A 71,555-nucleotide genomic window follows, 5' to 3' on the forward strand; every position below is an offset into this window, starting at 1 on the left:
TGTCCTTTGGGGAGTATAGCTTTCCCCTCAAGTGTGCCATTTTCCTTCCTCTTCTAAACAATTTGGGCCTTTTCTTCTGTTGTACATTCTAAGTGAGGCCATCCCTTAGTCGGATCCCAGTTCCCAGTGGCTGTCTCTCGCAGGCCTGCAACCCCTACACTCTAGGGACAGGCTTCTGCATAGCCATTTCTCGAGCCACTTTATCTGCTTTGTTATTGCCCCGTGCCACTGAATCTCTCTCCTCCTGATGTCCTGGGCAATGAACAATACTCACAGTTGCTGGCTTCATCAGGGAACCCAAGAAATGGCAAAGGCATCTGCGGCACTGATGTGCTGGGGGTAGAGGTTCAGCCATCCCAGATGACATTTGTGTCGTCCACCACGGCAGCACCCACTCATCTCTGACCTTCATGAAGAGAACTGTTCCCGTCTGTAGACAAGGTAGTCTCGGCAGGGGTCATTCAGTCAGTCGGAGAGGTCTTCCCTCCACCCATGGGCTTCTGCCAGTACCTGGTGGCTCCAGGTCAGGATTGGGCAGCAAGGTAACCAGATTGCCCCCAACTGGTGGAGAATCTAGTTCATGTCAGCTGACCAGTGGTCCCATCCTCTGGGTCTTTCCATTCAAAAACAAAGCATTTTTGACTTTGGGGTACCCAGCTCAGGCAGAAGAAAGCACCTTTCAAAACTAAAATGGTGTACCAAATTCTGGAAGGTGGTGAAGAACTCAGAGTGCGGGGGTTAGGCACAGTAGTACAGAAGTCAGCCACTCTACCACGGTTTATCTTTCCAAAGTCCTGGACTGGGTGATAATTGTTAGTGCCCAACTGGCAGGAGCGGTATGTTCCAGGCACAAAGGCAATAGGACCACCCCAAGCTGGAGGAGCTGGGAGATGTGTGACTCAATTCTTTCTCATGCCTCCCCCAACATCAGGTACTGGTGCACTGAGGCAGGGTCAGCCTGGGTCTTAAGCTCCACATACACAGCCTGCAGATATGCATACACATGGCCACACCCAGCCATTTCAACCCACACAAGCCATTTTGGAGAGCAAATCTCTCCTGAACAAGTAATAGGGGCAGTCAGGGATGACAATGAGCGAGTGGGATACCCAGCCCACACTCAGGTCTATAATTCTTAGGGTAGTTCATGAATTTTTTTTTCCTGGAGACTGGCCTATCAGCTTGGAGGACTGAGTGTTGGGCCCCAGTATTCACCAAGACTTTGGTGGGTTTCCCTTCTACTTTCAGAGTTGCTCTGGGTTTGGAGAGGGGGGTCAGAACCCCGTTCTGTCTTCCCCCAGGGCTAGCACCTTTGCGGTTTTTGGGAGCGCTTTTCCCAAGACCTGGGATTTCCTGCCCCCCCTTGCAATAGGCACAATGGTCCTTTTTGATGGGTTCTGACTCTCTTCTTTGTCTTCCCTAACTACTGTAGCAAATTCCTTTCCTGTCACCTTTCTTCTTGTATCCCCCTTTCATCTTCCTTTCTCTTTCTCTGTCCCTTCTCCTCCTCTGTCTCCCTGTTACGGTAGCCTTGCTCATCAGCTTGCACTAAATCCCTCAATGACTTATCCTGTAGTCCCTCTGGCCTCTGAAGCTTTTTCCTGCTATCTCCACTACCCTGGTCTATAAAAGCCATAGTCACAGTAGCTTTGTGCTTCTTGCTGCTGGGATCATAGTGTGTATATCGGCAGAATGCCTCCATGAGCCACTCTAGAAAGACTGAGGGTGACTCGTCTGGTCCCTGCTTAACCTCACATACCTTGGTCAAATTGGTGGGTCATCCTGCAACCCCCTTGAGACCTACCAAGGAGTCTGGTGCTAGACCGTCAGTGCTCCTTACCTCCTGCCGTATTAGTAGTCCCAGTCAGGTCTAATCAGGGAAAATCTGCTGTCGATGACAGTCTGGTCAATTGGTGGTGCCTCCAATGTCTGAGGGGACGTTCTTTCCTGATTGTCATCCTCATCTGGGTCCCCATGGCCTGTCCCAGCTCTGAGGGTTCCTCCCTACGCTTCCCCCTTGCTGGGGCCTGAGGAGGGGTCGTGGGAACTGGGGCCACGGTAGGGGGGTGGAAGATCCATCAGCAGTAGATCCACAGTGGAACACTCCTGAAGGATGTCCTGTTACATCGTTGGTCTCTATAGGGTTCTTCTTCATGGCCAGGACCTGCAAGAGTCTTGGAGACAAAAGACAAAAGCTTTTATACAAGAAGGGGGGGTGGAGTTCTCCACTTCGGCCTTCAAAGTTCTGGTTTGAATATTTGGTACTACCACCAAGATCTGCACCTGTGACAGCTCTCTGGGTCCAGGCCCTAGGCTTGAGGGTGGGGCCCGATGCCGCAAAGGGGGTGGGGAGCCCCGGGGGGAGGGGGTGGCCCGAAGCCACCGCACTGATCCCCGGGGGTTCCTGCACCCAAGGCCGCTCCCATCCCGTTCCGACTGCCAGCAACGGCCAGAAGCTCCAGGGCCATCCATTTTCAGGGCTAGTTGTTCTCCACTAGATCCTTTCTAGTGGTTAACTAAGGTGCTTAACAGGGTAGATTCAGTCTATCCCATGTCCAAAAACAGCGTCAGTCACAGTCCAAGTCCAAGAACACAGAGAAAGACAATCCACACACAGTTTCACCCCTGCCACAGGTGCAGAACAGGACTGAAGTCCAAAAACAAAGAGAAAGACAATCAACACACAAGAGAAGCTTGCTCTTCTCACAGGGCACAGAATCCAGGTTCAGGTGACCCCACCAGTTTACGCTGGAATCGAGTCCAACAGGCCAAACCAGACCAGAGGCTCTCTAAGCTTTACAGACACTTTCGAGCAAACCAAAAGCAAACCAGGCAGCACAGACATCTGTCCGAGTCCACATACACAAACAGCAAGACCAATGAGCCCCTCCTACGAGCGCTACAGAATTCAGGTTACCTGCCAACTTACGTTGGAATGGAGTCCACAGCCAACAAGTTCCAAAAACGAAACAGAAACCAAACACACACACACACACACACACACACACACACACACACACACACACGACGACAAGACGCACAAACCAACCACCCGAGATCTGCACAGAAGAAAAACAGATTCAGATGGCGGGGGTGGGGTGGGGTGGGGTGGGAGCCCCCTGTGCCCAGATGGAGACGAACCCTATCAGATTCCTTCTCCCAGCGGGAGACTAGGCGTCCTCTGAGTCCCCCATTGCTGTAGCATTCCGCACATCTGCTCGCTGCTTTGGCAACCTCAGATCAAACCGAAACTACAGATCATGGCGCTAGAACAAAAGAAAAACGCACACAAGACACACAGGCAGACAGAGATGACAGACGGATCCCACGTTACCTTGCTCGAGCAGTCCTCCAATCCACAGTGTCTGGGTCCTGAGGAGGGCTTCCAGGCCAACGCACCAGATGTAAGAGTCCGTCGGAAGACCCCCATTCAATAAGGCCACAGAGGCTGGGGATTTAGCTCAGCGGTAGAGCGCTTACCTAGGAAGCGCAAGGCCCTGGGTTCGGTCCCCAGCTCCGAAAAAAAAAAAAAAAAAAAAAAAAAAAAAAAAATAAAGGCCACAGAGACTGGAATCGCTGCAATCGGCAAGAGGTTTATTGTTCCAACATACGTTGGGGTTCCCCAGCATGCAGGCAAGAGGAGACCCTGAGGTCACAAAGCACACACTTTTTGTAAACATTTTGGCCGAGAATTCCGCTTTTGGCTATTATAAATAAGACTGCTATGAACACAGTGGAGCATGTGTCCTTGTTATATGTTGGAGCATCTTTTGGGTATATGCCCAGGAGTGGTATAGCTGGGTCCATAGGTAGTGCAATGTCCAATTTTCTGAGGAATCACCAGACTGATTTCCACAGTGGTTGTACCAGTTTTGCAATCCTACCAACAATGGAGGAGTGTTCAGAGGTGTACTTTTAAATGAAGATATTCATGTGCTAATTTTATGCTTAATACCCTCTGACGATGCAGGGAAAGGAGAGAAGCGGATCAAATGCTGTAAAACTTCAGGTAGAAGAGGCTATGGGTTTTGAGACCTATTAGCAGTGCGACCATGGTCAATAGCAATGTGGTATTGGGGTGTGCCTTGGTTGGCTAGCATGTGTGAGACCACATAGAAAATATATTTCAGAACAACAGAATAATCCACAGATGTCTGGCTATGAAAATTAAAGCAATCAGGTCAAGGGATGCATTAATTTGAATTAATCATGTACTACTGATTACACATGCATACTGAAGCACTACATTTTAACCCTTAAATGTATACAGTTATGTGTCAATCAAAATAAGGCTAAAAATAAAAGGAAGCAGAAAATAAAAGAAACTAAAAAATACGATCGAGGCTGGGATAACATTTACGCCAGCTAGCTCAGTGATAGACGGCCAGGTTGCCAAGGCGTGGAATTTCTTCACTGGAGATAAAATTTAAAAACTAGAAACCCCTTGTGGAATCTGTCTCACTACCTGCGGTGTAACTATTTTAGCATCTTTTGTCCATTTTAGCAAAAGGGCACACTAAGAATATCCTAGTCTTCTATATGTTTTAGTGCCGATACTGTGCAGAAGTGGTGTGGATGAGTTCCCGTGCCTCCAGGAACTCAGTTACAGGCATTACAACCCGCTCCTGACAAGCTTCTTGGTCATTTTGGCTTTCAGTGCGAGCCAGTGTTAGGGTTTTGAATCTCGGCCCATGCCCGGACAGAACACACCCAGACAACATGGTTCCACATGGAGAGGTTTAATGAGAGAAGAGTAGAAGAGCAAAAAGGCAGCCGGCCACGGGCACGTGGAGGGTGGAGGGTGGGGGGTGGGGGGAAGAACAGAGAAGAACAAAGAGTAAGAGGGGGTAAGAGGGGAGTAAGAGGAAGTAAGAGGAGGAGGAGGGGGCAAGCACCCCTTACATAGTCAGGCACAGCTGACTGTTGCTAGGCGACTGTGGGGCGGAGCATACCTGGCTGCTGCCAGGTAGCTGTGGGGGTGGAGCTTAGACAGAATACCAACATTCAGGAGGATGTTGTGTTGTTCCGGTTATGGCAGTGATTGTGCTGTGTTGCGGGCTCAAGTGTGTTGGGCTTTCTTGTGAACAAAGCCTGTCTCCCTTTCTCTGCAGCTCCAATACATAATATATGATACCTACGCTAACAAATGTTAGCCCGACAAGGGAGTGTTGATGGAATGCCTGTGCTGGGTATTATGGGATGTGAGGAGACATGGTAACTGACTTCAGGCATTCACATTCTTTTTTCCTCTCTGTGGAGCCTGCATATTCCCGTTCCTGTGTATCTACGGTTTCCAGATTTCTCTTTCTAAGAGGACCGGCCACTCACTCATACCTCTGGCTTTTCTGTCTTCAATATCTTTCCTTCTTTCTCCATCTTCTCATTTTTTCCCTATTCCTTTTAGCCTAATTCCCAATCTATGGCACTGTTCATCCAGCTTCCTTCCTACTCTGCACCGTGAGGGGGAAGGGATTCTTTTCCTTTTCATCCTGGGAATTTTGGAGATTGAATTGATCTGAGCGTATCTTTAGAGGACCAGAAGAATACAAACTGGCACCCTGGAGACTCAGAAGTGAAGGATTCTGCAAGAGGAACCCTGTGGCTGCCACCCTCTCCTGGCGTGAGTGACAGAGGGACATTAACTCTGATTGGGGCATAGAACCCATTTGCAAACTGAGCCCAAAATTCCCAAGAAATGTATACAGCACTTATGTTGAAAAATAATCTGCTTATTTTTTTTAAAGTGCTCAGAAGAGGAATCTTACTCATTTAAGGAAAATGAAATAGTTTGAAACATAAAAATTAATAAATCATTAAGTATAATACATCTACGTCATTAATTTGTGTTACTGCATAAATGATTGAATTCAAATGGCCCAGATTCACTTTAAATGCTACTTTTTGAGGGGCGGAGCTTTATTATTATTTTTTTTCTTTTCTTTTTATTTTTAGGAGCAGGGGACCGAACCCAGGGCCTTGCCCTTGCTAGGCAAGCGCTCTACCACTGAGCTAAATCCCCAACCCCGAGGGGCAGAGCTTTAATTATCACATTTAAATAGACATTTGCTTTTATTCACAATAATTGTACTTGTAGGTGGTTGTCTTTATGTAGGTGAGAGCTGGCACAGGATGGGCACAGGGCCTGTGATTGGACAGTGAGAAAATGGGGCAGGGACAAAGTTTGTGTAAGGTGAGAGAGAAGAAAAAAATAAAGAAGAACCAAGATGGAGGCAGAGAAGGACCACCAAGGTCCGCGCAGTCTTAAATGACCACAGGTAGCTATGAATATTTCTTAAGGGATGGATTTTTATAGGTTAATTTTTCTATCGTTCTCAATTGGTTGAGAGTTTATTGCGTGGACATTTTGTGGAATGTAGAACTACTGAGATAAATTATTGAGATAAATCTAATTGTTAAATTACAAGCATCTGGAGTTTTGATTTTAACGATTGCTGTGAGTTGATAGCTTAACCATTAGGGGGCGGATGTTGGGAATGTAACAGAGCAGGGACAGAGAGCTATGAGAGGGTAACCGCTGCTGGGACCTCTACAGTCCTGATTTTACCACGTTCCTGGGACCAGAGAATTCCCAGCTGGCAGAGAGACAGCCAGGAGAGGGTGGCTAGCAATGGGGGCGGAGAGACCCCCAGGGCCATAGAGTAGTTGGGGGTAGCACGGCGTGGTGCCACACCTGAACCGCTACCACTGAAATGGATATACTCCCCGCTAATGTCATATGGCTCGACGATGCTGGCTAGTGAGGATTTGTGTTTTTGTTTTTGTTTTGTTTTTAATAATTACTGCAACAGTACTTTTTAAAAATTAGTTAGGAGACCATTTAGATTGAAATGGCTAATGGGTTTTACCTAAGCAAACAAGAGTCTAACTCCTAAGATTTTAACTAATAAAAAAAAATCTCCTACTAATAAAAAAAGCTCTACCTAGGGACCTTCCGTTCGACCAATCAGCTGTTTTGTCTAGCTTCTATTGGCAGTATATAAATATTCCCCCCCCCCAATCTTCTGGGAAGCCTGTGATCACTGAGGACTGGCATTGCCCAACTCATAAATCACTATTGATTCAAATACATGCTTTAAGATGTCAACTGGTCAAGGTTTATCTTTTACAGTTGCCAGCTTATGTCTGTCTAAGCCCCAATTCACAATTGGACTAGACACTGGTTGTTATGACTACTGTCTGTCTCCTTTATTAGCTCCAAGAAGAAAGAACTGCTACTTTGTTGCTTTCTGTTGGTTTGTTTTATACAAATGTCAAACCTTCCGAGATGTCCCTGTCAATAGTGCAGACTGAGTGACTGGGTGCATCACAGTTGAGATCTGTGCTTCCTAAGGTTTGAAGACCTCTGGAGTTTTATGAAGATCTAAGACCTAACTATTGTATGTTTTCTCTGCTTTTGATAGGAAAGAATGGAACTGAACCTGTTTCCTAAAGTTTCCTTGAATACTTGAGTAACTGGCTACAATAGAAAGGCGGTCATTTGTGCTTTGTTCTCCCAGCCCACTGCTCAAGGGAAGGCGGTTCTAGGACTGGAGCCATGTGAGAACAATTGAACCCAAAGCAAATTCAGCCGCGGAGAAACTTCTCTCATTTCCTCTCTCTCGGCCCATTGCTTCTTTCCTCCTTCACTTGCAATAAAGACTAGCTCTACCACCGCACAGGAAACTTTCAATCAGCAGTCAGTGGTTTATTCTGAGATGTAAAAGGACAACCAAAGCAGTGGGTATTTGAGGACAGGCTCCAATGTGAATGAGAATCCCCAAACTAACTGAATCATGGCAGCAGGAAAGATCTAGGAAAACAAGAGAAGGAGTTATGGTTTCAATATGTAAACCTCCCTCATCCCACTGGCCCATGGTTTGAACTGTTTCCTTAGCTCAGAGGCTGTGGAACCTTTACGAGGTGGGCATAGCTGTTGAAAGCCAAACTCAATGGGCTGGCCTTACAGCTTATAGCTTGGCTCCTGGTTCTAACTCCATCCTCTCTGCTTCTCTGGTCAGTCATGCTATGAAAAGCTCTCCTCCATCACGTGATGTTATCATCAGAGCCCAAGCTCTCCTCTACTTCCCCTGTAGTAGACTGAAGTTTCTGAAATCATGGAGATCAGTAGAGCTTTCTCTCTAAGTTGTTTCTGTCAGTCATTTTGGTCACAGTGTAGCATTTCTCCGTTTAGTTTTCTCTGACACATTTATGTCAGATGATAGGCATCTCCTTCAGGTTAGAAAAAGTTTCTTCTGTGATTTTGTTGAAAACATTGGATTTTTAATTGATAGGTGATGATCATACACGTGGGATAATTGTGGAAGGAGCTTGAGTTAGATGTAAAGATACGGTTGCACCAACTGAGATCCTGCATTGAGCATCTCTGAGTTAAAACCAAAGGTCTCCGACAGTTTGATTTGTTGAGTGGAACATGAACTAAATGACATTTTCTGAGTTGACAAGCCAGCTCTGTGGTGGCAGTTGAAAGGGACAGCATTACGGTCTTGCTGGAAGATACAATTTAGATATGAATGTGCTTTTCCTAGACACAATAATCCCACACAAGCCTTTGGACCTACAGAATGCCTCTTTCACTGTTATGGCTGCCCACACAGTGCTACCAGTGAGTATTACTTTACTGCGCAATGGGACCAAGCCCTCTCACTTATGTCCCATGCCATCCTGAAGCAGGTGACTTGACTGAACAGTGGGATAGTTTTGAGGACTTGACCATACATAATCTATTTCTGCTAGTGCGGTGCTCTAAATATGCTTGGCTGAGGGAGTGGTAGTATTGGGAGGCCACTATTGGTGTGATCTTGTTGGAGGAAGTGTGTCACTGTGTAGGTGGGCTTTGGCTCAGCAAAGCCTAAATATTTTAGCTGGTATAGCAAGGCGTACCTGTAAACTCAGCTATCCAGCAAGAGGGCCACTGAGTCCAAGAGTTCAAGACCAGCCTGAGAAACACAAGACCCTACCTCATGAGAAGAGGAGGAGAATGAAGAGGAGGAAAGGATTGTTTTGACAGTGAGTTGAGAGCTGTTCCTAGTGCTTAAGCTCTGCCCAGTATGGAGAAGTACAGAGAAGCCAGTCTCCTTTTGACTGCTTCAGATCAAACAGTAGAACTCCTGGCTCCCCCAGCATCATGTACGCCTGCACCCTGCCATGCTTTCTCCCATGATGATAATGGACTGAACCTCTGAAACTGTAAGCTAAACCCAGTTAAATGATGTCTCTTATAAATGTTGCCTTGGTTGTGGTGTTTCTTCACAGCAATAAAACCCAAACTAAGACAGCTAGTATACCCAAAATAATTATTGCTTATAGCTTGGTAAGAGGACCTCTAAGAAAGATGTTGGAAAGTGCATATACTAGAGCGAGAGAGGCCCACATAGACACTCCCCTTCAAATAACATACAGAAGTAATGACGGCTAAGAATGAGAGACATACAATGCTGTAGTCACCGACAACAAGGTGCTCTCTCTTAGGGCAAGGGAGTAGTCAGAGGACTTCCCATCCAATAAAGATTGATCTGGCCCACCACAACATCTACCCCATCTGTGAACTGCTGGAGCAGGTGAAGGGGCCGGTCCTGCATCAGTCTGATGAGGGATCTGTCTTTTGTAGATGGAGCATGGCTGCTGTATTGTCACATGGTGAAAAGGGACAAACTGGCACCCTCAACCCCTTTGAGAAGAGCACACACTTCACTCATGAGAACACTTATGTCCTATTTACTTCTCAAAGACCTCCCCTAACACCATCATGTTGGAAGCCGGGATTTGAACACGTGAGTTTTAAGGGACACAGACTGTAGCAAATAACTTTCGAGGCTAAGGAGAGGCCCTCCAGAAGGTTGTTTATGATCTGAACCCATATGAAATGTAGATTACTGTTTCTCCATAGCTTAGATTCAGGGTGGAAATGGAGTGACTCGACTCATCCCTCAAATCACTGTCAAAACAATCCTTTCCTCCTCTTCATTCTCCTCCTCTTCTCATGATGTAGGGTCTTGTTGTGTTTCTCAGGCTGGTCTTGAACTCTTGGACTCAGTGGCCCTCTTGCTGGATAGCTGAGTTTACTGGTATGTCTTGCTATACCAGCTAAAATATTTAGGTTTTGCTGAGCCAAAGAACTTCTCTGTAGTTTTGATGTGGTTTGCTTTTCATAGACTCATGTTCTAGAGGCTTGTTTGATAGTGTAAGTGAATTACCAAGTGGTAGAGCCTGTAATGAGGGGGCCGTCGTGGAAAGTGAGTCAGCCATTGTGGGCACTACTCTTGGAAGACATTCATCTTTACCTTTGTGGATGAGACAGAGCTCCCAAGACTACACTGGTTACTTTCAGGGTGAGCCGTTAGAAAGCAAGGTTGGTTTTCTCATGTTACTCAAGTTTCCTCCCTAGCCCCGCCTCCTGCGTACATGCATGGGGTCCTTCTGCTCACAGATAAGCACTAGAGAAACCAGAACGTTGTACACACAGGCTTTTCTCTTCGACAGAAGGGATTCACGCCTGTGTCCCACACACAAGGCTTGAGTGGATATTGTTTATAGCCTGACATACTCTTTGCAATTTTGTAGGGCCAGGCTTCACCCAAATCCCTCAGTGTCCTCAACCTTGTTTCTCAGTCGATAGAACCTATTCTTGGGGAAGAAGTCATAGGTATTTAAAGGAGCGTCAGTGTAGTCGTGCCTTAAGCTTTATTGTGATAATTATCATGAGGAAACTTAAAAAACAAAACTTTTTATTGGTTCTTTGTGAATTTCACATCAGGCACCCCAATCTCACTCACCTCCCTGTTCTTCTGTATCTACTCTCTGCCCTTGCAGCCTTCCCACCAAATAAAACAATAAATAAATAAATAAATAAATAAATAAATAAATGTTAAAAACCACATTTCTCAGTGGAAGCTGTGGTGTGTCATGGTGTGTCACACAGTACACCCTTTTGTCCAAACAACTTTATTTGCTAATGTTCATTCCAAGAAGTCACCGGTCTGGTTCGGGGACTTTGGTTTCTGCTACGCTGTCAATACTGGATCCTCACTGGGACTCTTGGATATCCTGTTGTTGCCCTGTGTCTTGGAGATCCTGTAGCTTTGGTTTGCTGGCCCGACCCCTTCTGCTCCAGTTCACAGATGGGGTAGATGTTGTGGCAGGCCAGATTGATCTTTATTGAATAGGAGAACCTCTGACTACTCCCTTGCCCTGGGAGAGCTCCCTTTGTAGGTGACTACGGCACCGTATGTCTCTCATTCTTAGGCGTTATGACTGCTGCATGTCATTTGCAGGGTAGTGTCTACGTTGGCCTCTCTCACTCTAGGATAAGCTCCCTGAAGGCATGGACCTCTGTTCTGTGCTCTGTATTTTGAACAGTGCCTGACATTAGCTGTACTCAGTCGTCCTGTTGGACCAAGAAAAAGTACATGTGTGTGACTGCATGAGCAAGTGCCTTCCTGCAATGGTGCATACAATGTCGCTCCCCCTCCTTTCTCTTAGCTAGGCTTTTACCTTTGAGAATCCACTGCTCACATTTCACAAGTCCTACACCACATAGGCTGGAGGGCTGTATGTGGTGGGCCTGTGAGGTGATGTGACTTTTCGCACTGACAGGTTGGTGGTTTCCTTTGCCTACAGGTTGAGCTCAAGAGGAAGGGACCTCTTTTTTTTTGCAGTTAATATTGTGAAGTATTGAGTTCAGAGATTCCAGGTCCCGTTTAATTAAAGGGGGTGGTGGTGGTGGAGATGAGAGGGTGGATGATAATCCTAATTATTTGCCAGAGGAGTTAGTTCCCAGAAAAGAGGAGATGGGTAGTGTTGGAGGTGAAGCCCAGGCCCTCTGTGCCTGCCCATCAGCTACCACAGATTCAAGCCACAGGCTCTGACAGAAATTAATCTTTTCCTGTGATCACTGTGGGAGGGTCTTCCTCTGTTCTCCCATAGGGGGGCCACTTTCCATCTTCCGAAACCACACTTTTAGTAGGTGGGTTTCAGATTTCCCCTTCACTTCACACCAGCTCTTTTGTTCTCACCAAAAATCTATTTAAAACGTCTTCCATTCTGCTCTACCATGAGCAATTTCTTAAATTGAAAAGGTTTTGGAAAATGGACACACACAGGAAAAACTGGTAACAAGGCAAACTTCCACTCACCCCAGTCTTAATAGTTTTGATATATTTTCTTTCATTTTTTTATACACATAGATTTATTTTAAATATACTTCATATTAACCGAAGGACTGAGAGGAGAAGTGGCTTCTCTCCTTCCTCTCTCTTCCTCCTCCCTTCCTCTTCTCTTCCTCCTCTCCTTCCTCCTCTTCTTCCTCCTCTCTTCCTCCTCTCTTCCTCCTCTCCTTCCTCCTCTCCTTCCTCCTCTCTTCCTCCTCTTCTTCCTCCTCTCCTTCCTCCTCTCCTTCCTCTTCTCTTCCTCCTCTCCTTCCTCCTCTTCTTCCTCCTTTCCTTCCTCTCTCTTCCTCCTCTCCTTCCTCCTCTCCTTCCTCCTCTCTTCTTCCTCTCCTTCCTCCTCTCTTCCTCCTCTCCTTCCTCCTCTCCTTCTTCCTCTCTTCCTCCTCTCTTCCTCCTCTCTTCCTCCTCTCTTCCTCCTCTCCTTCCTCCTCTCCTTCTTCCTCTCTTCCTCCTCTCCCTCCTCTCTTCCTCCTCTCCTTCCTCCTCTCTTCCTCCTCTCTTCCTCCTCTCCTTCCTCCTCTCCTTCCTCCTCTCTTCCTCCTCTCCTTCCTCCCTCTTCCTCCTCTCCTTCCTCCTCTCCTTCCTCCTCTCCTTCCTCCTCCTTCCTCCTCTCTTCCTCCTCTCCCCCCTTCCTCCCTTCTTCCTCCTCTCCTTCCTCCTCTCTTCCTCCTCTCCTTCCTCCTCTCTTCCTCCTCTTCCTCCTCTCCTTCCTCCTCTCTTCCTCCTCTTCTTCCTCCGCTCTTCCGCCTTCTTTTTCTCCTCTCCTTTCTCCTCTCTTCCTCCTCTCTTCCTCCTCTCCTTCTTCCTCTCTTCCTCCTCTCTTCCTCCTCTCTTCCTCCTCTCCTTCCTCCTCTCTTTCCTCCCTTCTTCCTCCTCTCCTTCCTCCTCTCTTCCTCCTCTCCTTCCTCCTCTCCTTTCTCCTCTCTTCCTCCTCTCCTTCCTCCTCTCCTTTCTCCTCTCTTCCTCCTCTCTTCCTCCTCTCCTTTCTCCTCTCTTCCTCCTCTCCTTCCTCCTCTCCTTCCTCCTCTCTTCCTCCTCTCCTTCCTCCTCTCCTTCTCCTCTCTTCCTCCTCTCTTCCTCCTCTCCTTCCTTCCTATTTATTTATTTACTTACTTAGGAACAGCGCCTAATTTTTCTCAGGCTCCCCTTGAGCTTGTTAACGCAGTTTTCTGAGTTTCTGACCACCTTGCCAACGCCTCTGGAGTGCAGCCATTACAACCACACACCAAGACACTCAGTTCATACTGTGCTTGGACTGGAAGCCAGGGTTGCACGCGAGGCGTGTCTTTCAGTGACTCATAGAGCACACTCAGTTACCTTTCCCACTTGTGATGCCATAGCATTCCTAGCTTTATAAAAAAAATGCGTGACCTGTTTTTTTGTTTTTGAGATAAGGTCTCATATAGTCTAGATGGACCTCAAATGCATAGTCCTTCTGTTTCAGTCTCCTGAGTGCTAAGATTATAAGCAAGTTCCTCCACAAATTAAATATTTTAATTTTCACAAAAGTAAATGCATAATAACAATAAATGTTGATGATGGTGGTGGTGATGATGATGATGGTGGTGGTGGTAGTGGTGATACTGACAGGGTCTTCCTACATAGCCTATGCTGGCCTCAAATTTGTGGCTAGCCTTTCAAATGCTGGGATTATAGGCATAGATTCCCCCACACCTGACTATAGAACCTGCAGTTTTAAAAGCTAACTTGATTATATTATTTTATGTCTATAGATGTTCTATCGGCATATATATCTATGTGCCATGTACATGCCTGGTGCCCATGGAAACCAGAGGAAGTTACCAGATGCCCTGGGACTGGAGTTACAGATGGTTGGGAGCCACCTAAATCCTTTGGAAAAACTCATCAGTACTTTTAAGAGCTGAGCCGCCTCTCTGGCACTCTGCCTTGCGTTCTTAAAGCCTGTGCCCACGTAACCCTCATTTTTCACCTCACTTTAGGCAGTTTCCAGAATGTGTCTATTGAAAGTAGCAAAGTAATGCATATTTTCTATAGGCGAATTCTGCAATGCCTTTAAAATGATCAAAATAGGGGACACTGAAATAAAAATACAGAATTATTACCTGGATGAATTTGAAGCCTAGGCTTCTTCCGGCCACGTTGTAAATAGTTCTCTCCAGGTGCCTCCCTCTCACCTTTGAGAGACGTTTCAGGGAAGCCTCCCTTAATACGTACTGATTTTATTTAAATAATATTTTATTTCTTCATAAAATGAAAGTAATAAACACAGTACTTAATATACAGCATTTAGTAGCATTTTATCTGTGCCTTGGACAGGTGCCTATGCAGCTCTGGGCAGAGGCTAGCTCAGCCCTCTGTGGCTGTGACAGAGTTGCCACGTGTTGAGGGATACATCCTATTTTTACGTTTCATTTCTCCTCCCGTCAGCTCAAAACACCGTCTTGGTTTTTAACATGGATTTGTCTACTTGATTTCATATCCCTCAACCCTGGAACCGTAGTTCCCTTTCAGCGTTCTCATGAAGACATCTAAGTCCTTGCTCTGGGAGCACATTGTACTGGCTGGTTTCTGTGTGTCAACTTGACACAAGCTGGAGTCGTCACAGAGAAAGGAGCCTCCCTTGAGGAAATGCCTCCATGAGATCCAGCTGTAAGGCATTTTCTCACTAGTGGTCAAGGGGTGGGGGGAGGGCCCAGCCCATTGTGGGTGGTGCCATCCCTTAGCTGGTGACCCTGGGTTCTATAAGAGAGCAAGCTGAGCAAGCCATGGACAGCAAGCCAGGAAGTAACATCCCTCCATGGCCTCTGCATCAGCTCCTGCCTCCTGACCTGCTTGAGTTCCAGTCTTGACTTCCTGTGGTGATGAACAGCAGTGTTGAAATGTAAGCTGAATGAACCCTTTCCTCCCTAACCTGCTTCTTGGTCATGATGTTTAGTGCAGGAATAGAAAGCCTGACTAAGATACACATCGAATGCATACACACACACACACACACACACACACACACACACACACACACACACACACACCCCCTATTCAACATGCTCCCATGTCTCTTCCATGACACTAAAAGAAGAAAATAAGCTTTATGGGAGAGGGTATATGTCTGTTTTACCTAGAAGACTAACTTAGCAGAAGTTCTCAATAAAGACTCATTGGAAAAACAACAACAACAACAACAACAACAACAACAACAACAAAACCAACTGTAAAAGTCTTCAAGCCATTAAACCCCAGACTCTATCTCTGATGCTAGGTCTTAGACTAGATTCAAAGTTTGTATGCAGGCTATTTCTCTAGTGATAAAGGTGGACTCCTCTATAGGTCCAGGGCTTATACGCTTCCCTTGGAGCATGCAGGTATAAACGAAGTCGAGATGAGTGGTCCCTGTCTTTCATCATATGCTTGAAATGACCTCAGATTACCAGCCAAACATAGGTGTTTAATTGGATTTTCTGTCCTTGCCCATTTTGATCACTGGTACTTACATACCCTTCTGGGACTCCACAGTCAATATTTCTGTGGCACCCTATAAAGTGGCTTATGAGATATCAAGCAAGAGTGGAAGGTGTTGGAATAATTTGTGCAAATGCAACAGAGTACCCGGCTCATAGCTGGTGGTTCCATTAATAAATTAATACCTTTATTTTGGGGGGTCAAACCTGCTTGTGCTGGACCCATTTGTACACCCCAGCAAGCAGTCTCCCAGTAGTCCTGATCTCAAGATCTGCACTAGAATAGGACATAAGATTCTGTTCTGAGGCCTGGATTAATATATACTGATGTGTTGAGGCATCTCCCAGTCTTTTCCTCTGGGCTAACTGACAGAGTCAGTCACATTGGCAGAAAGAAACACAGATTCTGGGTTTGACGATGAACCTCAAAGTCCAAAGACCCTAAGAGTAGCTTATTCTGGAAGGAAATGGTATTTGTTACCGCTGTGCCAAAATCCTGGCAGAAGCAACTTACAGGGGAAGGGGCTGATTTTGATTTTGCGCTCTAGAGGTTATAACCCATTGCCACCAGAGGCGTGGCAGCTTCAGGGGCATGGTCTGTGTTGGAAGGAGTTTGCAATATCTGCTTCTTCACAGCATGGTGGACAGGACTCGGCATGAGCTGGAAGCAGAAGGTTTGCCCATCGTCTCCAGGCAGGCTCTATCTTCTCTAGGTTCTACAGCGCCCTTGAATAACACCAGCTGGTCAAACACAACAGCCTGTGCGTGGAGCGTCTTTTAAGACTCAACCCACAATGTTCACATCTTGGCGCAATAGATTTATAGCCATCACACAAAGCAAAATGCAGTCCATCCGACTTCAAGGGTCCCGAGCCATGACAGTTTGATGGCCAATGTCTTTTATTGAGACGAAAGGCAAAGTCTTAGCTGTGAGCTCCTACAAAATAGAAAACTCGCATACTTTCAATGTACAATGGCAGAGGAAACATTCACATTCCGAAAGGGAGGGAGGGGGCGTGGCAAAGAAAGAGCCAAAGACAGGTCAGAACCTGGCAGAGAGACGTAAGCCTTGAAGCTCCGTATCTGGCATCCTGCTACGTGGTATCACCATGTAAGCTCCGAAGGATTTGGACCCTGCATCTTAAACCACACACGGCCTCTTTCTTGGGTGTTTTCAGTGGCTGAAGTTTTTCTTAGTAGATGCTTCATGTTCCTGGCAGCTCCAGCACCCTGGAGTCTAAGCTGCAAGTTAGGCTTTGCCTTCATGGTTTCATGCACGCTCACAGGGTAAGTCCACTCAGAAAGCCCAACCTCGATACACATTGCCTGGTTTTCCTCTCCTGGAACCTCAGTGGCTCCCCACATGTTACATTCTGAACGTGTGGAAAGCCTGGACGTCGCTGAGTTCTGCTGCCACTCCAGGAGAGAGCCATACCGGCTTGAATCATTGGGTCAGGGCTCCAGAAACTTCTGAGAACTGTGAGAATCCAGAGAAACACTTCCCCAGTCTTATGTGACGATCCAGGATGCTCCTATGTTCAGGCGTTCTTCTGTTTAAATGGAAGCTTTTTGAATAGTTTTCAGTTTATACCTTGAAGTTTTTGATAGACAGGGTCTTGCTCTCCGTGCCCCCTTTCTATTGCCCTAGGGCACAGTCTGGGGTTACTTTTTTTTTTTTTTTTTTTTTTTTGTTTCAATGTTCAGTTTCCTTTAATGATCCCCATCTCCCTTGAAGGGTAGGTGCAGGCAGCTAGGCAACTGGCAAGACATGTTCACTTGAAGATCTTGCCTTGATTGACGGTTTTGCCCACGTGCTGGAAGGCCCGCTCCCAGGAAAAGTACTCTGGAACGAGGGTCTGGGTCTCCTCGCTACCAGGATCCAGTTTCCGCCGTGTATATGACTCGCAGTCCACCTGCCAATCTGGACTCAGCGGAAAGGCAAGATCTTGGCCTCGGAAGACCCAAACCCCAGAAATGGAGCTGCTGTTGTTGGTTCCAAACAGGATAACCTAGCAAAGGCATTCTTTCTCAGTTTGTCCAATCGCTGAAACATCCCAGTGATGAGGTGAGAACTCATGAAGGTCTGGGTGAGCTCTTCAGGGAAGCGGTACTCAGCATACCACAGGGACCAGCCATCCTTATCAAAGTGCTCCCAAAAATATGGCAGCGCCACAGAGAGGGTGTCCTCATTGGAGTACTTTCGCTTAAACTCATCCAACACAACGGTACTCTTGGGCAGGTGAGCGAAAGGGTCCTTGGCCTTCGGCTCAGCAGCCAATGCCTGCTCATACCCATCCATCTCTTCCTCAGGAGCTGGGACAGCTGCCTTTTTTTCCTCTTTCCGCTCAGTCTGGGGCTTCTGCTTCTCTTCTCGTGAGCCCTTTTCTTTCCTTGGGGTATCCTTTTCTGGCTGGCTCTCTGCGAACTTCTTAGCATCAAACTGCGCCATCTTCTAACGCAGCTTCGCCTCCCCCAAGATGGCTCTGAACTGGGGCTGGTTAATGCAGGTGAGGAACCATCCGTTGGTATTGGGGAAGGCCTGGCGAAAAGAAGGCTCTAAGACCTGTTTATAGAGCCACAATAGGGTACAGACAACCGTGACGTCAGCCAGTGTCACTCTCTCACCAACCAGAAAAGTCCGTGTCTTCAGATGAGTGTCCAGCAGCCCCACGATCCGCTTCACCTCCTCTTTGGCATTTTCAGTGGCCTGCTTGTTGTGGTGCATAATGCCTAAGGTGGGGGACACCCAGGTGCTGGCTGGAGGGACGATGTCACTGTCAGCAAAGTTCACCCACTGCACCACCTGCGCTGCTGCCTCTGGCTACTTCCCCGCAGCTCCTCATTGCTTACGTAATAGGCGATGGCATTGCTCTCAAAACGCAGAATCCGTCATCGCTCTCAAAGGCTGGAACCTTGCCCGCAGGAAATTTTCTGAGAAATTCGGGGGTGCGGTTGGTTTGGCCGAAGTGGAAGTGGGGTGGTGCGGAGAGCAAGCGTACCTGAGCCCCGCTGTACTGAGCAGCGATGAGGGCCTTGAAGGCCCTCCAGTTTTCAGGGTATGTGGACAGGGTCCCAGCCGCCATGGTGATTCCGCAGAGAAAGGGGGTGGGGCTGTCGGCGCTGCCGCAAAGTAAGCCGCAAGGGAGCTGGGGTTACTCTTTAAAGGAACTCATCTCTTTAACCGTTACAGTCTAAACTGAAAAACCCATTTGAAAGCCTTTCATGCTGCCTATCAAACTGCATGCTTTCCCCATCTTCCTGTTCCCTTTGTTTTGAGTTCTGTTGAGGTTTGGTCTGCTGCTATATATTGTAATACTTATTAATGGTCCCCAAGGTCTGGTTGCCCTCAGGGACTAGAGAATTCTCACCTATACAAAGCATGTATCCTTGCTCCTTAATTCAAAACTATTGTTTGAATAAAGATGCCGGCAGCCTATAGCTGGGCAGAAGAGAGGTAGGCGAGGTTTTTGTTCCCAGGCTTGGGATCTGAGGCGGAAGGATCATGAGGAGGGAAGAAAAAGAAGGTGGAGAGAGAAGATGCCATTGGGTAGGCTAATTATGAAAATGTGGCCATGAGGGCTGGCCAATTGGAGTAAGAGCTGCCCAGATGAAACATAGAAAATTATACCTCCGGGTTATTGATAGGGAAGTAGACATAATAACATAGAGGGTAGATATCTGCCCAGTCATGGTACTATAAAGGCTTATTATAAATATAAAAGGTTGTATGGGAACTGAATGATTGAGATTAAATATTTGCACACAACAGAGTTACTATAAATGTGAATAAAAACGGTGAGTATGACTGTGCCACAGCCTAGATGCTGTGCTGTCTTGAAATTTTCTTCATCAAACAAATTAATCCAATGCCTATGAATACAGCCTCATTCATAATTACTGGAGACAGGATGGGTATAGCCAGATTCTTTGTCAGAATATCTGAATGGGCTATATCCCAATCCCCAAGAGTCATTGTTCTCTGAAACCCCTTGGGCCTGCCTGACCTTCACCATCTGTATGCAAATACATGGGTCTGTTGGGGGAGACATTTACATCCAGTCTTTGGCGGGAGTTTCCCTTTCTGCTCAGAATGGTGAGATTTTTGTAGTTTCTTTCTTTCTTTCTTTCTTTCTTTCTTTCTTTCTTTCTTTCTTTCTTTCTTTCTTCCTTTCTTCCTTTCTTTTTTTCTTGAGTAAGAGGACGGAGTGTTGCCGTCTAGATAACATTTTCAAAGCTTAATGACCTTGGCGGGTGTGGCATTGCAGGCGGGGAGCTGGGACTCTTCACCTGTAGGCAGACATGAAGAAGAACACTGAACATGGGCAGAGTGCTGGATCTCTCACAGAGGACCCACCCCACACATATGGTATCAACTGGCTATGAAGATGTGCCCCTGTTTCCTCAACTGTTGATTGCTCTACACAATGGTACCAGGTTGGCAGGATGTGTGGGGAGGAGTCTCTCCCATTATGCTAATAGCTTTTTTGCATGAGATACACGCATTTCAGGAATAAAGAGCTGGAGGTTGGAACTGGGGCAGAAGGAGAGGTAGAGAGAGGCAGAGAGGGAAGGAAGATGGGAACAGGTCAGGGAGGTAGAGAAAAGCGAGAGCCACGTGGAGAGGCATGGTAGCAGGGAAGTTGGGTTGAGTCTGATGCCCCAGCAAACAGACTAACAGCCTTATACTATACAGGTGCATTTATTATTAAATCCCAAGTGGGAACCCAAAAGCCCACCCTGCCACCTGCAATAACTGTTCATCCCAGACACTCTTTCTAAAGGTACCCAAGCCATAGCCCATCCATGCAAGGTCCTACTGTTTACTTTTAGCTTAGAGAGATTACTCTCTAAGTGAAGTATAGTTATCTTTCTCCACCCTTAACAAGCCATGCGGTCTTGGGGTTGATTCACAAGGGCTTCCACCACTAAGGAAATCGTCTCCAGCTTCGTTATCTTATTGATCGTTTTGGAGAGGAAAGGAAAACAGAGGAGAAGGCACCATTGTTTCTGCAAAGCACAAGCCTCGGAGGGATAAGCCATGCATCTTACCACATCTGGTAAGAAGGAGGCTGCAAAGCAGGTGTTGTACAGCCAGAGCAAGCAGATCTCCCTCCTCAGGTTACCATCTGCTCAGGAGCAACAGGAGTCGCCATAACGGTCACCGCGCATGACCCCTTTCCTCCCGGGCACAGCACAAACCACAGCTCTTCTCCTCATCCAATTGCTTTAGACAGAACCCTTCCAATTTTCTTTATTCTTCTTACTCTGTTTTCATCTATTTCCTATATTTTTGGGTTGCCTCAAACAAAGCCATGAAAAACTATCCAGAAGACACGCTCAAAGCTAAATGGCCTCCACATGTCTGGCATCACAGGCAGGGAGGGAGGGAGAGCTCTCCAGGTGAAGGCAGACACGAGGAACCAGCCGGGGATCTGTTTTAGTCCCCTGAGAATCCCTTAGTCTAAGAAATACGGGTCTGAGCACGAGACAGGGAAAGGGGTTGGCAAGTCAGACGAGGCTCAGCCGTAGAGCTTCTTACCACTTTGGGGATCTGCACAGTGGAATAAAGTGTGTTTGGTGCATCTTCTTCTGGTCTCTTTTTCTGTTAATAAACACAGAACAACAAACAAACACAATCATCACCTAACTCCTGAGTCATGTAGACAAGACCAGGGAGACAGCCAAGAGAAAGCAAAATATAGGAAAGAGAGGGTGGAGGGAAGAAAAGGAAGGTTCTAGAATGGGTGTGGGCAGTAGTAGTTCTCTTGTTTAACTCCTGCTATAACGATGTAGATTAATCACGTTGGAAGAGAGTCATTGCTGTTTATTCATATTGTTGTTCAGTCTTCTTTACTGTACTATTTTCTGTATCATGTTTCAGTGAATTTCAAAATATGTTGTGCTATGTCTCATGAACTGTGAGTGTCCTAAGGTGGCTGAAGCCTGCTATGAAATTATAGTGGTGCAAACTGACTATTCTATAGCTAAAGGGCTCCTGGAGAAACAGTAAGGCTACCCAATGAGTTGAACAGGAAGGACAAAAACTTATGATCAGAGATAAACACCTTAAGTTAGTTTAAGTCTGTTCCTGACTGTGCACCTCCCACCTCCTATGAGGAATTGAAGACCGACATCATAAACCGAGAAAAGGAAAAGATGACTCATGAGTGTTACATGAGTGTTACAGGCTTGGGTCAGAGACAGGTGTTCTAAAGGTCACCAACTTCTGCACAGACAAGAATGAAGGTGTGTTTGGGGAGGCAGGTTGACTGAAGGTTTGGGACTATACATCCTAATCCTCTTCCTCTTTCCATGTTATCCAAGGGAGAAGCCTCAAGTGGAACAGGGAAAGACTTAGAGAGGTGGAACTGGTCACAGAAAAAATAAATGGAAAAGGACTCACTTCTGTGTAAGGGATTGTGTCATAGTCTGTGTTCTCCAAGTGAGGGCAAGAGTTGGGCATTTCCTGGTGGCCGTCCACTCTCTTCTTGTCTTCCTCAAAGCCTGAAACCGGGTTGAGAGAATCAAAGCCCATCTCTCATATCACTCACCATCTCCCCCGGCCCTGGATGGTCCCTCTCAGGGTGCCCAGCCACCCCACTCTGAACTGGCAATGCTTTTGAGGACAGAGAGCTTTCAGTGGTAAAATGGAGAAAACTCTCAACAAATGAGGATGAGTTAGTCATTGTGTCATGTCATTTCCCATTTCCCGATCTCCAAATCTAGGTAGCCAAAGTGGGAAGCAGAAGAGGTCAGGAATGTCCCCAGAATGTCTCTGACAGAGAAAGACAATCTATCTCAAAGTCTGCATTCATAACTTGATTGGTGCCACAACTTTCCTCTATAGTCCACGCTTGACTTCACCAGGGATAGTACCAGTGGGAAGAGAAGAAACAAATGAGGAATTTGGAACACAGTGTGACACACATTGCAGAGAGTCAGAAAAAGGTATATCCAAGAGGAAAATGTCTAAGCAATATGTGAAAAGAAAGAGGAGTCTTGATGCTGATTGAGTAGAGAAGACAGGCTGGTTGGGGCACTGACAGGGATGAGGATAGGAAGGGTTGGGAGACCATTGTCTGCCAGGCAAGAGCAGAATGAGAGTCAGCAATGAGGGTAGGATCTGTGTCATCAGAAAGGCCACCTCTATATGTCCTTCTGAGGAAAGGACAGAAGTGGGCACTAGGGTAGGACCCTGTCCTCAGGAGAGAAGGCAAGGAGTGCTCTCTCTAGGTCGGAGCTAAGGCATAGAGCTGACTGCTTTCTTCTCTTTGTGTATGTGTGGGTTCACACTCATGTGTGAATAAGTGCAGGTATGTGTGTGCACACATGACTGCATGTGCATTGTGGGAAGGCCAGAGGTCAACCTTGGGTATTGTTCCTCAGGCATGGTCTGCCTTGTTTCATAAGACAAGGTCTCTTACTAGCTTGAACTAACGAGTTAGGTGAGGAGAGCTGGCCAGTAAGCGCCAGGGATGCACCTGTCTCCACCTCCCCAGTGCTGGGGTGACAAGTGCATGCTGCCACATATGGATTCTTTTTTTAAAAACGTCAGTTCTGGGGTTCGAACTCAGGTCTTTCCACTTGTATGGCAAGCACTTTACTGAATGAGTCATCTCTCCAGCCATTAACTCTACTTCTTAAGAGAAGAGACCATGCCCTCTTATGCCTGTATCTTTAACACTAAATTGGCACTAAATCTTGTACACAATATATTGCTTGAAGGATAAAAGGGAGAAGATATAAGAAAAACAAAAAAATTCATAGTTTACCTTTTCCTTTCGGTATCCACCTAAAAAGAATAGTCACCAGCAGGACAAAGAACAGGACGAGCACTAGTGTGACGCACAGGATGTATTTGAGGACCCTGGGTGAATTTAGGTCCTTGGCAGCATCTTTAAAGAGAAAATGAGCAGAGGCATGAGGAAGGTGAATGTGTGCGTGGTGGAGTTAACTAGGGAACAGGATCTAACTTCCACTTTCCTCCCACCCTGTGGCTTCCCAGAGGCCTTTAGTTGATACAGCCTGTTTCCATAGGAACTGGGAGCTAAAGAAGATAGCGTTTCTCCAACCAGAATCTCCTGGGAAAAGGAGACTGTCACCTTTACAGAGCTTCTGGGCGAGGAATGGGGTTGAGGAACTGCTGTTGACTGGATTCCTGGCTGTGCAGATTATGGTCTTGTCTTTCTCTCCCAGTCTCCAGGAGATGGAGAGGTTGGCACTGTCATGAAACTCATTGACTGTCTGTCCCACAGCTTTCCAGCTGTATGTCACATTCTCTCCTCCCTGTTCCACGGAACATGTCAGATTTAAGATGCAGGTGCCGTCCTTGCTGCTTTGCGCATCTGTGTTGACCGTGGGCCTTGACAGGTGCTCTGTAAAAGAGAAGGAACAACAAAATATAGAAGTTTGTTAGCCCTACAGTCTTGCGTTCTTGGAGTTAACCTTCCACATCTAGGACCTCAATCTCCCTGGAATTCAAGAGAGGTAAGGAAGCAAGAAATCAGAGTAGAATGACTTATTATTTTGTTTGTTTTTGTCTTGTTGGTTTTCAATCTCTCTCTCTCTCTCTCTCTCTCTCTCTCTCTCTCTCTCTCTCTCTCTCTCTCTCTGTGTGTGTGTGTGTGTGTGTGTGTGTGTGTGTGTAGTCCTGGCTGTCCTGGAAGTGTTATTCTGTAGATAAGGCTGGACTTGAACTCACAGAGATCTACCTGTCTTTGCCTCCCAGAGTGCTAGGATTAAAGGCATGCTCTCCCCCCACTCTTGCAGAATATTTTATTATTACGTGGGAAAGTCTGCTTGGCTCTTTTCTACACAGCAAGAATAAGAGCAGCAATTACAGAAGAGATAACCATTCAATCAAAAAGAACTGACATCCCCTGAGCCTAGCCTCAGGCCAAGCACTGCACTTACTTGCATTTTAGATGTTCTCTGTCTTTACCCAGAGGCTTTCTTAGCACTCGCCCCCAGACTTTCTTAAGTACACTTTCCTTTCTCCTCTCCAGGATAGAAAAGCGTTGGAGTGACACTTTTCCCTGTCATCTTGCTCCCACCCCTTTAGGCTTGGAGGATCAGCAAATGGTTTATTGGTGAGATGAGAGTGCAGTATTCATTGTCTACCCTAGAGCTTGGACCCTTAAATATTTTTGCTTAAATACCTTCTTCTTCTTCTTCTTCCCCCTCTCCCCCCATAGACTGTCTGCAGATTATCTGCAGATTTCCAGTCGTTTCTACAGTGTCTCTATGGAACATAAGCCTGGATTAAGGCGTGTTGCCTTCCTGCTGAAGGCAACTTTTAGGTTCCATCTCCTCATTTCTTTGATACTGTAGTTCAGTGCACAAGACACCTAACTCTCTGGGAGATTGCTGAGTGACTGTTTTATAAGCCTAAGTTCCCTGAGTGGTCTGTCCTCCTTCCCTCCCTCTTCACCTTTCTCTTTCTGTTGCCCAGGCTAGCTTCTACATGCTGAGTCTATGCAATTCTCCTGCCCCAACCCCTAGAGGATCTACAACTACAGGCATGAGCCCAAGTACCTGGATCTTACTTCCTTTCTGATTTTTGTGTCTATTTCTCAATTGCTTAGAGTGTATAGGGGAAAGAATGTAATCATTTGTATCTAATAATCTCCTTAAGGTAGGCGCCATTATCCTCTTCTGTATATGGAAACTAAGACTTAACGAAAGCAACTTGGCTAAGGCTGTACCTAGTAAGTAGGCAACCCTTGGCTTCTGTCTCTGCGATAGCCACTTTGTTGCTGTTGTTTTTGAGACAAGGGTTCTCAGTGTGGCTCTAGCTGTTCTGGGATTTAGAGATCTGCCTACCTCTGCCTCCTGAGTGCTGAGATTAAAGGGGCATGCCACCACTGCCTGGCTGACAGTCTCACTTCTTAGGTTGCCCAATGTCTACACTGCATAGCCTCTTATGGAATCTCAGAGTATGCAGAGACCTTCTGGGCCAGTTACACGTCATCCATTTGGGAGTCCTCTGCCCTGTGATCCTTGCTGTGTGATCTTGACTTGAATATCCCAGGTATCAGGATGCTCACGACATCCATATGCTAGCCATCTACCATTAGAGCTGAGCCTGCTTACCATGGACATGCAGCACGTACTCCTGCATGAAGGGAGACGGAAGTGATGCAATGTGAATTTCTGCACGGTAGACTCCAGAGTCATTCTTCTTCAGCTGGCTGAGCTTCATGGAGTGTCTATCTAAATAGACTATCCTTTCTTCATAACTTTCTGATTTGACGATACCGTTTTTATTTATTATGGCAAGAAAGAGTGTCTTGAAGGTCCATACAACACTGTCAACTTTTATTTCAGTAGTATTCAAAGTGAATGTCACAGATCCATCAAGGGCACCGGCCACCTCCTTCGGCGTTCCAGAAGCTGCTGTGACTGCAGGCACAGAAACCAGGATGTCAGCTCTTGCCACAAATTACTATGTCCTTCGGGACCTTGGAAAAGCCTGAGAAATATCTAAGTTCAATACAAGCAGAACCCTGCTCTCACAAAAGCACTGAGATTAGAACCTGCAAGGTCACTGACTGCCATCACAACACATTCTCAGAGACCACCACCCCTCAGCTCTTTGGTAAATCCGAAAGCCCAGCTCCATCCTCAGCAGGTTCCTGTGTGGGGGAACAACTAGGAGAGTTTGTCTGAGTCTCATAGTGCTCCAGAGACAGTTTTGCCTGAAGTTGGTGAGCTAGGCTGCCCAACCTGGGAGCAGTGGTTCACAAGCATGAATCAGGGTAATGGGAAGAAAACAGAACGTTTGTGGTAACAATAGCTGACATGTTTAAGGGTGAATTCTCTTCCTAGTTTATGACATATTAATGGACTCAGGGTCATCCCCATAAGAGGTTTTCATCCACCTGCATCCTAGCATATTCCTGTAGGAAGAAGAAAAAGGATGAGTCTGACTGTCGGGGAGCACTTCTGTGGTGCTCACCCCACATGCTAGGGGAGTGTAGTTCTGTGTCTCCAGTGGGGTGTGGGAACTCTGCTGGTCAGACAAACATGGAAGGCTAGACTGCATTTACCCTGTGCCATCATTGGGTTGCTGGTCTTACAGGAAACACTGAGGCTCAGGGGGTGAGAGAATATAGCCTAGGATGTGGAACTCAGCAAGGATGAGAAACAAGGCAGGCTAAAGCTGGAGCTGGGGTTCACAAGCTCCCTGGAATCCAGTCGCCGCTGGGACTGCATGAAGTGGGGAAGGAAGGGAGCCTGCAGGCTGAGGACAAACCCAGGGCAGGGGGTGGGGATGGGGGTCCCGGCTTAGCTCATTGGCAATTGCCCTGAGTTTAGCAGTGATTGTCCTTAGCTTAGCAGTGATTGTCCGGGAGCACTGAGGGGCCTTCTGCAGGAGACTTAGATAGTGGGGTTCTTTAGACCAAGGCGCCGTCCATGCTCCCCATGGTGGTTCTTGATGAGATAGTCTATGCTGATCTATACCATTTATTGACTGGTCATCGTGGAAAATGGGTACATACCACCTCCTCAGGGTGGACTAGAGATTAAATACCTTTTGCAAGAAGGAATGTCTGGGAAGGGAAACTGATTGGCTAAACCCTCAGGGCCCATTTAGATACCTCATTAGCATGGAGAACTGTTCTGATCTATGTGACAATTGGTCACAATCCTACGTACGGTGTCAGGAGCCATAATGGGACAAGCTAATAATTAGCAGGTGATCTTCCTGAGAGGGCCTGCTTCGGATTATTATATAATCTGTGACTGGTTCGCCCTTATTAAGCAAGGCTATAAGGGATTCATTTTAGGAAAGATTCCTGCTATTAGAATGCTTTTCTTGTTAAACATATATAACAATCATTAAGTAACAGCACACCCCTTTGGAGCAGATCTCTGCCGATCTACAAAGATCTACTGTCTTGTGATGATGCTATATAGACAAATAGATGACTTCTTAAGTCTTAATGATGATCTTATAAGAATTCCTAAAATGGTATCAGTGATTGTTAAACTCTTTTATAGTGGAACTGCTATTAGGTCCTCTTCTGATAGTCAAAACTGCAGAGGGAGTGTGGTCATGTGTTCCAGGCCAGGAATCTTAGTAGGGAGCAGGGAAATGCCTACGGTCCTCTGATCCCACTCAACCTTACCAAGTTTCCTGGCACAATCCACTGACTCACAGGGGAGCCCTGCTTGTGGTGCTCACTCCACATGTTAGAGATTACAGTTAGGGTTTTCATTTCACAAGAAAGTTTTGTTTTTGTCTCCCCACAGTTAGCCCCTAGAGCATGACTCTGAAGCAATTTTCACTGATCATATGACTCCACGTGAAAGAATGAACTCTTGGTGTAACTTCCAGAAGAAGCTAAGTCTTTCCAGTGATGGTGACTGGGTGGTTATCTGTAAAAGTTTAAGGAACAAAATCTGGGGCCGGGGGGTGTCTAACAAAAGTCCCTTCAATTGGGGCCAACAATTGAAACCATGTACTGAGACTTTCTTTAGCTGTTAACATTGTTAGAAGAAGAATCTTTATAGCTGCATCTTAAACTCAAGACCTACTTTCTCTGGAGATCTACACATGTTTTGCTAAGATAATTCAAAAATACTTGCTTCTCTGCCTGGAACAAATTTCTGTTTTTCAAACATCTCCCCTTACAATTTATCAGTCAGTGCACATATACCTTGGATTCCTCCAATATTTTCAAATGATCTAGCAAAATAATCTGAGTTTTCAAGAGGCTCCCTACTTCTATAATAGGAAGGCCAGGATGTTTTAAACTGCCTTCACTTTAGTTAGCTCAAAATAGTAAACATAGTACCAGTAAAATTTACAGATAAAAATCCAATTTATTCTGATTTCTTAAAAAAAATTGATTGAGCTCATTTTCTTCATTGCAACAACAGAGATAGAAAGGGTAAATATTTTGAAGTCGGGTAATGATTGGGTATCACTTGTGTCCCATGTGGGCCTAATTCCTGGGCCTTCAAGTAATTTAATTTTCACACTAGTATTGGCGGAATATATCTATAGTATATACTAGTCCTTTTCCAAAGTGATAAAAAATATGCAAGGCTGAATAGTTTATAAGGAAAGGAGGTTTGCTTAATTTACAGTTTGGGAGGTTGAAACTGAGTATGTACAACACTATGTGTTAAGCCTTTGATGACGACTTTCTTGTTGGGTCATAAGATGGCAGAGAAACAGAAAGAGAACCAACCACATGCAGAGCAAGAACAGAATGGCTTCCTTATAACAAATCTGCTCTCAGAACACTTAACTTACTGCAAGGAGGCAGTGGTAGTTCTTTCCTGGCATGGTATCCTTGTCACCTAACACCCTTGGTGAGGCCTCATCTGTAGAAGGTTTTATCACCTCTCTCACCACAGTGGGAACCTTGATTCTAGTATCAAACTCAGGGGTGGGACAAACCACATCCAAGCCACAGCAACATGATAAGGTGGCAGAGCTGTGACAATATGGCTTCAGTGTGTTAGCATGAGTGCATGCATGCAAGCCGGGAAGAAGGCCTCTCTTCACTCTCTCACTGTAGGTCTCTATTTTCTCAGGGTAAATGTCACCAGATTTGAATAGTGTGAAGTAAGTGTGAAGAAACGTCTGCTATTCGCTGTTTCTTGTTAGAATGCAAGTGAAAGGACACTGGGCAGCATGCTCCATGACACAACCACCATACTTCTCCTTCTCTCTTCTCTCTCCTTTCCCTTTATTTTAAGAAAAAAAAAACCCCAAAAAAAACAAGGTCTTCTGTGGTTGGTACAAACTGGCTTCAAACTTGCTATATAATTAAGTCACCAGTGATGGCCTTGAACTCGTTTTTTTTAATTAAAAAATTTATTTTTTAGATATTTTAAAGTTGATTTTATGTATATGAGCACTTTGCCTGAGTGTATGTATGTATGTATGTATGTATGTATGTATGTATGTATGTATGTCATGTGTGTGCCTGGTGCCTGCCAAAGTCAGAAGAGGGCGTTAGTTCCTCTGGAACTGGAGTTACAGATGTTTGTGAGCCACCATGTGGATCCTGGGAATGAAACCCAAGTCAACCAACCGTTGAGCCATCTCTCCAGTGCCAGGGCCTTAAACTCTTGATCTTCCTGCCTCCAAGATTATTTTTTCTATCTTAAATGTATCTTCAGGATGGAAAAGGAAGTCCACTGAAGAAAAGTTCCCTGCAAGGCTTGCAAATTCTAACCAGTTTTTTATTTTTTAATTTTTTTAATTTTAGTTGACTGGGAAAAGGGATCTAGAAACCACAGACATTTAAAAATAGTGTTCTAAGCTGAACTGAAATTGGGTTTTTGTGTTGCCTTTACCATATTGAAGTACGACTACAGTTTGCCCTTGTCTAAGTAGATCACGTTTGCTATGTCAGGCATTCTTTCTGATTATTTTATTTACTGACACGTCACATGTTGTCCCCCTTCCCAGTCCATCGGTGTTTTGACTGCATGTATATCTATGTGAAGGCGTCAAAGCCTCTGAAACTGGAGTTACAGACAGATGTGAGCTGTCACATGGGTGCTGGGGACTGAACCTGGGTCCTCTGGAAGAGCAGCCAGTGCTCTTAACCCCTGGACCATCTCTCCAGTCCTTGGTTTACTTTTTAAAAATTTCATGCTATTTTTGTGCTTCAGCTTCTCTGTGTATTGGAAATAAATCTCACTCCAAACCTTGTTTAAAGCCAGTATGAAAAAGGTCTCTCTCTCTTCAGTGGGAATCAAGGGACCCAGAAACAACTCTGGGTCCTCCACCGTCACAGTTCCAGAAATGAACATCTGATGTCTGCAAACAAGTCTGATGGGCTTATCTTTGTCTATGTTCAGAACAAGCTCAGGAGATAAGACTTAACACATTCCATTTTATAAGCTAGAATGCTAGGGCTGAGTGACTTTTCCAAGGCCACCAAAATGGCAGGGGTGTAGCTCAGTGGTAGAAACCTGGCGGATGCCCATGAAGCCCTAGGTTTGACTCTCGGTTTGAGAGATGTGAGTGCTAAGATCCTCCGTCTCAGAGGCCTGTGGGTTTTTTTGTTTTTGTTTTTTACCATCTTGAATTTCAGTTCTCTACACCTTATAGGAAGAAAAAACACCTTCATGTCCTAGGAATTTGGGGAAGTTGAAGAGTGAATGTGGATCTGAAAATGTTTTGACAAAATCTAGAGCAGCCTGACAGCAAGGTGGGGGTCAGGAGCCAAGGGTCGAGAGTGCTTTGTGAAGCCTTTCCCGTTTTTGCACTCTCATATCTGCAATGTGTAAGAGAGTAGTTCCCAAAACAGGTGGATGTGTTCTTAATCAGCCAGAGCCTCAGACACCACAGAAGTCCACCTGTAGAGGCAGATGGCGCTGGGCCAGGAGACCATCTGCCTTTGTCTCCATTATGAAGAACGTCATTATGTCTGAGATATACTCCAGAGCGGAATGAGACTGTATCTCCTCCCTCTCGTCAGCTCCCTTTCATCGTGTCATTCTCCCTCTTGCTACATTCTCCCAGAAAGATCAAAAGTAACAGCAGCTACAAACCCAGAATGGAACCCCAGGAGGAAGACACAGGAGAGAGGACTCAGGGTCTAGAGCTCAGCTGCTTGACAGCCCAGAGAATTCTACAGAGCACCAGCACACTGACACGCTAGTCCCTCCTCAAGGAGATCAAGAACAGAACTTCTCAGAACGGGGAGGAATCTTCAGGTGGTAATAATTAGTCCAATTCCAGTCTACTTCCCTGACAGGGAGCCTGACATCTAGAGACTTAGGGTGATGTAGGAGGCCAGGAACCAAGACAAGATTTCTCCTGTACCTCTCCCTACAGTTGGAGTTTCAAAATCTCAGTCTTTCTGGGGAGCTCAGGGAGAGGTGTAAGGCTGGCTTTGGGGGCTTTCTCAATTACAGAGAGGTTTCAACCACACATAGATTCACTTATGCATTTGTTTTTGTTCATAATTAAAAAGTATTTCCCCCGTGGGAAAAACAAGTGGTTTGAAATGTATTGTCCTTCAGCTAACTTCTCACATCCCCCTGAAAACTGCATTGTGATGGGGTACACACACAGCAGAACTCACACACCTCCCGATTCATCACACCCCTTGCCCGACACAGCTAGCCTGCTGCATTCTCGTTGAAGGCTGTTACCACTGTGCCTCTTGTGTCCTCCACTCCCTTCTCTGCACTGCTTCTGGTTCTGTGCAGTGGTTCCACACTCAAAGGAACAGACTGTTAGGTCCCTTCCTTATCCTAACGAGATCATCATGGCTGCAAGAGCTACCTGCCTTGTGGCGCCTGTCAAATTGTCTAGAGTGACATCCCGTTGGTGCAGCCATGTCCTCAAAATAGTGCTTCCTGTTTGTGGAGGGGTTTTACCCTCCCTACCTTGGGCTCATGTACCTGGAGAAAGAAGAAATCCCATCTGGTTCTTAGCTGTGGAAGACATAGTTCAAGTGTACTTTAACAGAACACCTTCCTGATGTCAGGTGTCAGGGAGGTTCAAATGTTTGGTGGCCTGGAGGGAGCATCAACTTGGGAAACTCGGTTTCTCCTTTACCTTGTGATAGCTGTGTACTCTTGTCTATAAAGTGTGACCTCTCTCAGCCTAACATTTCCTTATCTTTAAACCCACATATTATAGACTTGTAAGGAGATAGTACAAAAAGTATCTTTGGGTATCAAGGGCTTAAGAGGCAGTTATTATCGAATTAATTTGCCTTTGATATCTTACTTTAAAATGTCAAGTAATTCTGAAAGTTAGTTTTAATTATCTGATAGGAACAGAAAAGCAAAGTTCAAAGTTGCTTGTTCACAGCAATGTGTTACAAAGTTAAACTAAGAAACTCTCATCCAAGGTCTGGACTGCTCCCTCTGCTCTTCCCGTTGGACGTTCTAGGACAGTCTCTGACTCTTTAAAGCCACAGCAGGCATAACGCCAGACTGCCCACAGTTTACCAGAGCAGGGCAGCAGAGGACTCAGGTTATAGCCCGGTGGTTCTACATACACGTCAGGTAAACACCTGGGCCCTTCCCTACCTCCCTCTTAAGTTCTTATTCTGATCACCATTTCCGTTCAGGGAGGATTTTTAGAAACATGACTGGTTTTGGACAAGCCAGGTGCTTCCTAAAAATGCAAGCTTCGATGAATTCAAGGAGTCTGTAGATTTGAATCAGTATGGTCTGCCATGGAGAGGACAGAATTGAAAATGCTATGTGGTTTAGGAGCAAGTTATTTCAGGTAGGTTTAGTGTGTATACAGATATGACAGCTGTCCTGGGGGGGGGAGGGAGAGAGAGAGAGGGAGAGAGAGAGAGAGAGAGAGAGAGAGAGAGAGAGAGAGAGAGAGAACCTTCATGGCCGTTAACCCCTGTGTGAGAGAATACTGAGTAAAGTCTTTCATGGTTATCATGCCTATAACAGGGTCATTCATATAGTCTCTCAGTCCTTCATAGGAGTAAATACAGAGCACCTATAATAAATTAGTTCTCTTAACAGAGGCAGATTGAGTTGCTTGGGCTAAGAAAATAGATTCAAGTATTTCCTTCCATTGACCTCATCCGTATGCATAATCATCACATCTATTTAGAGACATTTAATAAAAATATTAAATTATGAACAACTTTCCTCCTAAATTTGTCTTCAAAAGGAGGGAAAGCTAAAAGACAGGGAGACTCTGAAGTCCAGGGAAGCGTCCACAGTCTCCACTTAACTCCCAACAGATCAGGATCAGAACACAGGTCTCCTAAAACCCAGCCCACCTCCTCTCTGAGCCCAGTCTCCTTCCCTGAGTGGTCAGAAAAGACCTAGTTCCAAGTCTTCGTCTCTGTCCAGGTATCAGTGATTAGTCAAAAGGAAGAGGAAGTCAGGATGGGTAGGATAGGGTTAGACTCACCTGTTAGCTGGCAGAGGACAGAGGTAAAGATGATGTGTGTCGAGAAACCAGCCATAGTGCTTTCAGGCTGTCAGTCAGTAAACATGAACAGAGCTCCCTCTGGTAATCCTGCTTCTCTAGTGCTCAGCTGGGATTTAAACTAGGTAGGAGGAGTCATGTCACAATGAGTCATCTCACGTTTTTTATGTCATGGCAATAAGATTTCCAAAAGGAAGGAAAGAATGATCGATAAGACTCTTACTTTCTGTTACAGATGTGGAATCACACACTTTGTAGGACTTTTTTTTTTTTTTAATAGAAGCGTCTCGCCTTCTTTATTTTTTTACCCATTGCTTCTAAGAGATTCAGAAACAGGAAATAGGTTAGATGGGGGCAGGGAGGGCAGAAGGGAGAAAATAATATTTAATATGCTTTTCTAAATGCCAGGTGTTCCGTGAAGACTGTGTACATACATTGTTTTATTTATTCATCACATGAACTGTACGGATGAAATTCTACTGTACATCCTATTTTACAGTTGAGAACAGAGCTTAGCCCCTGTGACAACAATGGCAAAGGCTCCCTTTGGTGCTGGAGAGATGGCTGAGCAGTTAACAACACTTGTTAATCTTCCAGAGGAACTGAGTTCTGATCCCACTACTGACATAGGGGGATTCAGGGGATCTGCCACCTTCCTCTGCTCTCAGGAGGCACTTGAGAATGTGACATACTCACATGTGGAGATATGCACGGATACAGAAATAATAATAAAAATAAATCTGAAGAGAGATCTTTTAACTAAAAGAAACTATTGTTGGAATAAAGGGAGAAGTCACAGAGTGGGAGAAGGTATTTGTGATGTTTACATCCTGTGAGGGATATGAACAAATTTCTAAAGAACTCCTCATATCAATAAAGATTAGGAAGATAAATCAGGAGTGGTGGTCCGTGAAATTAACTTCAGTGCTTAGGAGGCAGAGGCAGGGGAATCTTTGTGAGTTGGAGGCCAGCCTGATCTACATGGTGAGTTTCAGGGCAACCAAGGCTGAAAGGTGACTCAGCAGTCAAGAGACTCATACACTTCATTAAGAGTGTGGTCAAAGGGACGATGGGGAGAAAACCCAAAAGAAAAAATATGCATGCCTAAAAAGTTCAACAGTGGCATTACTAAAAGTAAATTTATTTTAAAAATATCTAATATTGTTTAAATAGAAGGAAAAATGTTAAAAAACAAAAAGAATAATCAGACCTAAACCCAACTACACTAATGCTTACAGGGAAGAGTGTTAAAAAGATTAAAAAACAAAACAAAAAACAAACAACAACAACAACAGCAACAAAAAACCAAGACCGAAGTATCTAGTTTACAAGCTATACCTTCAAGATGGGGCGTACAGGAAAGCGAGAGGCTGGAGAGATGGCGGGATGGGAGGCAGCTGCAGAGTAAGTGTCCTTAGAAGATGGGACCGCGGTGATGCCCGCTGTGGACTCTGGATGGATAAAGTCCGGCGCACTGGGTTTCATGAGAGAATCCTGGGAGTGGAGCTGGGAAGGGAAGAGCAAGGGGGCAGGGTCTGAAATGGCAAATCTGAGCACACATCCAGGTGCTCCCTAGAATGTGAACTTGGCTCACTTCTGCCCTTTGCCTCGTGGCTTCTGAGTGGCTCTGGGACACGTGGCCAGGCGCTAGAGTTCCGCTTCTGTGGACATTTGCCTCTTCCACAGCATTCAGCAGCCTCTATATCCCGCTCCCCGCTTGCCGTCCTCTGAGCACTGAGCTATAGTGTCTTTGTTTTTTCATAAGTTGGCAGGTTTTTGTTGTTGTTGTTGTTTTGTTTGTTTTTGTTTTGTTTTGTTTTGTTTTGTTTTTATTGGGGCTGGATCATCTAAGTTAGGTTACTGGCTAAATTTTTTTTTTAAAAGAGGAATATTCAAGATGTTCAAAAGTGACAGGGTTGTAATAAGGTTCGTTTTTGTTGTTGTTGTTGTTGTTGTTGGTGGTGGTGGTGGTGGTGGTGATGGTGGTGATGTCCCCCCCCTCCCCTGCTTGGCTGGTGTTTGGAACATCATCAGGCTAGGCCCTGTACTCCCCTGAAGAAGACAGTACCTGGAAAAAATGTCTGCTATCAAAGGGAAGACCCACTAAGAACATAGAGTAATAGACACGTAGCAAACGATCACCCCTAGTCTTTCCTCATTGAGAGGAGTAAAGAAACATGAATAGGAGGAACAAGGGCAGAGTGACTTGTGAGGGAACAATATGGACAGAGGTGAGGATGGGGAACGAGGCAGTTTTGACTAAGAGTACAAGGAAAGAGAGGTCAAGAAATACATTAAGTCCCAGGTCTCGGAAGCCTGAGCCGTGGAGACCCTGCAAACTGGGCTAGCCTATGTTCTCTGGGAAGCCTATGGAAAGGAAATTAAGAATTAAAGAATAGAGAAAAGGAGGGAGGAGGAGAGTAAAACTAGCAGTGAGCACAAGAGAGAGCTCACAGTAGGACAGCGCTGGCTGGCTGGTGTCCTGCATTGATACTGGGAATTCAGGGAAGGAGAGACCCAGGTGAAGGGGGCGTGGCTTGAGTGTGGATGAAGTCTGGCCCTTCTAGTCTTGGCGTTCCTTCCTGGGGTCCCAAATGCCTGTTACACCCCTGAATGGTTCTTTGTGAGGCTGGATCACAGATGCTGGCCTCATCCATGAGACATGTCCTGGACAGTCCTTTCCAGTGTTTACTGGGTCACTTGGAACCTGGATCTTTGTCCCCCATTCCCATCTCCCTGCTCCTGCACGGGGTTCTGTCCAAGATCCCCTCCCTACAGTCTAAGGCATTCTGCCGACCAGGTTTTTGCATACAGTTAGGTGGTGCTTGCTTCTGTGTCCGGAAAATGAACTTCATGGCCGGTCTGGGGGCTCTCAAGCTGCCGGCTGGACTCGGAGTTTTTTTGAAGTGGTGTCTCACCACAGTTCTGGCCAAGAATTTTCCCAGTATCTCTCCTGTCTGTGTCACTATAGAGCATGACCTTCCCCTCCCTCCTGTTTCTCTTTTTAATATCTCGATTGCAAATGCGATCTGAAAGAAGAACCTGGGAGACTGGGCTGGAGCGGTCTAAATGGGTGTGGTGGTGGTGGTGGTGATGGGGGGAAAACTAGCTTGGAAACTTATTATTTCATAAATTTATTTAAAATTTTAGAACAAAATTTAAACAAGGTTACCATGTGCGGATGGGCAGGATTAAATGAAAATACCAACATCTTACCAGTTGTTCGTCAGGGAGGTTCAGGGAAGCCCAGAGGCTCCCAAAACATGACAGGCTAACACCACTGCTCTCGGTTGCCCACCAGAATTTGATGGTAAGACCCCGTTGCTACACACTTTGGATTCAGAACACAGAGACATCCGGAACTGAACCGGAAGCCTCCTCCTCCCGGCTGGCTACCTTTCACAGTTTTGGAAGGTGTTATGCAGGCTACTGGGGGAGAAGAGCCACTCATAGTCTTACCTTTGAACCCTGCAAGCTGTAATACTGACCTATCTGACAAGATGTACCCACTGGTGCCACAGTAGCATGATTGTGATCGGAATAGTAAGTTACTTTCTGATTGGATTCCAGGCCAATCAGAAGGAATCCATGTTTGATACTGTCAACGTAGTCCAGAAGCTATGGCTGGGTACATCATAGGCGCTCATGGGGAACCCATTACAGTTGCTTTGCTAAACGAACCTACGATTAAACTGCCTTCTAAACACTCATGTTCATAGCCACAGGTTAGCTCTCCTTTCAGCCTTGCTCAGAAATACCTCTTGTAGCAGTGGGCAGTGGTTAGTGCAGAGACTCCTAACTGGTCAAAGTTCCAAGAACTTTGATGGTGGAGTTCTTAGCTTGAAAGAAGACATCTGTATCACAGCTCAGGAAACGCTGTGGAAGAAGGGGTAGAAAGAACGTAGGAGCTAGAAGAAAAGAAGGCGTGCTGTGGGCTGGGGATTTAGCTCAGCGGTAGAGCGCTTACGTAGGAAGCGCAAGGCCCTGGGTTCGGTCCCCAGCTCCGGAAAAAAAAGAACCAAAAAAAAAAAAAAAAAAAAAAAAAAAAAAAAGGCGTGCTGTGAAATGATATCTTCCGATCGAGACACAGCCCTTGCGCTCACGAGTTTGCTGCACCCGTGGTTTGCTACACAAGCTCGGCCAGGTTTGGGCCTTGAACATTTCAGCATGGAGAGGAGTGAGGCTAGGGACTATTGTCAGTTAACAGTTGCCAGGCAAGGGACTATTGTCAGTTAACAGTTGCTGGGGGGAGGAGTGTCCGCGATGTCTTTGATGTTGTTATCACCAAGCAATAGCTGATGCTCTAATAACTGCCCACCAGTGCTCGCGCAGGTAACTGTGATTAGATTGTGCGGATCTTACACGCCAAGCGACGTGAAGCTAGGTGTGACTGTTAGGGAGAAGAGTCCAACCGGAGGAGGGTGGATGGGAGAGGAACAGGTGTGAAAGTGACTAAGGCTCACCGTATTTGCGGGGAAACTGTCAACGAACAACCTCTAAAAAATAGAAGAATGAAAAACAAAGATGCTCGTCACTGAGAGTGTGGGTGCAGGCTCTCCCCCTCCCTCTCCCCCTCCCTCTCCCCCTTTTCCTCTCCCTCTCCCTCTCCCCCTCCCCCTCCCCCCTTTCCCTCTCCCTCTCCCTCTCTTCCTCCCTCCCCTCCCAGGCTAGAGCTCCACAAACCCTCCAGTCCATCTGGGACAGACAGGGACTTCCTCTGTTCCACTTTTATCACCTTCTGTTTTTACTTTGCCATCAAACTGGACACTTCTTTTAAATGGTTTGAACTCACCTCTCCTGATGGCTTTAACCAACTTTACTCAACGTATTCCCCAGAGATTCTTCAGGCCATGTCTGTGTGTTATCCATCATCTTTCGAAAGCCTACCTAGACTTCTTTCCAATGTGGCTCGTAGGCGGACAGGTATTTGGTCATCTTGACCTAGTTCAATTAAGAGCCGGAGGTGTAGTTTTTCTAAGTACACTCTATTAGCAAACATTTCATTAGCAAAGCCGGGACAATAACCCACACGCAGTGACGGCGACTCCTATCATCCTATATCCTATCACAGACATTAAATGAGTGTTGCTTGCTTTTGTAACACACTGTGCAGATGTGGGCAGTGACGGAAGCAAGAGTTATTCGAAAACCTTGTCATTTTGATTCCTGGAATTCTTGCTGAACAGAATGAAGAGATCCTATTCATATAAATTGGCCCAGAAGGGGCTTTGGTAACTCAGGTCAGAGCTTTCCTTGTTTCTGTAAATGGCCAGACTTAGATCTTTTACGTAATATGGAGAGAATTTATGAAAGGGAAAGAGGCCCAGATGAAGTCAAATTAGTCACTGAAAAGTCCTGAGGTGTTCCCTAAGAGCTACTTGGACAGAAATTGAAAAGGAAAGACTAAGATAAAGGAAAAACTGCTTTTGAGAACTAACCCCACACCAGCAGTCCTGGCCAGCACTCAGTCTCCTCCGAGAGATCCCATTCTGTCTCGTTCTCCGTCATTCTTTGTTGTGAATCTCTTATCTATGAAGAGTGAAATATTTCTAGGTTAAGTCTTAAACTTAGCAATTTCTTTATCTCTGACTTAGGCCACCTTACCTGGTCTTTTGATGGAATGTTTTTGGTTTTACATCTATCCTTCCTGAGCTCAAAGCTTGTACATTGCAGCCATCTCTTGGCATCTGCATGGAGAGGTTTAGCAGGCACCCGAAGCTCTGCATGTACCACACCAACTCTTGCTTTCTCACCCCGGGCCTCCTATTTCACCTGAAGTATCTTCATCCCAGGAAATTGCTGCTAGAGTCACTCACCTTTTTAGGCCGGGCACTTGTAATTTACCGAGTCTACTCTCATGTCCCATATCCAACTGTTAGCAAATTCCATGGACTCTATGCTATGCTTCTGTTTGAATATGAGTAGTCTTCCCCAAATGTCTGCATGCCCTCAGGGTGATACTACTGGGTGAATGCTTAGGGAAGACCTTCTGTTTTATGGGATCCAAATACTTCAAAGGAGACTTCAGGGCCCCAGTATCCTCACCTCCCTCTTCCTGGCCTATGATTGTGAATAGTTCGCTCCACCATGCACTCTCTGCTGTTGCCATCTGGTGCCCTTCTGAGCGGCCCCAAACAATGCGACCACCTAATCTTGGACTGGAGCCTCCAGATCCATGAACTAGATAAATCTTTTGTCACATTGTCAATTGCTTCAGGCATTTTGTTACAGTAACAGAAAGTTGACTTATACATTCTGCTTGGGGGGGGGGCGGGAAGACACCTGGATTGCAGTCATATTGTATCACCTTCACCATAGTCAACATTACCTAATTAGTCTCCTGGTCTGTCTTGGCCCCTGAAATCCAAAATAGATTCTAAAGAGGGACATCTAACTTCTCAGCCTGTGTTAGTCCTCTCCTTGTTGCTTGTCTCCAATAGAAGAAAATGTAGGTCCTTTCTAGAGTCTTCAAGGCCCTACATGATGATTTGTGCATCCATCCTGAAGTCATCTCCCTTGAGGCCTGTTTTACACTTGTCTTTAGTGTGGTCAAGAACTCTTAAGTACACCCTTCGAAGTCAATCTTCGACATTAAAATAAAGTTCTCCCTTTGCTCCTCAGATGCCCACATGGCTACCACTTCTTCAAGATCTACTAAGGCTTCCCTTTCCCCCTCTACAGAGCATCATTCCTGGATTTTTAAAGATTTGAATAATTTACTTACTTTATACACTAACCTTAGTTTTCCCTCCCTCCCTCCTCCCCCTCCTTATCCCTCCCTTTTGCCTTATTATTTTTGCCACAGAATCTACCATACTAAAATATAAAAAGTATCAAGGAGATTGATATCAAGTATCAAGGCAACAACTTTGCCTGTTTCCGCGTTCCTACAACTACGGATCCAACTGTGCGGTAGGTTGGACGAATGAGTCCTGACCCACTGAGCAGGTGTCAATGATCTGGTGCTGCCTTCTACTTGGAGATGAAGTTGGGAGCAGGAAAGGACAGGATTTCCAGGGCCCCAGGAGTCTGTCTTCTGTGAGTCCTGTGGAGGAGAAAATGCGGATGGGATTGGGGAGGGGGACTCGAAAATTTCAGAATTCTGCAAAAAAGTGTTTTGAAGAAAGACTAGAACATTTGTCCATTTTGGGGGTGGGGTTTGCGGCACTCACGTGAGGAGCCATGCTGCTCCTTTGAAACCATGGCAGCAATGAAGTCTGTAAGACAGCAATTTACTAGTTGTTTGTCTTTTCAGAAGACACATAGGGTACCAGAGACAGAGTAGTTTGTAAAGAATGAACACTTGTTTCTTACTGTCCTGGAGCTGGACAGTCCGAAGTGCCTGCATCTGGGGAGAGAACGCCTTTCTTTCCATCTTGTGTTGACAAGTGAAAAAGAGGAGGCAGTGAAAGACACAGACAGACACACACACACACACGCACACACACGCACACATGCACACACGCACACGCACTTGTGCACTCACAGAGAGAGGGGCGAGGGAGGGAGGGAGGGAGGGAGACCCTGCCACCTCAGTTCTGTGACTCACTCACTGCCTTTACATCTGTATCACAACCACCTTCTTTTACCAAGATCTAACGTGTGGGATGGAAATGGTGACACAGGGTAACTCTGCAAAGCAGTCGTGTAGTTAAAAACTATACAGAGGCCCAGGATCCTAATCCAGGAAATGCTCCTGGTCCCCGTTAGATAGGGGATTTCTATGTCAGTTAACCTAGTCTGGGTATTTCCTTCTTGGTTTGCACACACCGTAAGTGACGATAGATCCCATCAAGGTGAAATATCAATCTTCAGAGTCTCTTGCTCTTTATGTGGCATCAAATGAGTTTAATAGTTGATATTCCATACCTCAGTTTCCTCGTCAGGGAGATACGCATGGCTGCAGTTTCTACTCATTGAAGTTGGAAATGACGAGCAAAATAACACATATATAAGCAGTAAAGTGGACTACCTTCCGGCTAACCTTTGGTAAGACCGACTATCACTTAAAAACGTTTAGATTTAGTCACGTTAGTTGTTTTATGGGTAGGAGTGTTTTGCTCGCGTCTGTGTGCACGCACCGCACACATGCAGTACCCGTAGTAGTCTGAAGAGAGCCTCAGACTCCCTGAATCTGGGATAGTGGATGGTTATGAGCTGGCTTGTGGATGCTTAGATTCAAATTCAGGTCCTCCCCCACGATAGCAAGTGCTCCTAAGTGTTGAGCCGTTTCTATAGCCCCAACATTAGCTGCTATTTAAGTCATTTTACCAGCTTTTGCTGACTTCTGAGCAGGTCTTTGGTTAGGTTCTGTGTATTAATAGATCGAGGAAGCTCAGCCGTTGTGTTCAATGAAGGATGCTGGTGAACCATCTGCCGACACCAGCTCTCTCATTGCCCTGTGGTCTCCAGTGCTGTTCTAGCTTCTTCTCATTGCCCTAGTCTGGTCCCCGATTGCTGGCCCCAGTAACTCACGCAGTAGTGTGTGTGTGTGTGTGTGTGTGTGTGTGTGTGTGTGTGTGTGTGTGTGTGTGTGTGATGTACATGTGTGGACAGTTGTAAAAATGTCTGTTATGGCTACTCCTATTGCCACAAGTTTATCAAAGAGAGAGACAAGAAGGGAGAGGATGAAACGTAACAGAATCTTAAAATGTTTCCAGTTGACTAGTAACTGTGCAACAGGATATAAACAGGTTTATAGCGTATTTCTATAAATAGCTTCTATAAATAATTTTTCTAAACCATAAAAGGTTGCTACAGAAGGCCATGTTACCCCATCAAGCAGTGGATAACATTGAATTGATACTAAAAATCCCAAGTATACTGCAAGCTACCCCTCTTTCACATACACACACGATTCTGTTAGGCCATGGTCAGCTCTGGCCTACCCAAGTCTGTCCCTCTTTCTTTTATCTTTCCCATTAATCAATCAATCAATCAATCAATCAATCAATCCACTCCTGTTCCTCCCAGTCCCCTCTCACATGCTTCCTACCCCTACTGTCTCCCTATCACCTCTGAGAAGGGCGAGGGTCCCTGGGTACCAACCCACCCCTACATCTCAAATCACTGTAAGACTAGGTACATTCTCTCCCAAGGAGGCCAGACAAGACAGCCCGGGTAGGGGAGCAGGATCCACAGTCAGCCCCTCTAACTAATCATGTCTAACAAGCCACATTGCCCCACCCCCACATTCCCCATCCCCAAACCTGCCAGTGAACACTGGAGGTGAACAGGCTCTGTGCCTCCAGTGTAGTAAATGTTCTCAACCACCGGTCTATGTTCCTAGGGTGCCACACGCTCTTCAGAAGTGTGACATCTAACCCCATGCACGTCCTTTGGTGGGTTTGGGAGCTGATATGGTCATGCCTGTGACATATCAGCTTGTGTTCAGCAAGTCATATGAAGTCGCTGCTATCGTGTTAAGGCTAAGACAACACACACACACATGTGTTTAGCCCCTAGGAATACAGCAACACAATCGAAATTGTAAAGTAGATTATTCAAATAATGAGTAGGCATGTCTGGCGAGTGAGCATGCTCAGAAGGGGAAAATGAGGAGTAACATCTGAATAAGAGGAAGCTGGCAAAAAAGAAAATGCCCAAAGGGATGATGGGCGTAAGTGGTAAGTAGATTTGTCTAAGATCAGATTAAGTCATACACGTGCTATGAGAGTCACTTATACCCAGCGATGTGTGAGTGGCCGTAAGCTCCCCATCTGTGGAGGATCCACGTAATAGTGCAATGACTCAGGGGCATGCGGTTTACATCTGTTGGGGGACAGAGTTTATATGTAGATTCCATAACTGCTGGTGCTTTCACAATCTGAGACTTTCCCCTAACTGTAACTCTGCATATATTTGCCCACAGATGGAACTTTGCTCTTCCTGGATGGAATCATGAATTCACTGCCAGATGTGTGAAGCCTGGACACATCTGACTAGCTAGAAGCAGGCAAGCAGAAAAATAGCAAGCAGCACCCTCTTGTGTTCCAGTTCAGTGCAGTCCTTTGGTATCAGATCTTTGCTTCCTGGCAGCAGCCAGTGTTAGAGCTTTCTGTCTTGGGTCCAGAACTCTTGGCACTGAGGACTGAAGGCTCTCTGTACTTTTCTGGTAAGTAGGGCCTGCAGATCCTTCTCCCTGGTTCCTGGGAGCCTTTTATCAGTGTCTTCTCTCTTTCCCTGCACCTCTCCTTCTTTCTTATTTCCTACCCTGCCAGTTTTTGTTTTTTGTTTTTTGTTTTTTTTATTAACTTGAGTATTTCTTATATACATTTCGAGTGTTATTCCCTTTCCCGGTTTCCGGGCAAACATCCCTCTCCCCCCTCCCCTTCCTTATGGGTGTTCCGCCCCCACCTCCCCCATTGCCGCCCCCCCCCAACAGTCTAGTTCACTGGGGGTTCAGTCTTAGCAGGACCCAGGGCTTCCCCTTCCACTGGTGCTCTTACTAGGATATTCATTGCTACCTATGAGGTCAGAGTCCAGGGTCAGTCCATGTATAGTCTTTGGGTAGTGGCTTAGTCCCTGGAAGCCCTGGTTGGTTGGCATTGTTGTACATATGGGGTCTCGAGCCCCTTCAAGCTCTTCCAGTTCTTTCTCTGATTCCTTCAATGGGGGTCCTATTCTCAGTTCAGTGGTTTGCTGCTGGCATTCACCTATGTATTTGCTGTATTCTGGCTGTGTCTCTCAGGAGAGATCTACATCCGGCTCCTGTCAGTCTGCACTTCTTTGCTTCATCCATCTTGTCTAATTGGGTGGCTGTATATGTATGGGCCACATGTGGGGCAGGCTCTGAATGGGTGTTCCTTCAGTCTACCCTGCCAGTTTTGAAGTGTTCATAATCCCCCTTTAATAAAAACAAATTCTTTTCTCATATAATGTATCCTGAACACAGTTTCCCTTCCCTCTACTCCTCCCGGTTCCTCCCCACCTCTTCTCCCATTCAGATGTACTGCCTTTCAGACTCTCATTAGAAAAGAACAAGTTTCTTGTTGAAGCTATGTCCCGTTCTTCCTCCCAGCCCCATGCTTCCAGAAATAAGACTCAGACTCAAAATATATTTCAATACCTTGGCCATATAGCTAGGCTTTTCTCTGAATATATATAACTTAAAATATCCTAATTATTCTAGCTTACATGCTACCACATGGCTGGTTAGCTGTGCCCAGATACCAATCGTCTATCTTGTCACATCTTCCCTGTGAGTTTCCCACCTGACTCCCAGAATCCTTTCTCTCTCCCAAATGTCCCACCTCTATTTCCTGCAGAGGCCATAGGCTTTTTAATCAACAGGCGAGGCATCCATACAATACACAAAATAGTCTCTCCACGGTTTCTAACAGATAACAGCAAAACACAACAAAACAAAATATAATAAGACAAAACAAAACATAAGGCAAGGCAAACCAACAGAAGAAAGAGCCCCAAGAAAAGGCAGAAGAATCAGAGATTCACTTATTCACAAACTCAGAAGTGCCCTAAAAATGCTAAGCCAAAAGCTATAATCTACAGGCAGAGGACCTGGTGCAGACCCATGTAGGCCCTACGCTTGCTGCTTCCGTCTCTATGACTTCGAATGACTTCAGAGAGGTCATTGCTTGGTTGATTTAGAGAGACCTGTTTTCCTGGTATCCACATCCCCTCTGGCTCCCACACTCCCATTTCTTCTGCTGCAGGCTTCCCTGAGCTCTGAAGGGAAGGGATTTGACAGAGCCACTCAGAGATGTGCTTTCTCTCTCTGCATAATGTCCGGCTGTGGGTCTCTGAATCTGTTCCCATCTGTTGCCTCTCTGATGTTGACTGAATAAGACACTGATGTATGAGTACAGCAGAACGTCATTAGGAGTCATTTCATTGTTATCTTCGTTACTGTTGTTCTTGGTTTTGGTGAGTCACCCAAATAGTGTTGCTGTGGATTCCATTTTTCATAGTGGGCTGTAGTCAAAGCAAACATTGGTTGATTAATCCCATAAGTTTTGCACATGCCCTAACATATTTTGCAGGCAAGATAGAGTGTAAATCAAAGGTTTCATGGCTGCATTAGTGTTTATGTCTCTCTCTGGGTAGCCTGCAGAGTACCTTCCGTACCAAAGACACCAGAACATGGCGATGAAGTTTCTATGTAGGCACCAGCTGCGCTCTCCATGTTCAATGAGATGTGTGGGTGTGGTCTTCAGCAGTTGGGCCTTGTTGTCAGCTGATGGAGAGCAACCTATTGCCTTGGCAATAGCCTGGGGTTTGGGGGGATTTTTTGGCTAACAACTTAAATCGGATGTAACGCAGTTCAGGTAACAAAGCTTCTTTGGTGACAAGAGATGGCCAGATGGGACTCAGTCCTCCTCATTGGAGACTTCATTTGGATCACCTTTATGTATTTTAAGTAGTTTCCACTGCACTAGATTTCTATACTACTTCTCAAATGCCCATCAAATCTACTTGATTTGCTCTACAATCCCTTCCCCAACACTGTCTTTCCTTTCCCCCCCCACACCTGATTCTCCACTGTTTCCATCCCCACTGCCCCAGGTCTGTCCATAAAATCTATAGTTCCCGCTCCTAAGGAGATTCATGTGTCTCCCATAATCCCTTCCTCTATATCTCTCTGGGTATACAGATTGTAGGTTAGTTATCATTTATTTAATGGGCAATGTCCAACTATATACCACAGTTACCTTTCTGGATCTGGGTTACCTCATTCAGGAAGATTTTTTTTCTAGTTCCATCCATTTGCATGCAAATTTCATAATATTTTTTTAAATGGTGAATTCATGTTATTTCTTTTTTTTTTAAGATTTATTTATTATATATAAGTACACTGTAGCTGTCTTCAGACACACCAGAAGAGGGCATCAGATCTCATTACAGATGGTTGTGAGCCACCATGTAGTTGCTGGGAATTGAACTCAGGACCTCTGGAAGAGCAGTCAGTGCTCTTAACCACTGAGCCATCTCTCCAGCCCCTCATAATATTTTTTTTTAAAACAACTGAGTAATACTTCATTGTGACAATGTACCACATTTTTTCTTAGCTATTATTTTTTGAGGGACATCTAGGTTATTTCCAGTATTTGGCAGTTCTATTATGAATAAAGTAGCAAGGAACATGATTGAACAAATGTCCTTGTGGTAGGATGAAGCACCCTTTTGGTATACGCCCAAGAATAGAATATGTGGATCTTGAGATATATTGATTCTCAACATTCCAAGGAGCTTCCATATTAATTTCCATAATAGAGGTCCAAATTAGCACTCTCATTAGCAATGAGTGGTCCTTTCATTTCATATCCTTGCCAGCATGAACTGTCACTTGTATTATTGATCTGTCTGAAAAGCAATTTTGTCTCATTTTATAGATAGTAATAAATTACCACCAACATAGAGAAACAGAAAGTCACTCTCTAAACTCATTACTATAAATTCCTCTGATGACTGTATTTGTTTTCATTCTGTAAAATCTGAAAAGGGAGAAGTCAGTGCTATCATTTTCTACACTCTACCAACCTCCAGAAATAATCTGTGACAGCTGGTAAACTGAAAATGGTGGGGCAGTCCTCTAAATTCCCTTATTTCTTACATCAACTTACACAGGGACTTCTCAAACCACAGGCAAGTTACATAATTCAGTAGAAGGACCCACATGAGTTACAGAAAACTGATACTGTAGTTAGTGTTAATAGGGTTAATTTACAACCAGAGAATGGTTCTAAATAATGACTAAAGCGACTGAAGGGAAGAGACGCTGGACTTGAGTCCAGGAGGATTCTCTGTCCATGGACTCACCAAGAGGTTTTTTTTTTTTTCTTTCTGATTGACATGTGATGGTATACATTGAATATTGTCTATCAGAAAAGCACATCAAAGTCTAGAGCTAGTGTTGGGATGTAATCATGTGGGCATGACTAGATGCTTATTTCAGTCCTTCAGGAGTTTGAGATGATATGGTAGGTGATCCAAAGCCCTTACACCAAATCATTTTACTGGCTCACTGGTGCAAGTCTCTGCTAAACACATGCAGTTCTCTCGGGCATGATATTTCAAAGACTCCTACATCACCTGTCATAGTCCAAGGACAAATGTTAGACTTCTCTTTGGGTGAAGTTATAGGGTTATCTTTCTTTCTTCCTTCCTTTCCTTCTCTCTTTCTTTCTTTCTTTCTTTCTTTCTTTCTTTCTTTCTTTCTTTCTTTCTTTCTTTCTTTCTTTCTTTCTTTTTTTCCGGAGCTGGGGACCGAACCCAGCGCCTTGTGCTTGCTAAGCAAGTGCTCTACCACTGAGCTAAATCCCCAACCCCCTAGGGTTATCTTTCTTTTCTCTCTTCTCCTCCTCTCCTTCTTTATTCCTTTTCCTCCTCTTGTTCTATTTCCCCCACCTTGTCTCTCTTCTACCTTCCCTTTTCTGACTCTACCATTGAGCTACATTCCCAAGACCAAGGTAATAGTCTTTACTATACGGCCTCTTTAAAAGCATTGGTTAAATATCCTTTTCTCAATCATTTGGCTTTCTAAAACAAAATGCAATGAATGGAATAGCTTATATAAATGTATTTCTCACAGTTTGGAGGGTGGGATGCTGGTAGATTCAGCGTCTGGTAAGGCTAGCCTCTGTGTTCACAGATTAAGCTTCTCACTGAATCTTATATGGTGGAAAAGGTAAGAGATCTTCTAGGCCTCATTTACAGGGCATTAAACTTATTCATGAGGACGTCACTTTCTTGATTTAATCAATTCTTAGAGGTTCTACTTTCTGATATCATCAGCTATGGAGTTAAGATTTCTTCAGATGTATGAAGGGGGTGCAATTGTTCAGAATAGACTGTAAGGTTTGGTTTTGATTTAGAATGGACACATAGGATATTCTAACACTGGTTAACTGATAAAGAGAGTCTAGTTCCTAAATATCCTTTTCTTATTGCCATGGAAGAGACCAAAAGTAAATGGTGAAACCCCGGCCAAGTGCTGGTGACCTGAAAGGAAGCCATTCTTGGGTCACGTTGCTTATGATTTAATTAGGGTTTCGGTTGTTGCAATGCAAAACCATGACCAAAGCAACTTGGGGAGGGAAGGGTTCATTTGGCTATATTCCCATATCATCCATCACCAAAGGAAGTCAGAACAGGAACTCAAACAAGGCAGTAGCTAGGGAGGCCGGAGCTAATGTAGAGGTCATGGAAGGGTGTTGCCTACTGGCGTGTTCCTCACATCTTGCTCAGCCTGCTTTCTTATAGAACTCAAGACCACTAAGCCTGGGATGGCACTACCTACAATGGGCTGGGCCCTCCCCCATCAATCACTAATTAAGAAAATGCCCCACAGCCATTTTCTCAGTTGAGGTTCCCTCCTCTCAGAGGACTCTAGCTTCTGTCAAGTTGACATAAACGCAGCCTTAGGTGCTACTCGAAAGGGCTCACCTTGAACTTTTATTTGCTGCCTCAGAGGTAGAATGCCAACCTTGAAATCGTGAAGACCCCAGTTTAGAAATTTGCTCTAACAACAATCCCCTTCCTATTCCCATCCTATATCAGTGCTATTCTATCAACCCTTCTACGGATTGGAGCGTTCACATGTGTTTTTAAAAACAAATCCAATTTTGTTGAGGTTTGGTCTATTGCTATGCACTGTATTGCTAAATTCTATACATGAAAGTCTAGGCCTACAAGTGACTTCTCATGTTTATAAGCTTTTGTTGTGCAAACCTTGTTCTTTGATATAAAACTATTCCTTAAATAAAATTGGCTTCAGCCAGTTACTGGAGGGATTAGAGGTAGGTGGGTTTGGAGTGACTTGGTAGAGGAGGAGAGTCCAGGGGAGAAAGAAGAAGAAGGGAGAGAGAGACAGAGAGAGAGAGAGAGAGAGAGGGAGAGAGAGAGAGAGAGAGAGAGAGAGAGAGAGAGAGAGAGAGAGAGAGAGAGAGAGAGAGAGAGACCATGAGGGGAAGATGGATGATAAGCACATGGCCAGGAGAAACAGCACGAAATCTGGAGGTACACCATTAGGGAGGTGACCAGGCCAGCAGTTAGAAGAGTAGACTAGGGGTTACCACCAATAATTGTCAAGGCCAAATAAAATAAGCTAGTCAGGGATAAGCATAAATTGATTGTACTACACAATTTTATCAAGTGCATGTTGTTTAAACAATCATTGGTGTCTTTTTTTTTTTTTTTTTTTTTGGTTCCTTTTTTTTTGGAGCTGGGGACCGAACCCAGGGCCTTGCGCTTCCTAGGCAAGCGCTCTACCACTGAGCTAAATCCCCAACCCCACAATCGTGGTGTCTTAAGCAAGACGGAACAGATCATCAATAGCAAGTTTGAATGACTGAAAAATATTTTCTCTATGAAAGAGCAAAACTTAAAAACAAACAAACACATACCAGTGATTTAAAAAAAAAAAGTTGTAATTTCAAGGCCAAACTGGCCTTGAACCTACAATCTCCAGCCTCACCATTTTCAGCACGAAGATTTCAGGTCTCTGCCCTTGCCACTGAAACTCTAGTGATGTCTTTGTTCTAACATGAATGTTTATGCAACAGTCCGCTGCTGAGAGTGGTTTTGTCTTACAAGGGACATTTTACGATTTCTGAAGTTTATTACAACTGGAACCCAGAGTGTGTCCATGATGTGTAATGCAGAATCAAGGGATGACTCTAACATGCTGAAGAAAACCCAAAATATCACTTAGGACAATTAGAGAAGTAGCCATGAACCCCAAGTGCACATGTCATGTGACATGTCTAATTCCTCCGGGCTTCTGTTCCTCGTCCATCTGTTTAGTATCTCTCTCTTTAAAATGTTTTCTCATCATCTTTCCTTTTCTTGGGGATATATTTTCTCCTCTTTCTTAAAAGCTCTTGAGGCTTGGTTTCTGGCATTGTAGGAGAGAAGCTTTAGCAGATAAACTATGATCTTTCTTGGTTCTATATCCTTGGACTGCCCATGAGCCTTCCTCCTTGTGGAAGTCCTGGGTGAGATAGAAATGAAGGATAGGGGATGAGTCCAAAAGTTGTTCTTTTCTCTTCTTCACACCATGGACTATCAAAACATACATACACACATGCATACATTCATTCATTCATACATACATACATACACACACAGATTCAGACTCATGCTCTACCTATTTATCTGTTAATTCAGTGTAAAATAATGTTTTATCTCATGATTTATCTGAAATTGATAGCTTATCAAATCCAATGAGATTCAGAGAAACAGAGTTTGATTCCCAGCATCCACATGGTAGCTCAGATTTATCTGTAACTTCGTTGCAGGGGAGCTTATAGGCCCTTTTTAGTCTCCATTGGTACCAGGCATGCATGTAGTGCACATACATACATACATACATACATACATACATACATACATACATACATATACATACATATACACATACATAAATGGAAAATGCCCATCTACATATTTAAAAATAGAAACATGCTTATTGTGGCAAAAATCAAATAACAATAAAGGCTAAACATTTATTCAGGTCTTCTAGTACAATACTGAGCTAAAATCTTGTGCCTAGTTTTATGCCATTCCATTTGTGTGTTTCAATGCATATATAACCATATTAAACACAGCTTTTTCTACACACACACATTTTAACAAAAATAAGTGCACCATATGGCTTGATTTCTCAAATTTCCCCCTGTAATCTATCAGAAATCTTGTTTATACAAGAATTTGTTTATTTCGTCTCCTTTTCATTACTATTTGTAGGTAATTTTCAACGTCATTATAAATGATACCAAATGAGGCAGAGGGACCTCTGTTGAGTTCAAGGCAGTTCCAGCACAGCCAGAGCTGTATAGACAGACCCTGTCTCAATAAACAAACAATAAAAACTTGAATGTTGTATGTGAGATTGTACTTGTGCAATTCTCTCTCTCTCTCTCTCTCTCTCTCTCTCTCTCTCTCTGTGTGTGTGTGTGTAGGTATGCATGTTGTATGTATGTGCATGTGCATACAGATATGAGTATTGATGTTGGGTGTCTTCCTTGCTCACTCTTCTCTCCTTCCGCTGAATCCAAGCTTAGCAGCTCATCTAGGCTGGTGGGCTTGTTGGCTTGCTCTCACTGAGTTCCCAGGAGACATCTTGGCTGCTCTCACAAAGGCTGGGCTTTAACCTGTGTTGCTACTGCAGCGTTTATGCATGCTCTGGGGGCCTAAACTCAGGTCTTCGTGCTTACACACAGGTACTTCACCATCTGAGCTATCCCTCCAGGTCTATATTGCATTTTTATATAACTTATTGCAAGTAGAATGCATTACCAAAGGTAATGTGTAGTTAAAATTTCAGATAACATTAAATAGCCCTCTGAAATGACAACATCAATATACACTTTTATCCTGTGTGTGTGTGTGTGTGTGTGTGTGTGTGTGTGTGTGTGTGTGTATGTGCTACTTTTAAAACCATTTGGAATCTATTATTTCAATTATTTTTTTTCAACTTGAAGGAAACTATAGTTTTACTTAATTTGCATGTCTCAAATTTCCTGAATGAGTTGGTGTTTTTCATGTTTCTTGGCAATTTCCTATTCTTATTTGTGTGACTTTCCCTGGGGCATATGAGGTTAACATCTGCTTCTGAAGGGACAGCACCAATAGCCCAAATAGTGGTTCACATAAAAACAGCTTGATCAGTGAAAGGAGTCATCAAGGGTGAGTTAGGGAACAGAAGGCAACCAGACAGCTGCATTTTCCTAAAGCCACCAACTCCTCTAGCTACCAAACTCTCATTTTATACGATTCGAAGTAGGAGCAGAATTGATGCAAACCTCTGCTAACAGTACTACAGTTTTAAAGCAGCAGAGGTGATTCCAAGCTTAAATAACACATTGCACAGACTCTGGGTAAACTGTGCACATGTGTGTTCTCCACCCTTCCCTTGTCAGGGACCTTGCTGGTTTAGGGAAACATTGTGAGAAGGATGACTTGTTTGGATGACACCTGGCTCACAGAGAAACATTTGATGCAAAGTAGAGTTATTCTGAATAGAATTCGGGGCACCAATCTCACTATACAACTTTATGAATGGAGTATTCAGATACATTCCAATGCACATGTTGCATAACCTCATCACATCACATTTCTATATTTGGCAACATCAACATCTCAGTTCTTCATGTATGTCTATCTGGTCTTCTATCTATCTATCTATCTATCTATCTATCTATCTATCTATCTATCTATCTATCTATCTATCTATCTACCTACCTACCTGTCTATCTACCTACCTACCTGTCTACCTACCTATCTATCATTTACGTATCACCTCTCCCTCCCTCCATCTCTCCATCTCTTCCCCTATCTATCTGTCTGTCTGTCTGTCTGTCTATCCATCCACCTATCCGTCTATAGACACGGTCTTTATATGTATCCCTGATAAGCCTGAAACTCTCTGTATAAAGCAGGCTTGCCTCCAAGTACTATGGTCAAAGGCATGTACTACCATGGACAGCTGCTCTCTCTTCCTACCAGAGCTTGAGCTGCAGTTCCTATCATAACATTGTTGTTGTCCTTGTTTCCTCATGAAGTACAACTCACCGTTGGTGTCTCTGGATCTGAGATCCAGTCACAACTAGATCCATACCTATCACTGAGGTAGTCACAGTTAGTTTGTTCAGAATGGATGGCCTGTGGGGTTTGGAGATTAAAATGCACATCCTTCTCATTTTCTTGGACAAATGTTCAACTACAAAACCTTTCCCATGAGAATGTCTCTCCATGGAATCAGTGAGCAAATTAGAAAGAAAGGGGTAGGGGGTTTCTCTAGTGTCTGCTTGCTCTGTGGGCCACAGGTCTGCCATCCTAAGTTTTGTCTTCTCACAGTGATACATGGTATAGCCATGAACACCCAGAGGCATTGTTTGTAGTCCCATGGGAATAGAAGGATTCTCCCCATTCCCTGCTGTTTTGTCGGTGCTCCATGTCAGGGCCTGCCGTTTCTTTCATAACTAGAGTTCAGTATGCCTGAATTTCTCTTTGTCCTTGTCTACTGTTTACTGTTGTCCTTTCTTGCTACCTCCCTGATGAGCTTCTCGGGTCTTCAAATCCTTTAATTTTCCACCAATTTCCTTTAAAATATTTCTTCCTACTTTGCAGATCAGTCTCAATCAACTTCATTTACATGTTTCTTTCTTTGCCATCCCTCAAATGTTGGTATTTCCGGGGGATTTCCTCTGTAACCACCCTCACTTCATATATCTAAGTGAAACTCTTCATGTGCATGCATATAACATGACTTGACCATAATTTGTTCATATATCTGGTATGTAATTCAGATTTCTCTTCTCCTTCTCCTATTCTTTCTTCCTCTCTCTCTCTCTCTCTCTCTCTCTCCCCCCCATATATGCATATCTGTATCTTATACTTTCTAATAGTAACGTATTCAAGAACTGTATCATCTTTCAGGCCCCAATTCATCCCTTATGCCACCTACTGTTGTGATCACTCAAGCCAGAAACTGGATTCCTTTCTCCATTCTTATCCTTATACACAACCATGTATTAAGCAGTGGCCTGTTGTGACCTCTTCTCTTTCTGATCACCCCAGACTTCATTATTATAACTTCTTTATTATAACTAGGGCAGGCCCATCCCATAACCTTATACTATGTTCTTGTTTCTATTTTAGTCTCTCTTTGTCACCATAATCTTTTTAACTTGTGACTCAGAGCACAACACTCATCTTTTTAAAATTAGCCAATGACTTCCCCTCACAAACCTCCAGGGGCCAAATCCAAACTCTTATTCATTTACACAGAAGCCTAGCTATCCAGGCCTTCTTCCCTAAGCCGATGTTTCTTTCCACCACTCTAAAATGCATCTTTTTATTTGACTTATTGAAAATTTCATGTCCAGCATTTTAATATGATTTTCTTTAGTATTTCCTTTTATTGAATTTATTGGATATACATTTTCATATTCTATATGGACTCCAGTTTTTCCATCTACTATTTGTTATATTTTCTTGAAATTCAGGAGTTCGTGTCATTTTGAATTGTTTGAAAATATTTACAATCATTCTTTTGAATGCTTTGTCTGGGATTTCATCTAACTCACTCTCATAGCAGATATTACTGTGGGGTTGGCGATTTTTGAAGAAGACTTGATACCTTGGTTTCTTATATGTATTGTATTTTTGCATTGGGACTTGTACATCTGGGGTTACGTTATTGATTGAATTTTTTTAAGTCATCTTTCTTCCTTTGTTAGATGTGTTTTCTGTTGAAACAAAGGCATAAGCCTCTCCCCAAACACAACACATTTCTCGACTTCGACTCTGAAGTTAGCACAACCCTGTAATATATGGGTTGCTTTAATTCAAGAGTCCTTTCTAAAATTCAGTGCTTTTCAGCAGCCATGCTACCTGTCTCATTGTCATTTAAAACATTTGAAAGTCAGTAAAGTATTTAATCTGTTTTCAGGAGATCCCACGTCCCCCTTCCATTTTATGAGCATTTCCTTGAAAGTATAGTTAGATCGGTTTACAACTGCTTGCTCTGTGGGGCTGTATGATCTATCTGTAATGTGTTTCACACCATAATGTCTGAAATATTGTGCTCTACTGGATACATGTGCCGTAAGGCATCATCAGCTTCAATCTGCAAAGGCGTCTTAAGATAAACACTGTCTCTAGCAATCTCAGAATCTTCCTTTGCAAAATGCAAGGCAGAGGCCCTTTGGAATTCTGAATGTGTATCGATTGTGTGACGTATCAAAGTGTGTACATACTTTAATTTTCCCAAATTCTACAAAATGAGACATGCGAGATATTGTTTTTCATTGCTCTAAGATGGCATCATCAGACAGAATCTGTATCCTTAACTCGGTATATTGCATCTCTATAGGTTGTCATTCTGTAATTTTATCACAAGGTGGTGCCATGGGTTTTAGATCGAATTCCTCTGAAGCTTGTTTTGATCTTTCTTAAAGAGGATCTATGAAATTGCAGTCATTACTGAACATATAATTATGTCTATGCTGATATTTGAAACAAAATTATACAGGGTCCAAATGCCCTTTGCCATTTTTAAACATAGAATATATATATATATGTGTGTGTGTGTGTGTGTGTATGTATATTAATATTTATTTTTCTTTTACTATTTTCAAACTTAACCATTTACCTCTGCACTCATGCTTATATAACCTCTTTGCTAGTCACTATACAGGTCAGAGGTTCTTCTGTGATCAGGATTTCCAGATCTTGGTTTCTGGCATGCATTCAGTCCTCAGCAACGAGTGCTACACAGTTCTATCCTCTGATTCAGGGTTGGCTGTCCTGGCTTCTGCCACATCTACCGACCTAGCGTGCCGCTGCCGTCCAGCTCTGGGCTGCACTTCTGCAAGCCATAAGCACCGAGGCCTGCCTTCTGTCCTGGTTCTCACAGGCCCCATTTGGCTTGCAGGCCAACTGGAAATCAACTGCTCTGAGGTTTCTGTCACCCATTGCCCATTGGTGTTAGGTTGTTAGGAAATCACTTCCAAGGCTTCTGTGCCTGGGTTGGCCTAATGCCTAGTCTGTCTAAGTTTGGATTTCTAGCTCTACAGTGAGCCAAATACTGTTGGGCTGTCTCAATCTGCCAGCTCCCAATAATGACTATAAAATAAGCTTTGAACTTCTAAATCCTCCTACTTCCACCACATAAGCATTTACCACTACACCTAGTTTAGGCAGTTCTGGAGATCATTCTTATGTCTTCTCCATCGTGGTCAGTGCTTGACCCACTGAGACATATTTATAACTCTGGAGCTACGTTTTCTCTTCTATAAAATGAGAGCAGGGCTCGTGGGTGTCCTCCTTAGGATGTTTGGGTTGGACCAAGACTGTGTAGGTAAAAGTTCTGTCAGCTATCTGCCTCAGTGGGTACGTGTGATGGCTACTCCTGGTTATCACTTGACTATGTCTGGAATTAGCTAAAATCCAAAAATGGGGGGCACACCCATGAGGGACTTTTTTTTTTCTTCTTAATTTGAAGTAGGTAGATCTTCTTCTCATCCATATCTTTGATGTGGGAAGACACTTGCGTTTGATCTGGATCTCAAGATGGGAAGATACACCTTTAATCTGGGTCACACCTTCTATTATAAGCCCATATAAGGACATTTGATCTTTGCTTGGTTGCTTTTACCCTCACTAGCAGATCCATTCCTTCATTGGCATTAGAGCCTACTTCTTCAGAATTCCCAGCATCTAGTGAAGACCCACTGTGACATCTAGCCTTGTAAACTGAGAAACTTCTGGATTCATGGACTTTCTGTTCATAGCCAGACATTATTGGATCAGCTGGATCACAGCCTGCAAGTTATCCTAATAAATCTCATATATATACACTTATATGAAATTAATATATATGAGTATATATTCATTCTATAAGTTCTGTTACTATAGAGAACCTTGACTAATATAATACTCAAAAACTCTATCATTAGTAGTGGAGAGGGGCCACCAAGAGAAGGTACTCCAGCTTCTGTTTGAATTCACACAATGAGATCAGTCTTCTCGTACATAGTCACAGAAGAGGTGTCTGCAGCCTTCCCTGTAGGCATATCTTGGCCCCAGGGAGTTAGACACCTGCTGTTCTAGATAATAATTAGCTGATTCACCCCTGTGTAAGCCACTGATCTTTTCTGTATAGCTTCTCCCAGCCTTGGTTTTACAGGGTTTTTAGACTTAAGGAGGCACCTTGAACCTTGGAGTGAACATTCCAAATATGCCTGTTGCCAGGAGATGCCTTAGAAGAGGAGGAAGGTATCAATTCCACCGAACAAGAGTAAAAGACCTCTACCCAATTTCTTTGGTCAAATTATGCAAACTTTCTTTTCTGTCAGACAGGACTAAGTCTCTAAGGTTGAGTTTGAGAAAATAGCATCAAATATAGCTGAAGGCAAGGGTTTATATAACCCCCCCAAAACTGTAAGGCTAGGGATTGAGGGGTTTCCAGAGAAAGTTTGGTTACATAGGAACGTGGCTGAACATTTCAAAGTTATTTGAAAGAGCATCCTATCAGAGTACATTCTAGGTGTGACTCAAACTCCATAGGGTGGCGAGTATGTAAACTTTCAGAAGTGGGTTAGGGCACCCAGTCAAGCTTGAAATTTGCAGCAATCAGAAATGAACTTATTCTGACCCTTTAACGAAATGGCTTCGATCCTTAAGATGGAGTCAGGGCGGTACATCAAAGGTTTCTTGGGCTCAGTCTGTGTTCTGTTCCTTTTTCTTTTCTTTCTTTTTTTTTTTTAACACCAGATCGAACAAGTCAGCACTGGGTATATTTCTGTGAGTTTGAGGCCAGCTTGGTCTACAGAAAGAGTTCCAGGACATCTAGGGTTACACACAGAGAAATCCTGTTTTGAAAAATCAAACCAAACCAAATCAAGGACAAAACAAAAACAAAAAACAAGAGTCAGTTTAACCACTCCCGAGTAGACCTTTGAGAGCTCTACGGGATTCTGTTATCAGTGCGGCCTGATCTACCACACTTCCCTACTGGGTAAAGGCAGACTCAGAGTATGACCTCCCTGGCAGACACAAGTAACATTTTCATCCTTTCCTTATGTTAGCTGACAATTGAAACAATGGCACCCCAGTTAAATTTCCCTAGGAATCCTATCTGGGGAGGGGTATGTGGGCTTTGATGTTTCAGATGCTCAAGCCAGGTCCAGAGGTTTGGTCTCATTGACTGCTGCCTTCAGATTGGGATGTAGAACTCTTAGTTCTGTCTCCAGCACTGTGTTTGCTGTTGAAAGTCATTCTTCTTTCTATGATCACAGTGGACTAAATATCTGAACTGTAAGTGAGCCCCAGTTAAATGTTTTCCTTATTAGAGTTGCCATAGTCATGGCATATCATCACAGCAATAAAACCCTAACTGAGACAGTCACACTGGAGAACTTGCCTCTATTTGGTTCTCACCATTGTTTATGTTATTAATTGAAGTATTGAGAATGGGCAGCTAAACCTGGTTGTTTGGAGGTCAGAGGCCAGGTTTTCCCCCTAAATGCTCCAGCAACAAAAGCAAGGATATAATTTCCTTAAGTTGACACACCTTGTGAATACGTAACTACAAATTTAAAAATGTGAAATTCCTACTAGAATTATTCCCTTCTTAGATTAAGATAGTAAAGAATATAGAATTCCTTCTCTGCATTGCACCCAGAGTCAATCCCCACTAGTCGCTGACAAATCACTAAGAAAGTACAGTAGACATCTAGTAGAAAAGAAATGCTTGAAGAGTGTGTGTCCACACCAGCAAGTATTGAGCTTCTAGTCTACATCTTCTCGTTGTTCTTCTTTTTGAAGAAAGTCTAATATCCAGGGATGATGTTTAAAGCAAGTGACAAAAGTCATATATAAAGTATACACACATCACACACACACACACACACACACATATCATAGAATTCTAATTGTCTAACTGAATGTACATAAGCAAAGAAGATATTAGGAAGAAATATTGAGTACTAGAAAGCACCCCCCCCCAAGGAGATTCTGCATGATTTACTTTTAAATTCATCCTTTTCATCTTTGGGGGATAAGTTTTCTATAATAGTTATTGTCTTAGTTAGGGTTTCTATGGATGTGAAGATACACCGTGACAACTACAACTCTTATAAAGGAAACAGTTAATCAGGGCTGGCTTATAGTTTCAGAGGTTCAGTCCATTACTGTCATGGGGAAAAGCAAGGCAGCACACAAGCAGACACGGTACTGGTGAAGGAGCTGAGAGTTCTACATCTTAATCCACAGGTAGCAGAAGGAGACTGTGTACCACACTGGGCATAGCTTGAGCATATGAGACCTTAAAGCCCGCCTCCACAGTGACACACTTCCTCCAACAAGGTCACACCCACTCCAACAAGGCCACTCCTCCTAATAGTACCATCTAAGTCTGTGGGGGTCATTTGTATTCAAACCATCACATTCACGTAATCATTTTAATTAGAAACCTTTTTCACAATCCTTTAGTCTATCCTAGAGCTTGCACTGTTCCCTTGAGAGTTGAGATTTCTATTAAGTGATACAAATGAGACTTCAGGGAAACCAGAAGAAAGAGACACAGGAAAGATAACTCTGAATCTCTAGAGGTTATCTAGAGGGTATCTAGTTGATGAGTAGAGAAGAGGCAAAGGAACTCCAGGCCATAGCAAGGAAGCAAGAGACCTAGTTAGAACTTGGTTCAGACTTCTAGTCTTGGATTCCTCCTGGATGGTAGAATCTGCACATGGTCTAGGTATGTGTTGATGGGACAAATGGCCAAAATGACAACAAATGCCAAACTAGCCTATCAGTTCATTAGCATCCTACTTCATTGTCTACTTCCACTGGGATCTCTTGCGAACCATATACAGGAGAAAGGTGACGATTTCAAATCTTCATTTGCTACATTCTTCCACTCTAGCTTAGATTTTTAGACTAGCCCAATCCTCCAGATCTTCTCAGGTAACTTGAGAATCAACTCTAGGGCATGGGACATATTGGATTGGTTGATTCTGGGCACAGGAAAGCTTGGAGTTAGTGGTCAGGAGAAAAGGAAATGGCGGGTAGAGGAATGCTCTAAATTCAGAATTACTCCACCTTCTAGCACACTTTCCTTCAGTGTGAGGCTTCCTTCAGGTGGCTACTTCTAGACCAAGTGAATGAAACTCCCAGAAGGAAAGCCATACCTATGGTAAACACTCTAACAAGGTGTTCCACTCTTGACTGAATGGAACTTGGAGTGTTGGAATGTTGCCATTTTAAAGCCAAATTATTTTTAGTCCCTTTAATGCCCATTGGTTGTTTATCTCTGTGGCTAAATATCCTTGTTACTACTATCCTTGTGTGACCCTATGGAATGTATTAAATTAATAGATCAAGAACTTTCACCAACCCCAAAGCTAAGACTGTCACCAGAGAGCATTGCAGGGATTACCCTATTTCTACCAATATATCCCTGAAGTGCCTTGATTCGTGGACTTCTTTAATATGTAACGGTAAAACTTCTATAAACCAGTTTCTACATTGCACACACTATCAAGGATTACATGAACCTGTGTTCCTGAGCTATGGTCTCTCATATTTGACTCACGAAGAAACTATTTCTTATTCCCTTTGAGATGAGAACTGTATTTCTATTTTTCTTTTCTTCCCCCTTTCTTTTCTAGTCTTTTTCTTCCTTCCTTCCTTTCTTCCTTTCTTCCTTCCTTTCCTCTCTTTCTTTCTTTCTTTCTTTCTTTCTTTCTTTCTTTCTTTCTTTCTTCCTTCCTTCCTTTCCTTCCTTCCTTCCTTCCTTCCTTCCTTCCTTCCTTCTTTCTTTCTTTCTTTCTTTCTTTCTTTTCTTTCTTTCTTTCTTTCTTTCTTCCTTCCTTCCTTCCTTCCTTCCTTCCTTCCTTCCTTCCTTCCTTCTTTCTTTCTTTCTTTCTTTCTTTCTTTCTTTCTTTCTTTCTTTCTTTCTTTCTTTCTTTCTTTCTTTGAGAAAGGGTTTCTCTGTGTATCCCTGGCTGTCCTGGAACTTGTTCTGTAGCTTAGGCTGGCCACAAACTCGGAGACCCATCTGCCTCTCTACCTTTCTGCCTCTGTCTCAAGTGCTGGGATGAAAACGGTGCACCACCACGCTCAGGTTGAGAACTGTACTTTTTTTACTGATTTTTTTTTTTTTTCTGGAGCTGAGGACTAAACCCAGGGCCTTGCGCTTTCTAGGCAAGCGCTCTACCACTGAACTAAATCCCCAATCAGAGAACTGTACTTTTTTTTTTTTTTTAAGTTTTATGTTTATTTATTTTTGTGTGTATGACTGTTTTGTCTGCATGTACATATGTAAGCCACGTGCATGCCTACTCGGCAGAGGTAAGGAAAGGGTGTAAGATCCTCTGGGCTACAGTTACACAGGGCTCTGAGCTACCAAATGGATACTGGGAACCAAGCCCGGGTGATCTGCAAGAACAAGTGTTCTTAACTACTGAGACACCTCTGCAGACTGTTGTGTATTCAGAAGTGCTGCAGCCGGTATCAGCCAGTATCAGCCGGTATCAGCCGGTATCAGTCTCAACACAGGGTCACCGCTTATTCTTTGCAACTCCACCCTCTTCCGCTTCTAGGCTCTACTAAAACGGGTGGGGAGGTGGCTTTGAGAGACTCAGGGGCAGGACCAAGCTTATTTCCTGATTCTTCTGGTTCTTCTCCCATTTCACTCCACGCTCTCTTCTCAGTTCCCTTTTAGTGAGTAATCTAAAACAGCCTGTGCCAAAATCCTGCTTAAAGCCTTGCTCATTTGTTCCTGCCCTATCTTCTCTTCTAGTTCAAAGCTTTGCTGTCTGCCATGCTGGGCAGAGAAAACAGCAGGCACAGTGCAAAGAGACATAAGAAAAGGGTGGGATGGGGTTGGGGATTTAGCTCAGTGGTAGGCGCTCGCCTAGCAAGCGCAAGGCCCTGGGTTCGGTCCCCAGCTCGGAAAAAAAAAAAAAAAAAAAAAAGAAAAGGGTGGGAGGCTGGCCAGACCTGATTTCTAGAGGATTCTGGTCCAGACTCATAATCTTGACATCTTTCTGCATGTGGAGAATACATAGGGAGTTCACCATCGCTGACACATGATTTAGGCAAAGCCTGACTCTGAGTTTCAATAAGGTGCAACTATTGATACCGACCCCGTAGCCACCTCGCAGGCCTCCGGTGTGACCAGGAGCATGGGACTTCATGCCCAATGCCAGGTAGTGAGTTGGAGTCTCCTCCTGTGGGCCCGTGAGATGATGGTTGCAAGAGGGCACAGGACGGAGAGCCATCTTATCGCCCACCTCCATCCTGATCATCAGAAATATATTCAATCCTGGAATGATTACAGATATTCTGTCTCGGGGACTACGGCGACTCACCGCATGAGTCTCCCATAGTGTCCTAGGTGAAAAAAATAGTTCACTTAGACTCAATGAATTAGAGTGAGGAATGGGCTCAAAATGCCTGAGACCACAGGGTGAACAATCCTTTCTTTTCTTTTCTTCCTTTCTCCCTTTCTTTCTTTCTTTCTTTCTTTCTTTCTTTCTTTCTTTCTTTCTTTCTTTTTTTTTTTTTTTCTGGAGCTGGGGACCGAACCCAGGGCTTTGTGCTTGCTAGGCAAGCGCTCTACCACTGAGCTAAATCCCCAACCTCCTCTTTCTTCCTTTCTCCTTTTCTTTCTTTCTTTCTTTCTTTCTTTCTTTCTTTCTTTCTTTCTATCTTCCAATAGCTTATTAGAAAGAATGTAGACATTTAAAAAAATCCTTCCTGTCATGAACATAAATTGAGGTTTTCCAGCCAGGGCATAAGCTGAAATAAAAACAGGAAATAAACCAATCCAATAGTGTATTACCATTTTCCTCTCATCTGCCATACTTCAGTGCACATACAAATCTGGTCTAAAATGTACGTATTCTCCAGCACCAATGCAGGACTTTCTCCCTCCCCCATGCTAAGAGATGTAAAAGCTTAAGACCGAACAATACCAAGTGTATAGACTTCAAAAACCATCTAAGTCAGGGCATCCACTCGTTTTAGCTAAAATACACCTGAACACTGACCAGTGATCACATCCAATGATGTAAAGTACACTCTCTGTGAAAGATAAGCTTTAGTGGAATAATTCTGAAAGGGATCCTTGAAGAATGGCAGGGCATCAGTTTAAGATATTAGCCAACAGGACTGACCCTGGGCTCCAACCTCATAGGTAGCAATGAATATCCTAGTAAGAACACCAGTGGAAGGGGAAGCCGTTGGTCCTGCTAAGACTGAACCCCCAGGGAACGTGATTGTTGGGGCGGCAATGGGGGGAGGGTGGGGAGGGGAACACCCATAAAGAAGGGAGGGGGGAGGATTAGGGGATGTTTGCCCGAAACCGGAAAGGGAATAACACTCGAAATGTAAATAAGAAATACTCAAGTTAATAAAAAAAAAAAAAAGTGAAAAAAAAAAAGATATTAGCCAATTTGTTTCTGCTTCCTTCAAGTCCATGGTTCTAACACCTTTATCTTTCCCTAAGCTGGGAGCTTTCCTAAGGTGAAAGAAGACTTAGGGGAAACTCGGTTATTCAGCAGCGCCTAGAACCTCAACTGCCTCATGGAATCCTGGGAAATGTTCATGCATAAGGATATTGCCTTAGCTGATTCAGGCTGCCCCATATTATGGTACATAATCAACCGTTGGTGAAGCCTTTAAAAAAAAAAAAATCAGGTTGAAGAGTGGATTAAAGGAGGCGAGTACAGCACATCTGCCTTTCCAGCTATCAACTCAGGGATTTTCTCAATTGTGAAATCTTGCAGAAGTTATTTTTCTTTCTCAAGACCCAGGCAATGACAGCACTGCTTACTCCAGAGCTGGCCTTTCCTTCCCCACCACTGTCTTGTGAATGATCATCTGCTCCGTCTACGTCTGGTGAGTCCTTATCATCACCCATGTGTTCCATCATCCCAGAGAAGCGGTCAACATTGGACACGTCTTCATCTCAGCCATCCTCCCAGTCTTTCAATTACTGAAGTCCACACTAAGCCAGCCAATCAAACTTTGCCCTTTCCTGTGGTAACCTAGGCCACAACTGGCCAGATTCTCCTCTTCGCAAACAACATAAAATTGATCTGTGTCTTAGTCAGGGTTTCCATTCCTGGACTTAACATCATGACCAAGAAGCAAGTTGGGGAGGAAAGGGTTGATTCAGCTTACACTTACGCATTGCTGTTTGTCAGTTACTGTTCATCGCTAAAGGAAGTCGGGACTGGAATGTAGCAGGTCAGGAAGCAGATGCTGATGCAGAGGCCATGGAAGGATGTTACTTCCTGGCTTGCTTCCCCTGGCTTGCTCAGCTTGCTCTCTTACAGAACCCAGGACTACCAGCCCAGGGACAGCACCACCCACAATGGGCAGGACCCTTCTTCCTTGATCACCAGCTGAGAAAATGCCTTACAGCTGGATCTCACGGATGAATTTCCTCAAGGGAGGCTCCTTTCTCTGTGATAACTCCGGCTTGTGTCAGGTTGACACACAGAACCAGCCAGTACATCTGCCCGTTCTTTTATGCTTGCAATCATTTGGGCCAATACAGTGAAAAAGAGCAATTTTATTTAAATGCTGAAAATTACTGCTTCCTTCAGGACAGTTAAAAGTAAGTTTGGATTTTTCAAAGTTCACATTAACATCTTTACATAGTCCCTTTGATCGTACCACTTTGCAGAAGCAGGATGCATGGGGAATGGATGGGCGGGCCTTGCATGGGGAGCAGCTGGGTGGGTGGGCCTTGCTAGGAGCGGCTAGAGAGAGTCTCCCGCGAGTTCTCCGGTTCAGCCCAGATTTACCGCCCAAAATGCAACTTTTTTTTTTTTCCGGAGCTGAGGACCGAACCCAGAAAAAGTCGTTATTTAGCTAAATCCCAACCCCGGATTTGAATTTTATTCCGTTTGGTGTGACCGTAGTGGTTCCTTCTTTCTATGTCAATGATAATTCATGAAAAAAACGAAACGGAAAAACTTCATACAACTTCCTGCCTTGGGGTTTTGCTGCTGGTCGAAGGCGCGGTTCCAGTTGTCTCCAGTGTCACAGGGCAGCTTCTCAAAGTATTATGTACTTCAAAAAACGGAGATGGTTTCTGATCCTGGAATCGCTTTTGCTGTCTTTGGTAACTGGATTTCAAGGTAGTTTTCACCAAGTGGTCGTGCACTGAAGGCACTGCCAGTTGGGAAAGGGGAGGTGGGGCTTAGCTCAACCTTGGAAATGAGTGCGCTCTTGGGCTGGATGCTCTCAGCGGGGCTCTGGGAAGGCAGGAAGCATTCCTTAGCTCTGGAAAACCAGGCCCCGTTTCTTTTCACAAGGGGACAAGAGAAACGGAACCTAGGGGAGATAGAGAAGTGGGACCCTGTACCACACCTCATGGCTGGAGTTCTGTGAACAAATTTTCAGTAAGAGGAAGGAAGCTCTCTGCTAAAAGGGGCTCCTTTTTTGTTTTTTGTTTTTTGTTGTTTTTTTTTTAACTTGCCATGTTTTATGTTCAGAAGCAATGTGTTCCCTTTGATGTTGGAAACTTGCTTTATGTAAGTCCTGCTCTGAGAGAATGTAAAAAGTAGTAAAGTAGTTGACTGTATCAGAGACAGATCCAAATTGTGGGAATGTTACAGTGGCCTGCTCTGTCGGGAGTCTCCGAATGAGGGTCTGAGTCTAAAAGTGGAGTTATATAAAATAACCGATTTACGTTGCGATAAGGTCCACTGCTCAGGGCCTGAGTCCATTTTTCTACTCCAATTGCCTGTGGTCCCAGGCCAGCTGAGAAGGAGTTAGGCCCTTGCCTCTCAGGCTAGTTCTCTGGGTAAATACTTTTCACTGTAAGGAGCTTTACTTTCGGCAATGGGGGTGAGAGTGAGTAACACCAATGAAGGGACTGCCAGGAGGCTCCCAGCCTGGAGAGGGTAATGGCGGAATCAGAGTAGTACTCTGGTGGTTACTTTGAAGTCTGAGTGTCTCAGGACGTGCTAGCCCTCTAACTGTACTGAAATGCTGGTGATAACTTCTTTTCTGAGGGTAAAAGGCTGCGGGACATAGGCGATTGACACCTGTAGCCTAACGGGGATGAAGGAATGTGGCCTTTTTTCCTCTCTGGGGTGGGGTGGGGTGGTGGTGGTGTATGAGAACTGCAGGGCTCTAACTTTCAGCCAGCAAGTGGGGAAGTCACAGAAAGAAAAAGGGACACTTAGACAAGTGATTATAATGTTTATTACTTAGTTGTAAAAAAAAGTTTCCTATGAAAAGCTACCTAAGGGGGAAGCTGAAAGATCCTAAGCCCGGAAAGAGAAAATTCTTCTCTAAGCGGGGAAAGGGAAGAAATATCTCTAAGGGAGAAAAATTCTTCTCTCTTCTCTTTGTCCTCAGCACTTACAATCTTTCAGTACATGATTACACGCTACAAAGTTCATCACAACTTCACACAAAAAATCAAATCATAAATTGAAATAGAAGTTTACAACAGGATGTTTAGTTCTTGTCCATTAGGAGTAATTATCTGGCTAAACATCCATCACCTGTAACAGCCCCACAGGTTCCCTGAAGGTTTAAAACCATAACTAAGTTATTAGTGAAGTTTTGTATAAATAAACCTACTTAATATTTTATCTTCTGTCCTAGCACCTATAATAAATCATTAGTTCCCTTTTTATGAGCTTTGGTTAATTGCTTTACAACCTATTGGAATGTGCTCTGAGTAGGAGAAAGTCTGCTTACCATCTAAGAGCAATTAGCTGGGAGACTGCAATTTTGACTATCAGAAGAGGACCTAATAGCAGTCCCACTATAAAAGAGCTTAACAATCACTGATATAATTTTAGGAATTCTTACAGGATCATCATTAAGACTTAAGAAGTCATCTGTTTATACAGTATCACCACAAGACAATAGGTCTTTGTGGATCTGCTGAGATCTGCTCCAAAGGGGTGGGCTTTTACTTAATGATTGCTATATATGTTTAACAATGACAGGAAAATCATATAATACCAGGAATCTTTCCCAAAATGGATTCCCTTAGGCCTTGCATAATAAGGGCGAGCCTGCCACTGATTATATAATAATCTGAAGCAGGCCACCTCAGGAAGATCATCTGCTAGTTATTAGCTTGTCCCATTATGGCCCCTGACAAAGGACTTTGAAGAATGAAGAGCATTGTAAGACTGTAGTGGTGTGCAAGTCTTAGGGAGACAAGCTGGCCCTGTGTGGAGAAAAGCTGACTGGATCCCTTGTGCCAGGCTACTCTCCCTGGTGATCCTGGGGCGATCTGGCTGCAAGTCCAGGGAGACACTGCCAGCAGGGCCCTTTGTAACTGTACTGAGCACCGTGGACTGATTCAGCTCCTAGGACAATATTAGAGCCGTTGACTTTGGAGCCAATAGGAAGTATTGGTTAGCTGTTAAGACCAAACTGGCAGATCTGAATTTTGTTGTTTGCCTAAAAAGAAGTGTCCATCTTAACCCTGGGCCTCTCTGTCTAGAGATCTATGTACCCTCAACTCATCCTGCCTTGCAACAGCCATTTTGTTTTCATGCCTCTTCTTCTTGGAAGCCCTGGGGCTCAGATCGTGCAACTCATGACTTGTGGGTTTCTATCTTGTTGGGACAGTATCCTGTTTCTCAACGGTGCTCGGAGCCCAGCACACACTCAGCATTTAACCTCAATGAAAACTTCAAAGATCTTCCCTTTGCTCTGCCTGTCCATACCTTCATGAGCATTTGACTAGCCTCTTCCCTTTGTAATGCTTGCCTTCAGGGTAAAGTTTGAGACGCCCTCTTGATAATTCTTCTCTCACCATTTTCGGGGTTCCCTAAACTGTTCATTTCAAGGTGATGATTCAGCGTGCTCTCTGCTCCCTGGGCTTCTCTGTACACATGGTCTTTAATAAATTTTATTAATACTAATACAACCCTGCCAGCCCCCCTAATAGTGAGAGTTCTACGGATTTACTTAATCAGTTCTAGCACAACCACAGGGGGATTACCCCTAGTTAAACTGTCTACTTCCTCAACTACACTCTCCAGACACTTGCTGTTGTGTCTTCCCAGGTTATTTCTTCTCTGTCAGCCTGTCCTCAGAGTCCATTTCACGCCTGGTCCCTCATATCAAATGGACACCTCCTGTTTTCTCCTCCCCCTTCCTCCGCCTAGGAGGAGGCACTGAAAATGGCGTTATACTGGGGTATGAGGAGAACTTGTTTTTGTCCTAACTCCATCCTGTAGGGTGTTTCGTTTTCTTTTGTTTGAAACGGGGTTTCTCTGTGTAGCCCTAGGCTGCCTTGGATTCTCTTTGTCGGCCAGGGTGGGCCTCGAACTCACAGAGATCAGACTGCCTCTGCCTACTGAGTGCTGCTGGGAGGAAAGAGGTAGGCTGGCATGCCCAGCCGGTAGGGCATTTCAGTGACTCAGTTTCCTCAAAAATGAGCATGCCGTCTTACCTTCCATGTCTCTGAGGCGCTTCTAGTCAGATTCAATGAAAATTTAAAATGTCAAGATGGACTGGAGACATTCGCAGCCTGAGGCAGATGGGAGTGGGGGGGATATGCATGCATGAACTCTCGGGCCCCCAGCTTCCACCCCAGATCTGAGTTTCTGTTCTTTTTTTTTTTCTTTCTTTCTTTCGAGTGTCTACTCTAGACTTTCCAGACACGTATTCAAACTTTGACTCAATGGGATTTTTTATTGTTTCGACTTTTTATTTCTGTTTAACGAGTGCCCACAGAACCAGTGCTGAAAATAACAGGTACAGCTCATGTCACTCAGGAGTCGGAGGTGGTCTTCACTAGATACTGTTCATCCACGGCTTCTCTACTACTTACAGAGAGATTGTGGTGAAGCCCAGAGTCATCTGCAGGCATTCTGATTTGCATGGCCAGTGTCTGAACTGTAACGCACTCAATAGTCAGTTAAGACCGACCCACCAATACTGCCTGTGGTTTCTTACCTAGCTTTGCAAGTCGCATCTCAGCATTCTGTTCATTGAGGCAGCCATGAAGGCTCATCCAGTTTCTAGAGGAGGGGACATTATTGTTTTGTTCTTTTGAGACAGGGTCTTTTGTAACCTAGGCTGACCTCACATTTGCTGTGTAGCCGAGAATAACTTTGAACTCCTGGTCTTACTGCCTCTGCTTCCCAACTGCTGGGATTGCTGACTTTTCCTCAAGGGAAAGGGAGCAGGAACCCCAGTACTTAATACTGACGGGAGGTGTAAACTATTCCCACAGCCAAGCATGGTGGTGTATGCCATTAATCCCTCCCACTCAGGTAGATCTCTGTGAGTTCAAGGTCAGGTTGGTCCATATGACAAGTTCCACCACAGCCAGATAATAGGAAGACCCTGTCTTAAACAAAAGAACAAGACAAAAACAAAAAGCCCATGTTCCATCATTTTTCTCCTCCTTAACTTTTCTGTCCTTTCATTGTTGTCTGCCCTAACTAATAGCACATCAATTTGCTTAGTTTCTCAAGCCAGAGTTCTAGTAGTTCTCTCCAGTTCCTTTTCCTTGTCTCGCACGTTCAGATGTGTGCAAGTCTATCCACACCCATTGTCTCCAATCCTGGACCAAATGGCCCCTTTCCAGTAGAAATCTGCAGCAGTAGCAGCATTCATCCACCCTAGCTGCTCTTTTTGGACCATTCTCTGTACCCAGCTGATTTTGAATACTGCCATTGGGTTAAAGTTTCTACAATAGTTACATTTATTTCACTTTTTTCTTTTAAAAATGTGAAACTTTTCAATAGTTGCTATGGCAAATGAGAGGGCTGACATTTTGAGTACAAAGGTCACCAGTCATCTTGCAGTCCCCTCCTGCCCTTACCCAGTCTGTGCTCATTGCATTGAAATGAATCTTGCCTCTGTTGATTGAATGCTGGGTGTATTATTAGATAATTAGATCTAATTGGAGTTAAGAAGGACTATCCTAAATTTGGCCCCACTTTCTCGTGGCAACCTCTATAAAGGTCAAGGAAGGAGGAGGCTTTTGCTCTTTCCTTGCTAGCCCTCACTCTTGTTGACAGGTCCATTCTTTCCCTGGATTCCAGCTTACTTTTCAGGATTTTGGTGTCTACTGAAGACCAGCTGAGACATTCACCCTCATACTGGATTCTTGGACTCTTTATTAGGAGACGGCCATTGTTGGATTAGTTGGGCCACAGCTTGTGAGCCACTCTAACATATCTATTTAATAAATCATTCTATCAGTTCTGTTCTTCTAGAGAATCTTGACTTATACAATAATTTAAGTCATTTCAGTCCCTAAGTCAAGCAGACAAAACGGAACCTTCTCTCTTCACCTTCTCTGTCCTTTTGCTTTGGATCCTTCCCATCTGCACCGTAACACCTGGAGAGGAGATCTGATCTCTGTTTCTCCTGTTCTACATTCCTCAGAGTCCGTGTCAAGTGGCCTACTAACTTCATTATGTGCCTTGTCTCAGAAAAGATCATCTTGCGTGTTGTGACCAAGACTTAAATCCAGGATCTTAATATCTATTCACTAAGTGGGTTTATATAGGCTTGGTACATATGTGGTCTTCTCAGAGAACTCCAGGTGACACCACACCAATGTCTTCAAGACTCAGCTCCAGTTTATTAAGGAATTTTACAAAAAAAAAAATACAAGATTTGTGGTTTTAGTAATCTGAATTTCTTCTTCAGAACACTTTTCTCTTTCCTGAGCAATTCCTTCATATGAGATTATGACACCTCTCTCTCTCTCTCTCTCTCTCTCTCTCTCTCTCTCTCTGTGTGTGTGTGTGTGTGTGTGTGTGTGTGTGTGTGTGTGTGTTTTAAGGGGCTCACTATGTAGCACTGGCTGACCTTGAACTCATAATTCTATTGAGTCTAACTTTCAAGTACTGGGATACAATTATATGCTATCACAACAGATATAATTATGCTTTTCTAACACACAACTAGCATGGATACACAGAGGCAGGATCACTTCTATCACTTCTATTCCTATTATAAGCTATGGGCAAGTACTGTTACTTTGTGTTGAGTATCTAGACACACTGCTTTGATGAATTACATGAAAACCAAGGGTCATTCGCTTTAGTCCTGTCTCATCTACCTTCTTAGAAATAACAGAAATATCCATACCGATCCATGCTTATCACCCTGTACAAAGCATAAGTCCAAGTGGATAAAGGACCTCCACATCAAACCAGATACACTCAAACTAATAGAAAAAAACTAGGGAAGCATCTGGAACACATGGGCACTGGAAAAAATTTCCTGAACAAAACACCAATGGCTTATGCTCTAAGATCAAGAATCGACAAATGGGATCTCATAAAACTGCAAAGCTTCTGTAAGGCAAAGGACACTGTGGTTAGGACAAAACGGCAACCAACAGATTGGGAAAAGATCTTTACCAATCCTACAACAGATAGAGGCCTTATATCCAAAAATATACAAAGAACTCAAGAAGTTAGACCTTGAGGGAGACAAATAACCCTATTAAAAATGGGGTTCAGAGCTAAACAAAGAATTCACAGCTGAGGAATGCGAATGGCTGAGAAACACCCTAAAGAAAATGTTCAACATCTTTAGTCATAAGGTAAATGC

At 44.3% G+C, this 71,555-nt stretch overlaps 2 protein-coding genes and 1 pseudogene across 3 annotated transcripts in view; 1 reads left to right on the forward strand and 2 right to left on the reverse strand.

The window, feature by feature from the left end:
- Nucleotides 1-17,345: 17,345 nt before the first annotated feature.
- LOC116911619 lies at nucleotides 17,346-19,228 on the reverse strand (annotated as a pseudogene).
- Nucleotides 19,229-19,810: 582 nt separating this feature from the next.
- Nucleotides 19,811-33,549, reverse strand: Slamf7 (SLAM family member 7). Of its 2 annotated transcripts, XM_032915588.1 has the most exons (7): nucleotides 33,495-33,549; nucleotides 25,715-26,023; nucleotides 23,725-23,997; nucleotides 23,395-23,517; nucleotides 22,026-22,126; nucleotides 21,162-21,224; nucleotides 19,811-19,909 (listed from the first exon to the last, which is right to left on the reverse strand). In XM_032915588.1, the coding sequence occupies exons 1-7, from the start codon at nucleotides 33,547-33,549 to the stop codon at nucleotides 19,838-19,840; spliced, it is 996 nt and encodes a 331-aa protein (XP_032771479.1). In that variant the 3' UTR covers nucleotides 19,811-19,837. The 2 variants fall into 2 exon arrangements, with proteins under 2 accessions (XP_032771479.1, XP_032771480.1); XM_032915589.1 differs by lacking the exon at nucleotides 22,026-22,126 and having other exon boundaries at nucleotides 19,821-19,909.
- Nucleotides 33,550-64,747: 31,198 nt separating this feature from the next.
- Cd48 (CD48 molecule) overlaps nucleotides 64,748-71,555 on the forward strand; it is a 23,514-nt gene continuing 16,706 nt past the window's right edge. Inside the window, exon 1 of the mRNA XM_032915363.1 lies at nucleotides 64,748-65,134. Within this exon, the coding sequence (XP_032771254.1) occupies nucleotides 65,062-65,134 (73 nt within the window). The 5' untranslated portion in view covers nucleotides 64,748-65,061. The remainder of the gene's footprint in view (nucleotides 65,135-71,555) is intronic.

This window comes from Rattus rattus, chromosome 10 (genome assembly GCF_011064425.1).
Source record: "Rattus rattus isolate New Zealand chromosome 10, Rrattus_CSIRO_v1, whole genome shotgun sequence".
Lineage (NCBI taxonomy): Eukaryota > Metazoa > Chordata > Mammalia > Rodentia > Muridae > Rattus > Rattus rattus.

What these genes read in the sequence shown, in the direction of transcription:
- Slamf7 (XM_032915588.1), bottom strand. Translation starts at nt 33,549, where the DNA reads ATGGCTGGTTTCTCGACACACATCATCTTTACCTCTGTCCTCTGCCAG. An exon ending in TGTCCTCTGCCAGCTAACAG is followed by an intron (nt 26,024 to 33,494) that starts GTGAGTCTAACC and finishes CTGTGCCTGCAG; the next exon opens with TCACAGCAGCTTCTGGAACG. An exon ending in CTGTGCAGATCCCCAAAGTG is followed by an intron (nt 19,910 to 21,161) that starts GTAAGAAGCTCT and finishes GTCTGCCTACAG; the next exon opens with GTGAAGAGTCCCAGCTCCCC.